Source organism: Amblyomma americanum, chromosome 4 (genome assembly GCF_052857255.1).
Source record: "Amblyomma americanum isolate KBUSLIRL-KWMA chromosome 4, ASM5285725v1, whole genome shotgun sequence".
Classification (NCBI taxonomy): domain Eukaryota; kingdom Metazoa; phylum Arthropoda; class Arachnida; order Ixodida; family Ixodidae; genus Amblyomma; species Amblyomma americanum.
Window position 1 is genome coordinate 175,205,414 of NC_135500.1, and position 71,898 is coordinate 175,277,311.

General features: G+C 47.6%; 1 protein-coding gene and 1 long non-coding RNA gene across 2 annotated transcripts; both read left to right on the forward strand.

Annotated features, from left to right (window-relative positions):
- Positions 1 to 3,347: 3,347 nt before the first annotated feature.
- LOC144128702 (uncharacterized) lies at positions 3,348 to 5,433 on the forward strand. The gene is made up of 3 exons (XR_013313816.1): positions 3,348 to 3,410; positions 4,312 to 4,394; positions 5,356 to 5,433. It is a non-coding gene; the product is annotated as an uncharacterized LOC144128702 (long non-coding RNA).
- Positions 5,434 to 19,651: 14,218 nt separating this feature from the next.
- Positions 19,652 to 41,838, forward strand: LOC144129920 (uncharacterized). Its single transcript, XM_077663979.1, has 6 exons — positions 19,652 to 19,821; positions 24,063 to 24,328; positions 25,426 to 27,030; positions 28,199 to 30,508; positions 30,818 to 31,003; positions 41,679 to 41,838. The coding sequence occupies exons 1-5, from the start codon at positions 19,652 to 19,654 to the stop codon at positions 30,958 to 30,960; spliced, it is 4,494 nt and encodes a 1,497-aa protein (XP_077520105.1). The 3' UTR covers positions 30,961 to 31,003; positions 41,679 to 41,838.
- Positions 41,839 to 71,898: the final 30,060 nt, after the last annotated feature.

Below are 71,898 nucleotides of genomic sequence, written 5' to 3' on the forward strand. Positions count from 1 at the left end.
TGTTCGTTATGCGCAGGAATTCCTAGCTTATGGGGCGGGGACACTCCTGAGATGGGCCAGCTGGCGGGTGTGGTATGGCGTTCTTCTTCTCGAAATAATGGCGCCGCTCGCGCTGCACGCTTTCGTGCACGCTGCCGCTGCCCGATTTCTTCCTTTTCCTCCTGAGAAACAATCTGATTGGTGCTGAAAATGTTTATTGACCAAGCTGAGTATGAACCCCGAGGTTAGAGTCCCTATTTCCATTGGTCGAAGCTGCTACGACGGCACTGTTGTTTACGAGTCATTTCTGGCCCTCAGGGCCTACGTTGAAGGGCACAGTGGCCTCCCACTGGTTAGGGGTTGGGGAAGAAACGGGTGTATGGACTTGTTCAGGCAGGCCCATAGCATGCGGCAGAGATCCGAAATATCTCCACAGTTCTTTTGAAGTTTGTCCGTCGCTCGTATCGAGTAGGTCAGGCTGCCATAGAAAAGCAATGGGGATCATTTCTGATGATAGCAAAAAGGTTAATAGCAGAAAAAAAAATGGAAGCCTGCTGAAGGGCTATTTGCGGATATAATTATTTTAGTGGAATCTTACCATATATAATAATGTGTTAAAAATAATTTCCTGTTTTAAAATGCACATGTTCAAATTTCTGGGTATGAGATGCCCCTGGAAGCCGTGTTGATTGGGGAGAGAAAAAAAGAAACGAGTCTAGGTGAGTCAGATTAGAGAGAATAGTGTGCTGAAGTTAAGATGGTATGGCAGTGAGAGAAATGAGTCGGTAGTTAGTACGACTTGTGCTGTCGTCCGCTTTAAAATGGGCATAATTTGATTCTTTTTCTAGTCGTCAGGCTTAATCTCGAGGAGGAGGAGCAGGAAAAGGAGGAGGTAAAATTTACTGAAAAGGCTTTAGGCGCGTTTTGCTGTGGTGTTCCGCTCCCCGCGGTGGGCTCCTTCTGCAACCCCGAGGGGTCTCGAATGACGAGGCTTGAATTTCGCGGGGGGATAATGTATTGAACTATCGGTAGGTGGAAGCACTAGTCAAACCGAGCCGTGTTAGGAACACACGAGAGAGATTCATCGGGCATCTAAAGCGGCGAAGAAATCCAGCATGACCTGTGTTATAACTCGGTATGCAGTTAATGTGACTATTGCTAAACCCCGATGGTCGGGTACAGATTTAGAAGAAATGACTGTGAAACAAAGGCACACTCCTCTTGCAATGCGCTCTCTGTCTCTAAAAAAAAAAGAGAGAAGATAAGAAGACTCGGAGAGGAAGAACGGGAGGCTGACGGCTTTGCTGTTAGAAAGTATAAACCACAATTGGTTATCCCCTGTCTCCACGCGCTCCCGAAAAGCGGGGTTCACATTATTCGGCGGGCGGCTTGCGGCTGATTGTGCGAGGCCGGCGTTAAAATTCGGTCTTCATATCATGTACAGGGCGTATCAAGTACAGAACATAGCCGTCGAGCGGCTATGTTCTGATTAGCCGACAGAGAGGGAGTCCCAGCTTATGGGAGTCCCAGCTTACTGCGCGGTGGGACCACAGTACATTCTCTTCGGTTGGGTACCCAGTGCAGTGTGAGTGAAAATAGAGCGAACTGAGTTGAGGCAAGCTGTTGTTAGCTCCTTGCGGGGTCAGCCTTGCAAATATTCTGCCGGCGATTGCTTCACCCTAGCGACACTTAAATACTGATTGCAAATGTTTTAGCGCAGACCTGCGACCTAGCACAGCTGCACCGCCACGCACAAAAACACCCGCAGCAGTCATTAACTCATCCTACCACCACTTTTGAGTCTACGTCAGTGTCTTGAAGGGATTCCAGAAGAGGGTGGGATGCCTCCTTTCTGCACATCGTCCATTTCTCGCGCGGGTAAAATAAAGCGCACCCTGCGTTCCATTTATAAGAACATCGCCTCTGCATTGCGCAATGATTAGGCATGAATCGAAACGAGGGCGGGTGAAGGAAGGACAAGGTGGCGTCTTCGGGCAGAAAATTATTGCTTTTCGGCACAGCCGACGTTGCCGCCTGTTCACCAAGAGAAAGGGCACGATGTGAGGGAGTGCTTCAGTGGGTGGGTACACACCGTTAAGCTAAAAGACACTGTAACATTTTTTTCGAACTATTGCTACGTGGCGCACTTGGATTGCTTCTATATGCATCAAATCACAGCCCAAAAACAAACAAAACATTAATGTGGATTAGCCCCGCTAATCCAGGATATACCAAGCGAAAGCGAGATTGAGGTCTCCAGTGGCCCACGGAGCCGGTTGTGCGCCTTTCCTTTCCTGAAAATGAACGGTCTTTGCAAAGTTGTCAACGCTAATGAACTTTATGAACGCCGTTGGCTCGCTTGTTTTGTTTGGCTTTTGAGGAGGGGAATTGGCACAGTAACCGTCTCACATATCTCGATGGACACCAGAACCGCGCCGTAAAGGAAGGGGTAAAGGAGGGAGGGAAAGAAGAAAGAGAGAACTGAAAATTGAAAGTCGGATTTCGAGGAAAGGCGCGGCGCTGCGCAGCGGCGGAACACCTGTGGCTCGGTGCTACTTGTGGCGCATGCGCAGTAGTGACTAGGGAGCGAGAGAGAAAGAGAGAAACTGCGCCGTGCGTGACGTCACTCGTGCTCCGACATACGCCGGCTCGCGCGAAGTGCGGTGTTGACTAGCGTAGTGAAGCTTTTCGCTTCAAAAACACGATACAACCGTATCAGAAATGCGACAATGTTTTGTTAGTTCCGTTGTTTGGTAGCGTGCCTCTGCAGTACTGTGGCTTATTCTGTTGTAGTTTATTGTAGTAACTATAAAAATTCTGTTTTACTACAAACATTTATGTTGTTACTACAAGTTCACTGACAAAAACATTACAGAAAATTTGTTGTGACGACAGAAAATTCCTGTTGTGTTTTTCGACTCGGCTGGATGGTTCTTAATCGAAAGAGAGAGAGAGAAACAACTTTATTGTAACACCAGTCAATGAACGCCAGGAGAGAAGTCCATCTCCCCTGTCGGCCCTAGCCGTCGGCCGGGATCCCTTGGGATACAGCAGCAGCAAGGGCTTGACCGATGATGTCTTGCTGGACGTTGGGGTCTGGGCTGCGGAGCAAAGCCTCCCAGGATTCTATAGTGTGCGAGCTATCATATTTAGCCGGGCACGTCCACACCACGTGGACCAAATTTGCTGGCTGATAGCAAAATTTGCACTTTGACCTGAATACTGTAGGATGCCCCTTGCTGTAGAAAAAAAATTATTTTTGCGTACAATGAAGCCTACAAATTCTTATCGTCTGTGTATATCTGTGCTGAAGACGAAGATGGTGGTGTTGACTCGTGCACACGCGGGCATTCGCAATTAAACGCGAAGAGAGGACGAAGACCACGGGTGCTGTCGTGTGCACACCATTCAGCTGTCTCTGCACTGCAATGGTGAGCCGCTTGCTGTCTTTCGGTGTTGTCACCGCATACCACTTTTATCCCCCAAGCCGCGCTTGGCACCAGAAGCGCACGTTTCGCTCGCGGATATGCCACCATGAGTGCTGTATTTAGGCAACGCGATGGGGTGGACTACGCACCGCGCTTGCACGGTTGCTGGTCGTGTCTTCATTTTGGCGTCGAACGAAACCATAATGCCTATGGGCTCCGAAGTATGCGTCGTTTAATGCTTTATTTACCTACAACGGTGTGGCGCATGGGCTGTGCTTGCAGTTCTGCAGCTTTCTATGAAGACATGGTTTCAATTTCCGGCCGCGGTGTCTCCTCTTTTAGGAAGGCGGCATTTTAAAGCTCTTGAGTACTGAGTCATCATGGCAAGTTGGGAAATCAATGCGGTGTGAATTAATGCGCTGAGCTTTACGACACTCCCGGCTAAAGTTGTGTGTACCTTGAACACGTAGCAATACATTACTTCTCAGCGTTTCTATTGCGGTTAGAGTTCTCGGTGCTACTATACTAGGCTAAGCTTTTGGGAAAGTGTTCATGCTCAGCGGTGCACTAACTTCCCAGCTCGTTCCTTTAGTATTTTTTCTGAGAATCTACTCAATGTGCTCTTAGTCATTCGTGCTTTACTACAAGGATGAGACCACAAAAACGTGCCCTTAAACTTTGTTTTGTTTGAACAGTGACTTCGCACATCGTTTATTTTAAAAATAAGGGCTCTGTATTCGTTTCAAACACCTGACGAGGCTTAACATGAACGAGAGGCGCTTACATTCATACATGCATTGTGCACACGTGGGTAGAGATGACGGGCATAAAAGCTATTCGGAACCACTTTAATTATTTCACACCTAACCTATGAAAAAGCGCCTAATGAATCGCGTTTCTGCAGTTGCTTTCGGCCCCTGCAGTTGCTGTTTGCTGCTTGGTGATCCTGTCGGGCGGGGCGGCTGCGATGCAGTACGCCATTCTCCAGTGAGTTTTCCGCAGTACAGATGACACCGCTCAAAATATAATCAGCCGGTGGGAGCGCGTATTGGTGTCAATCACTACTGTAGGAAAAAAAAAGCATCATTGTGCTGCATGAGCCTCACGTTTCTTAACGAGCTAGTACGCATTACAGCGTTGTATTCATCTTAATACTTGCACCGCTTTATTTCAGGCTGCCGCTAGCGAAAAAATTCTGCGAAATTTTATGCACAAAAAAAAGTAATGAAATGTGCGCACTCCATGATTTCCACCATGCACATCTATGGGCTGTCGGCATCAAAGAAAACGCGAACGGGACATTCAAACCTCAAACAAAAAAAGAAGGAAGAACTAGCTGATTCAATATAGAATAATAGTATTGTTAATCATTACATCTCAGTAAAGCCTCGTCACCACTTTTCTATATTGATAATAAGGCGTGTTTACATCATCCTGCAATTAAGAACACGGTAAGTGAGGCTCATTGAGTCAACACTGCTAAAGACGAGCATACAGTACTCAATCCGGGACTGGCTTTCACCTTCTTGCTTACAGAATTCGCCCCTTTCAGGAACTACAATAAGACGCGCATGCGCAGTCACTGGGCCGAGAAAATACTATGATGAAAAAATCCCGATCGCGATGAGGAGCGAGAAGTTTTTTTTTTTTTTGTCGCGTACAGTTAAGCAGCTTCCTTTCACAGCCTTTCCCATCGCAATATTCATTCTGTCTAGTGCGTGCGCATGCTGACTGTTGTTCACGGGGGTCTACAATGCAGGTGCCCCTTGGGGTTAAGGTTTCTTCACTTAATTTTCAAATGCTGTAATTGTATGGGGGCACTACGGCAAGGCTACTGTTCCTTTTTTCTAGAACTGTCAAGTTTCCCTTAACATATGGCACCACGTGAATTCCACCAGTCACGCGTTGTTTGCCCCGTGCGTGTTAAGAGTATGGCTATGTTCCGCAGGCCTTTTCCGAGGGACGACGAAAGCCCCAACAGTGGCGTGCAACTTCCGGGAGATGCCACCAGGTCCGAGTCGGAAGACGACGACAACGGTTGGTCCGAGCAAAACATTTGGGTGATTGGTTGGAAGAGAAGTTGGCCTTTGTAAGGAGGTATATTCGGTATCTGTATTGGTATGCGAGGTTTAGCGCCCCGAATCTGCAATTCGGCTATGAGAGGGACACCGTATTGCAGGTCTCCTGATCGATATCGACCACGGGGGGTTATTCAAAGTAGATTACATCGCAGAGCACACAGACTTCTTTTGCATTTCGGGGAGGTACATTTGGGCGGCAGCACTGATGCAAAAATCACCGCGTCTGCCTAAGTGAAAGCTTCCCAACGGCAAAGTCCGCCAATCCGGCTCTCAGGAAACGGGCACGAACCTGACAAAAACTCAGTTATAATCATGTAGAAGTTCATTTCTTATCTTAAAAACCTTGCCGGCGCGAAAATTTATTTGCTGACACGTCATCCTGCCCAGCTTTCTCGCGCGCGTAGCATGTTTGGGAAAGGCGGCTCAGGACTTCCCAGGCTGAACCAGCAGAACCGAACAGCTCAGGTGCTTGCGTAATAAAGCAGTTTTTTCCTCCGGCTCTATACCATCCCTACAGTGCACTTCAAAGAGTGGCAGATCTTATACGTGCCAGCTGTTGGAACCGTGAAGAAGTGACGAGGGGAGCAAAGTGAAAATGAAATACGAGGGTCTGGGAAAAAGTAACCCTAAAATGCTGATGAACATCGCAGTCATATCGCACAGTGTTTTCTTTCGGATATGTTATTTTCTGCGTCCATATGGTGCAGTGCGTCATGGTTCATTAGTATGATGGATTGGATGGCTCCACTAGAGCACATCAAAGATGGTCGTCTCCTTGGAGGAATGCACTAGACAGGAACAGCATGCAACAATTTTAGTAATTTTTTTTTTAAAACAGGCTGAAAAGCCAGCTGGCATTCACGGAGTAATAAACGCGCAGCATGGGGCTACCTGTATGTCTCTTCTTCAGGTTTAGGACTGGCACAAGCACTTTCAAAGTGGGGCTTCGACATTGGTCAGCTCAAGTCGCTCCGAATACTCGCGCTGCGATTACGCCGATTGTTATTGCTTCAGCGGAGGCCATCGTCCAGGACAACTGTCTGTTCGCTGTCGACGAGGCAGTGCAATGACTTATGATTAGTCATGGCACGGCGCATGAAATAAATCTGGAGCAACTTGCACTAAAGGAAAGTTTGAGTTAGGTGGGAAAGAAGAAAACTCACTCCCAATTTAACTTACGGCGTATGGACAGCTGTTGGGCGCTGTTATGCCGCTTTAAATCTGCTTAAAATCTCTTACTACTGCGTATCGCAGCTGCAGGCGAGTGCATAACTTCTATTCATAGAGGGACAAGCAAGAAAAAGCAAGTGCATTCGTCTTCACCGAAGCCGAGGTTCGCACACCATCGCCCAGCAAATTGACGTTGACACCTTTCTGGAACTGTCGAGGAACTGACAGCTATGAAAAGAAATCAGTACTTTCGCCTTGTCGAGGACCGCCTCAGTCCTGATATCTAGTGATAACGCCTTAATAATAATAATTGGTTTTTGGGGAAAGGAAATGGCGCAGTATATGTCTCATATGTAGTTGGACACCTGAACCACGCCGTAAGGGAAGGGATAAAGGAGGGAGTTAAAGAAGAAAGGAAGAGAGAGGTGCCGTAGTGGAGGGCTCCGGAATAATTTCGTCCACCTGGGAATCTTTAACGTGCACCGACATCGCACAGCTCATGGGCGCCTTAGCGTTTCTCCTCTATAAAAACGCTGCCGCCGCGGTCGGGTTCGAACCCAGGAACTCCGGATCAGTAGATAACGCCTTGGCTTGCTCACTTCTGGTGCCGTGTAGCGCCGTATGCGCGGCCACACGCAGTTCGTTCAGCTCTGCAGTTCTCAATTTTCTTTACGGAGTGTATTCTGTAGCGTAATCTGCACACAGCGTAAACACGTCACCTAGCGCCCAGAGATTACCACATTTTCGGACCTCTTAAGGAGGCTTCCTGCGGCATCAAGTTAAGCACGGGCGATGAGGTGTGAGAAGAGGTGCGCACAAGTTTGGAGGGTCTACTTGAAGAAATTTATTTCTTCTTTAGTCAAGACTTCATAAGTGTTCACGCATATGCGTTGAACGGGCTAGGAATTGTGTTAAAAAAATTTAAATGGTTTTAGTCCTAACTCTATATTAAAAAAATAAAAATGTTCTTAAGGTTACTTTTCGACTGCCCCTTGTAGAATTGATATTCTCCTCCGATATATGCTCACACTGCCGTCTTAACTGTCGGTAACTGCTCCAACAATTGACATTAGCGCGTTTATTTGCCAAATCCAACTCGAGAGTCGAAGCTCCTAGCTACACTTCCTGGCTGGATGTCGGTTACGGCTGTTACAAATAGCCTGAAGCCCAATAATAACGATGAGACGGACGCATAGCTCCCGAACGCTTGCGCATACCTGGTGACGTGTATGTGCACGCAGTGCAGAGCAGGTGGTACCAAGCTGCCCCGTGGACGGGTGTCTTCGCGCCGGCGACCACAAGCCGCGAGCAGCGGCTGCCGTTTCTCGGGGCGTCGCCACCCCCGCCTCCAGACCCGGGTCCGGCGTCGGAAATTGAAGACCCTGAAAGGGACTTCGGCACGGCGGGCGCTGGCTTCGACTCGGCCTGTGGGCCCCGCGAACGCTGCAGCAGCTCGCTGGGACTCGCATGCCTCAAGTGAGTCGCTCTACTCTTTTATGCACAGAGACTACTATGAGCAATGCAAGGTTATCAGAAATGAATGCATAGCTGATGCTCCAGTTTCACTTTCACAGGTTTACTAGAAGGATATTTAGTGCGTTGATCTTTGTGATGTAGAAACGGGTAATCAGACCGGGGGCATAGTTCGAATCTATGGTGAGCAAGATTAGTCGATTTTTTTTTTTGCAAAGCTGGTGAAGTGATCATGTACGTCAACACATAAACTGTTAAGTTCCATCGTCAAATCTACCGATAAGCTTAACGTATTCTATTTCGCGCTCTATTTTTCCCAACGAGGAAGTCTTACGCAAAGACCCTGCTAAATATGACCGGGCCGGCAGCCAGATTTAAGGGTTCATTGATACAGCAGTGCCAGTAATTACCAAATTAGATGACCGCTTAGTATCATAGCGGAACCGCGGAAGTGAATTTTATGTATTTCGTAGCAAATCTGCACTGAAAAAATCTTTTTGTTGCCATTATTAAAGGGTAATATCACCATAGGAACGTCTTGCACTGACGTAGGCTTAGATCTTTTCTGTCGACTGAGCAATAGAGATGTTAACTGCCGCGATCTGTATCAGGCGCGAGCCACACAACATTGGCCACTGTCGGAATCGCCGCGGGGTACTTGCTGCTCAGTATTGCAAAAAAAAAAACATATGGGAAAGGTCGTTTCAATGGAATAGCGCTGAAAAATCAGCTTCTGCTAACTATTTCTGTCGTTTTGCATTACTACTCAACCAATCGTACAAGTGCAGGGCTTGTTGGTTCACCGCATTTTCAAAGCAAAGAAAATCGACGCAATGAATGACGTACACATACCATGCCTTAAAGGATGGGCGCTTACTTCCACTTTATCTTTTTACATCGAAGACCGTATGCGCATGCGCGCGCTTTGGACCAAATAAAAATAGAGCATTCTTCACTAAACTTGATGCCACAGCCCGTCCCGCAATGGTATATTGTGTGCTTGTTTTTCATAGCTCTGAATTTCTTTTCTTTAAAACCATGGTGAACCAGACATATGTTCTTATCGTCCGACGATTCATGTAATACAGCTAACGCGGTGGCTCAGTGGTTAGGGCGCTCGACTACTGATCCGGAGTTCCCGGGTTCGAACCCGACCGCGGCGGCTGCGTTTTTATGGAGGAAAAACGCTAAGGCGCCGGTGTGCTGGGCGATGTCAGTGCACGTTAACGATCCCCAGGTGGTCGAAATTATTCCGGAGCCCTCCACTACGGCACCTCCTCCTTCCTTTCTTCTTTCACTCCCTCCCTTGTCCCTTCCCTTACGGCGCGGTTCAGGTGTCCAACGATATGTGAGACAGATACTGCGCCATTTGCTTTCCCCAAAAACCAATGATTATTAATTATTATTATTGTAATACAGCTAAACCTAACCTTACCTAACACAAGCATACAAGTTTTTCGCAGAAACCCCGATTTAGGAGCATGGCATATAAGACTCGCAGTGTTCTAAGAATATATTCAGAAGTACACTCTGGCGATAACTGACGCGTGCACTACGCAACACTATAGCAGGGCCACATGTGGATCGAATCTAACTCTGGGAGCAAAAGAAGCTGAACCGCCAGGAATCACTGCAATTCAGCTTCTCTAGTCTATTTCCTTGACCTGGGTAACGTCGTTTTATCTTTTATTAAGGGTCGAGCACGAAGACTACCGCTGCGGCTGCGCCAAGGATACGCCTGTGTTCATCAACGAAGGTGGCGTGAAGAAGTGCGTCCGAGGTATACGCTTGGATCCGTGGCTGCTCGTTTGATATTTTTCCGAGATTACGTGAAAGGTCTTTTTTTTTCGCACTGCTGCGCAGCGTTGAAGTTGTCTTTCAGCATAATGAAGCGCTTGTTGCAACAGGACAGTGAGAGAACGTCAGCAGGTGCAAGACTTCTAAAGATAATTTGAGTGATTTGTTAGCTAAACGCAGTCATCACTCCTGAAACAACCGATAGCTCACAGCGCTCAATTAGGCCATTGCATTTTGACGAAGACTTAATAGCCCAAAAAAGCCGCCGCGGTGGCAGAGTGGCGACGGCGCTCGGCTGCTGGCCCGAAAGACGCGGGTTCGATCCCGGCCGCGGCGGTCGAATTTCGATGGAGGCGAAATTCTAGAGGTCCGTGTACTCTGCGATGTCAGTGCACGTTAAAAAACCCCAGGTGGTCGAAATTTCCGGAGCCCTTCACTACGGCGTCCCTCATAGCGAAACCGAGAATCGCGCTAATGAGGCCAATTTCTGCGTGACGTAATTTCAGTACTGCGGCGTCTTCCCTCGCTGCAGCCAAGTCGATGTACGAGTCATGCGTGAGCCACCAGGAGTGCAGCTACCAGAACCCGAACCTGCAGTGCGTGGACTTCCTCTGCTACTGCCCGCTGCCGTACGTGCTCACTGAGGGCCGCCGGTGCCTTGCACGTAAGTATATGACCTGCGCCTGTCCTGTTCGCCTTGTCGTCTATGTTTGTTTTGCGCAGTTCCTTTCTTAATGACGTATGCGACCGCTGGAACGCGAAGCGGGTCATATAGTCTTCGGAAACGCACTATTGGAATTTAGCTAATTACCGTACTAGTTAACATAATTCGCCTGTTTTCGACGTCCGTCAACACTGGTATTAATATGCCGAAAAAAGCTTCTTTTTACCTTAAAACCCCCCATTTTTTTAAAAACTTAGTGGCCGGATTCCTTGAGACACCTCGTATAATTGTTTGGTATGCACTAAGAGTTTGAACGGAGATGGGCGACACAGGATTAGGGAATAATACCAACACGCTAATGAGGCCGCGTTTTACTCGTCTTAACTACCGTCAAATAGTTGGTACCGAATCCGGTGTAGAAAAAGAGATGACCTTTATGAGCTGTGCCAATTCATTTTGATTTCCTCATTTTCGTGGAGCGTTTGAACAAGAGCTGTATTTCTCTTCTTCAGCATCGTCTGCTCCGCATAACAACATGCTCTTCATCATCGTACCTGCAGCTGTACTGATCGCCGTGGTACTTATCATAGGCGGTGCTTACACCTACAAAAAGTGAGTGCTGTGTTTGACACTACAGAGGGCCTACTTTAGAGCGCGGTGCCATTGTACTAGGGATAATACTCTCTCTATATTCGTAGCTACCCTCTCTCTGGGTCCCTACAGTTACTCTGCAGGCTGGTTGACCGAGCCTTTGTCCTGTGCAAAAGCAGCGCATCCACAGCGTCTAATCATCGTGAAGCGTTGGAGACAGTAAAGTGTAGGTGTGGCGCACGAAGTCTCTGCGCAACATACAGGCAGTTATGCGCCTTTCAGGATTCGCCTTTTTCGCAAGATGTGGCGCCCTCTGGGCAGTATCAAAAAGTGGTTGAAAACAAGCGCCAACTGCGCCTTCAAAGCGGAAAGTTGTATGCTTGACAGATGCTGCCATCTGTTGCTTGTCCCTGTGACTAACACGAACTGCTCATGCGCAGTAAGAGCTGGCGGTTTTCAAGCAGTTGAGCTGGAGGGGAAGAGGCGCGCATGCGCAGAGGCGCCGTATGAAAGATGCGGATTACTGTGGCCTTGATTTTTGTGCTGCCTCCTCCACCCCTCTTCTTGGCCAGAAGAGTACGCCACGTCAGAGCATCATTTCTACGAATCTAGACGGCTATGAGAACGAATTTTGCAGTGACAGCGGTACATGACACGTTCTCTGCGCCGCAGTCGTAGCATGTAGTGACCAACAACTTAGTGCTGTGAGTGCTGTGTTCATTTACTGGCTGATGGGAATGCTATACGGGCCATTCGCGCTGCCCGGTGCTGGCGCTCTCGAAGTAGGGTGTCTCGATGCAGTGTTCTTCTTGTAGTGTGGTGACTCCGGTTGTTCGATAGGGAGACATTATTTTTGACTCACAAGGTGAAAATGCTTCTAAAATTTAATCTGGAGCAAATAGTTTGATGTTTGGAAGCAGTATTGGACATTCCCACATGTCGAAAACGCGAATATACTGATTTCCGCCAAAATATTTCGATGTTGCTAACTGAACTTGTGTCCAAAATGGGCGATGCCACTACCCGGCCAAAGAAAGCTGCTTTGATGCACCCTATCTCGAAGATGGCTCATGCGATCGTGGTGTCCTGTGTCTGTGCCGCAGCTCGAAACAGGTGACGTACAGCGGTCCCTTTGAATTCTTCGCCTCTTGGTTCAGTGAATTAAGAGTATGGGAGCTTTTATTGGGCATAAATCCTTAGCTTATTAGCTGTCTATAAAATTAGCCCCTCTCAAATTTAACCGAACATGTCTTCATGTGGGGCTGATTTATGCGTCACGGCTCCTTATTGCTTCTCTGGTGGAGCACCTTCAGGCAGTAGAAATTGCGGGCTTTGCGCGTGCAGTCCGGTGAATATCGGTCAGCGCCGTGTGTGTCTCCGGCCACTTTTCGTCACTCCCGCCAACTATGCGTTGAAAACGAAGAGCATCGTTCGTATTAGCGCGAAGGAACATCAAATAAAGTTCAGGTGTAATCAGTGTGTGGTGTCGATGGAATGCAAAGATCTCCGCAAGACTATTGCCGCCGACGCTCAAGGTTGAGAATATATCTACCGAGCGGGGCACGCCTATTCTACCTTCTACCCCCTCTCAACACATTTTTCCACCCGCCTAGAGACCCCCCGCCGCACAAACAAGTTTCTTCATCGGACTCCTACCACCAGACGCTCACTTTCCCCAGGCTCCATCGCCTACAGCCTGTTCACCCAACAAACACTACGCACACATACATGACACTGGTGTGGTGATACTCCCAAATTCCCACACATCGCATGGACACCCTACCACTTAAAGCCGCCCAACGTGGCACTGGAGCAGTGGAAGGCGACGCGGGCCATCGCCAACGCATCCGCGGAAGCTAGTGGAGTCCCGGACTGAGGTCCCTCCCCACAATCCGCTTCGGTTTCCTTTTTTTGCAATAAAAGTTTTTTGTCTCTCCGAAAGACACTGTCAGCGGGGCTAGTTTTTATCCCGGATAGAAACGTAAGCTCACGTTGTTAATTTCGTGCAGCGACGGTCGCTAATGGCCAGATCAGACTATTCTCATTAAATATTTATCCCAAAATAAGGAAGCATGAAGGTGGCCACCAGGGAAAAAAAAAAAACAGCAGCGAGGCGATGTGTGCGCGCTGTCGAGGATGTGAAGAAGGTATGTTGGTTAGAACGTCATGGTCGGTCGCTGTCTCCGCCGACGGATTCGGTGTTGTAGATTGCACTGTGAGCTGCCGCGCCAGCTTATAATTCATCCTGGCCTCGAAAAGGAAGCAAGCTGCAGCCTGAGTCGCTTTGGGGCCCCGTAAACCATAAGCAAAAAAGAAAACAAAAGTCGGGGGATCTGGAGTCGATCCTCCCATGCGAAGTTGCTTGCGAGACGTCGCAACAAAAGGATCGACATTCCGTTGCTTTGTGTTGTTTTTTTTCGCTAATAAGAAATCAAATCTGTTGTTCGATTTTATCCGAATTCTTATTGCACAGCATTAGTGTGTTAGCGCTCACGAGAAGTGAACGAAACACTTACGAATGCTGTAAGGCACGAAACGTTACTGTACCTCAGTATTATAGTCAGGGCCAATTTTAACTGTACATACTGATATCCTAGTTATGAATGAAAAAGAGGGCAAATGAACAGCTTGTGCAATTAAATGATATTTTTAAAGCGCGTTAAAACTTTTGACTTGCGGAAGCTGGCGTCAGCCTTCAGCCAATCAGGGGCCCTGCTCGCAAAGCTTTTCACGCGTAAGGGCGATTCGTGGCTGGCTTCGTAATGCCGCTTATTAGGCGAGCGAGTAGGCTTTGCGAACTTGGCGCCTAGTTTCAGCTCATGCCAGCCCTAAAGCCTCAATGACGCCGCACAGTTTGAGAGGCGTGAGAGCATGCCGCGCATTTTGGGTTACGCACTGCTTATGCCTGCCCTCATTCATTCGATGCCCTTATGTCGGCTACCCAGACTTCACAGAAGGAATTATACTGGACCATCGATCACCGAGCAGACACTGGGAAATGGCGACATGCGGAGAGTTATCAGGGCAGACTCTCTTAATCACGCAAAACCTTTGCAATTGTGGCCCGTGCGTTCAAATCTGTCTTCGTCTGTAGACTCATGACGCATGGCTCAGTGAAAGTTTTTTTAAGTTGATGGTTTACCTAAAGAGAGCATATATTTTATTTTCGAAGAGAGCAGATGTTTAGGAAGGCAGGAAAGCAATCCATACACGCCTGTACGAATTTACAGGTGCTATTGAAAGAACACGATTTACCAGAATTCACTCGCCACAACACTATAGCTTAAAAAATTTCGCAAATGTTTCTCGAATCCTAGAAAAAAAAAAGAAGGAAAGCGCTGAAATTGTGTAAATATTCTGTTGCGTTAATTGCGTTAGTTTTTTACTTTCGTTTCGTGTTATTTTGCTCTGCTAGGTATATTATTGAATACGTTTTGCGTCCTGCACTGTACCTGCTGTCATCAAGTGATGAGGCAGAAATGTCTTTCATTGCAAAGAAACTGGTGCACTGTTACCTGCATGCCGTGGAAGCAAAATAAGGTGAGCTGTTGACAACAGCGGCACACAACATTGCTGGCCTCTTTATTCGACGCTAGGCGCGCACCTTTGTTCTCTTCATCTTGGTGAACTGCCAGAAGTCCAGATGTACAATGTACGCGTTGTGTAAGACGCGTGAGGTAAAACAGGACACCCTGGTTCTTCTGTAACGGCATGCATGAGACTATAACACCACTGGTGAAAGTGAATCGATGCTGACCGGACTGTATCGTCAACGGATGCGCTTCTGGGAAAGAGGACATTCTGAACTTCCACTTCCGTTGATATCTTCTGAATGAAATCAATGAAAAATTCGCCACACGTTTTTCATAGTGCTACTGCGAATTTATGCGACTGCTGCAGTGTTGCAAAATGTCGATGCCAGCCGATAGAAGTGTTAGTACCTCTGTTTAGGTGCGTGGGACGACCGCTATGTTTATGTCAAACAATCAAGTGCGACACGGCACATATCAGCGCTAAAAAGCGATACTGTCTGTCGCTGAGTTTTCCGCAGTACGCAGCATAGCGAAAACATTGTTACGTTTTGTCTATGATATCGGTGAGCACACCCTTGCGGATGTTCTCGGGAGAGGGATTGCTCCCTGTTTTCATCAAAGAAAATACCGCCACATGTTTGCGAGCTCTGACCTTCCGCCTCATGAACCATCCGAGATGTTTCTTGAGCTGTTTAACGGCGTCTCACGACCGCGCGTCCAACCCAATGGCAACGATGGCTGCACTAGGCACGAGGCACGCGCTGTGCGCACGAGATGGTCACGTGGTCACGGATGAGCGCTTGGCCCATCCAAGGACGACGAAGGTAGTGTTTACTTCCTTCTCCCAGAAGTTCTGGCGATGCTTCCCACACGCCTATGCTTTGCCTCGCCCTTAGCTTCCTTTTACCACATCCCCTATCTTAAGTTCGCTTTGTTCTCCTTCCCTAACCGGCAACGTTGGCTGTGCTCTGCTTCTCACGACGTGTTACGCCGACGTACACGCCGCAGAAACGGGAAACGTAAATTGTGGGCTGTAAGGTCCCAGCCTAGGCTCCGAGAAACGCCGTAGTGGAGGGCTCCGAATTAATTTAGACCACCTGGGGCTCTTTAACGTGCGCTGATTCGCATGGAACACGGGCGCCATCGGAAAGCGGCTGCCGTTGCTTCTCGGGATCGTACCCGGGCCCTTAGGAACAGTAGCCGCGCGCTAACTACTGAGCCACCGCGGAGGGTCAAGAGAAATGTAGCCTTAAAAGTCGTACTAGGAGGTTTGGTTTATGGTTTATGGGGTTTAACGTCCCAAAGCGACTCAGGCTATGAGGAACGCCGTAGTTAAGGGCGCCGGAAGTTTCGACCACCTGGGGTTACTTAACGTGCACTGAAATCGTGCAGTACACGGGCCTATAGAATTTCGCCTCCATCGAAATTCGACCGCCGCTGCCGGTACCGAACCCGCGTCTTTCGGGTCAGCAGCCGAGTGCTATAACCACTGAGCTATCGCGGCGGCATCGTTCAATGGCTTGTGGCGTACTTATTGAGAGAGTGACCCTGTGTTAAGGGCTGTGATGGTGAAATCTTAGGATTGAGTTTAGCAAGAGATATTCGATGAGAACACTTGCTAATTTTACTTTCTTATGGCATGGCGTGGGCAACCATCCTACGGATGTCTTTCAATTTCTTATTTTTACTATTCTATTCTTTTCATCTGCCTGGCTGCACAGATTCTATGCTGCTGTAAAAAGGGTTTCGAGTTTTTTTTTGAGTATAGGAGCTCTGAAGCTTCCAAGCGATTCTCCCTTTCTTTACGCTCCAAATATTTTATGAATTGCGTATTTCCAAGCTACCATATCTAAGAGCTGTAACTCACTTAAACAACTGTTGTCTGAAAATGAACGCTCTTGGTACCTGAACCGTTTAAGAAGTGCTGTGATTTTTTCTTCTTAATTAGGCCCTTTTGCTTGGATTTACCCTTTGGCGGCCGAATGGCCAACAGCGCTAGACAATAAAGCTCGCAACTGTCGTCCTGCTCGCAGGATGGCTGGCGGCAACGGCGGCCGCTGGTCCAGGGATAGCGCCCTCTCCACTCCTCGCAGCGCCACCGAGTGGCCCTCGGACTCGAGGCGGCGCGTGTCCTCGGCCATCCGGCTAGGACACAGGGGCGGGGCGAGGCGGCCGCGGCGCTCACTGGACGAGCACAGGGCTGCGCCGCGCGACGCCAGGGGTCCCCGCCGTCCGCAGCAGTATATCAGGCCGCGGGAGCAGATCGTGCAGGTGCGCCGTCGTCTTTATTTTGCACCCCCCCCCCCCCCCCCCTCAATCGAGAACCGACCTGTCTCGCTTTAGCACTGCTTGATTGCGTTGCGATTGAAAAATGTGGCTTCGTCGACCAGGCAGGAAGAAGGGACAGCTGCTGATAGTGGATGCTCGCTCACTTGGTGGCACATTTATGCCGCGCGCACGTTAACAGCACATCGCGAAGCAAGCCTTTCTAGATCCATACCTGATCTCTTTTGGCAAAGCCGGGTCACTTTTGGCAAAGACTTAACGTGCGCATACTCAAGCTTTGTTAATTTTCATAATAACGAATGAGCCTTGTTAAAGTTCCAAATGACTCCTATGCTTTGTTAACGTTCCCAGTAACTCATAAGCGTTGTTAAAGTTTCAAATTACTTATTCACTGCCCTGCATACTGGTAACCCGCAGAAGACATTCCTGCAAGACGTCCGCGTCAGCGCGATCAAGGAGGAGCCAACGCAGTCGTCGGAGTTGCCGGGCTTTGCAGCGAACCGTGTCTCACCGCGTTGTTCGAGAGCAGCGAACTCCAAAGCGGTCAGTGTGCAGCGTATCCTTCCCGTGGACGAAGGGGTGCACATCGTTCGCAAGAGCCAGACCTCACAGAAGACCTCCCAGGAGCTATCCAGTTGAGTCATGCCCACAAGCACTAATCTCTAAACGCGGGACTCGCCCTCCCCCCCCCCCCCCCCCGTCTTTTTTTTTTACTTTACCGCAATACGGATCCTAGTGTTGGGCTTTGTGGGCGTGGTTACGTTCGATGAAATTCTTAGCGCCAATATACAAATTGTTATAGAAAGGCAGGCCAAGCACTTATAAGAGTTATTGAATTATTGTTATACGCTCTCGTTCTGCGTGCCTTGAACTATTGTAGCCATTCTATGACACGGGATCTCGTTTCGGAGATTGATGTCTAACCCCGCCGCGGTGGCTCAGTCGTTAGGGCGCTCGACTACTGATCCGGAGTTCCCGGGTTCGAACCCGACCGCGGCGGCTGCGTTTTTATGGAGGAAAAACGCTAAGGCGCCCGTGTGCTGTGCGATGTTAGTGCACGTTAAAGATCCCCAGGTGGTCGAAATTAATCCGGAGCCCTCCACTACGGCGCCTCCTTCTTCCTTTCTTCTTTCACTCCCTTCCTTATCCCTTCCCTTACGGCGCGGTTCACGTGTCCAACGATATATGAGACAGATACTGCGCCATTTCCTTTCCCCCAAAACCAATTATTATTATTATTATTATTATTATTATTATTATTATTATTATTATTATTATTATTATTATTATTATTATTATTATTGATGTCTATAGGATATTTATTTTATGGACTGTGGGGTGACCATTTTTGGACAAACTCGCAAGCACCTTAATGGCGGTCGTTGTTAACTATTATGCGCAAGCTTTTGTAAGCAAGAGCCTAAATGCACTAGCCGTTCCCGCTATCTTGCGAATAACATGCATTCATTAATGGTTGACGCCCGCATACTAGGCAAGTAAGCTTTTTGAATTAGAAGAGGGCTTTTTTCGGCGCAGCATTGACAGCGGTGTCTTAGTTGTACATCAGAATACAGCTAAGACGGGCTAACTAGCAGGCTGGTTAACTAATATTCTATAGGTAACTTTGTAACTATTCTTGTTAGGCTCCTCAATTACTGAGAGGCGCGTAGCCCGCCCTAAGTTAGATCCATATCAATTTTTAGAATTTTGAAAACACGTTTACTTTCTGTGCTGTGGCCCAGCAAATTTTGGCCACATCGCGTCAAAATACACGCGCTTTCGAGAAGCTTGCAGGTAAAGCAACCTCTCCAGTGCATGTAACTCGTCGAAATAGCCAAAATTTGTTGGGCCACAGCGCCGACGGTAACCGCGTTTTCGAAATTCTATAAACAGAAATGGATATTACTTACGGCGGGCTACACGCCTCTCAGTAATTGAGGAGCCTAATATTAATAGTTAAAAAGTGAACTATTCAGTAATAGTTTACCAACCTGCTAATTTAGCAGGTCTTAGCTGTATTATGATGTACTACAGCGCTGTCAATGTTGTGCCAAGAAAAGTGCTCTTCTAACTGAAAAAAAGCCTACTTTTAAAAATCGTGTAAAGTTTTAGGCGAAGCACCGTGTATAGAACTAGCGCGGTTTAAAGAAAGTTTTACGGAATTAGCTTTTGCTCGAAAGGCAAGGCAGATTTTGTGGTTTGTAATCTTATATGAGGACGACGTTGGAAAGTGGGACGGCAAGAAGCAGAGTCAAAGTTTTTAAAAACCTTTTTGATTAAAAAACTCATGTGAAAGTTTGTACGTGCAGTGCTGTCAAGGCCCAGTTGTAATGTAATACTTTGTCAACTTAGCCAGTAGCTGGATACGAGGCTGGGAACCTATCATGTCACTGAATTTTTCGTTCTACCTTTTCTATAGGCATTATTTGTTTTAAATTCATGGGTTTAGTTCATCACTAAACATGTATTGGGAACAAGTGTCCCTTTTAGTGCTCTGCTCATTTTCTAGCGCAACACTTTTTTTGACCGCGCGCGAAGAGCGACTTTTGGTAGGAAGTGAGCTTTGAGGTGAAGACCCACCTGCTCCTGCGGTGTACAGAGAGACCACGCGGTCTAGTTTTCAGTACTTAGCCCAAGGCATGCGAACGAATGTATGCAGCCGAGATTCCTTGGCTGCGGCATGCCCGGCGAGAGGGCGACCGGCGGGAGTCTCCCACGAGGCTGCTGCGCAGGATGCTTGATGAAGCTGAGGTCAAGGTCAATGTCGAGATGCGCGGCTCCTCCGACAGCGAAGGCGCCCAGCGACCACAGCTGCCAAAGTGCGTCTGGCCCTGCGCACCCTTCTGTTGCTCTATATCTTTTTTTTTGCATGTTGTCGCTGCAACTCGTACTGGTTCAGACTGTTCGAAACTGGCACTGTTCGGCAACGAAGACGTTTAACTATCTGCAGCTAATGTGAAGAAGCTTCAGCATTGGTTTCAGGATGCTGTCAGATCGAAACTGTTCCCAAGTCACCTAAGCACCATATGTCTTTTACATTGTGCTTGCCTGGGGGCGACTGCCAGAGACGAGGTAGACTTGAGGGGAGGCTACTCAAACAGGGTGCTAGACATAGGCCATGACTGAGACCACGTGCTAGTATTTGTGGTCAGGGTCATGTGATTTATTCGTTGTTATTTTGTTTCTTCCTTTAAATGACGATACCGGTCTTTATCTTCCGCAGTAGGGCACCGTAATTCAAACGACATTTGGAGTCCTTTATAGGGTGTAGTAATATTTACCACCGGCTCAGCAAGGGATTTAAGGCATGCTCGTGATGCCAGTCTCATTGCTGCTCCAGGCAGTGGGCACGAAAAGCTAGAGGATGGCCCTGGCGTAAGTTGTATACCATCGCTGCTTTCGGATCATCAGATCGAGGTTAAAAAAAACAAAAAAAACTTACTGCCCACATAGTACGTCATACGCGCAGAAATATAGACGACGGGGCATGCAATTCTGCACGAAGTCCACAGCTTGCTCTCGCCTCTTGGTACGAAAAATGAATTCATGAGGCCAAACGTTCCAGGTTTCTGGTTACAAGAGGTAGCGTGCATGGCGGATGCATTTCGAAAGGCAAGCAACGACCTCCTCGGCTCAGCGCTGCTTCGTCCAATGAAGAAAAAAAATTATACCTTTTTAAAGCGGACTTTTGGATGAGGCCGACCGCTTAGCACTTCCTGCTCGAGTTTCCAAGAGCGCTTGGAAATTTATAACGCGACCTAGCAGCGTAAGCGAAAGAGCGCGCGAGCAATTCATGCGCTGCCAGAATGCTTTGAATGAACGCTTAGGCACATCTCGTGGGTACGAAATTTGCATTCCGCATCTCGAAAGAACGCACTGCATTATGCAAAAGAAGGCAGCACGGAGTTATGCTACTTTTTCGCGGGAGCCTTACTTATTGCTTCGGCGTCAAAAAGCGTGGCATCGTAACCTACTCGACTACTCTATGTGCGGCCTGATGACAGCGGTTGCTATCGAGTTCATTCGTTATAGTTATACACCTGTCGCAAGCTGCTGCTGTTCGGCATGATTCGGGACTAGAAACGTTGGCACTCTGACGTGACCCGACGTCAGAATCACCGGGCTGAAGGATTCGTCGTATACCTTCAGCCCCTTCACCCCACCTGCCTGTATCGCAACAGCCTGGGTTAGGACTGCGCTACTTGCGTACACACGGTGTGCCCCTTACGACTGCGGTCGACAGGTGTTCTAGACCTCCAGTGCCGGCAGTGTTTTGACAGAGAGGCCAGTCGATCGAATCGTGCCGAATTCGCGCCCCCTTGCCTTAGCACGAAACTGGATCGAACGGAACACGTCGGAAATAGCAGCTGCTCGGAAACGAGCGCAAGGCGTCCGCACTACTGCGGCGAAGAGCCTCCCCCTTCTCTCGCTTACTGCTTCGGCGAGCCGGAGACCTTGGCAACTGTGGGAGGAACGAATCAAGTGTAGCCGAAATTACGAGAATAACGAGGGGCCCTTTTTTGCGTTCAGTGATGACAGTGATCCACTACGCCGCTTCAAGACTGCATCTGATGGGGTTTGGCTAATGAGAACAGCACTTGGCAGGCCGACCGAAAGTTGGTGTTACATTAATAACTGTACTCGCTATTTAGCAGACTGCATGAATGGCGAGGCACTGTTTTGAAAATCTTTTCAACGACTTATTTTTTGAAAAAATGCGGAAGGCGCATCATTTAAGATCGTATCGTAGTCGCAGTCTTTGTCATAAAGAGTCGTAAACTACCAAACACTATTTCTGATCTTCATCGATGCGTTTATTGCTGCAACGGCTCTACGCATAGAGCCACCCAAAAAGAGTGTAATCTTGCTGCAGAGGTTCCGAAACCTTTGGGTAAGGGTAGATGTACTGTGTACGTGAATCGAACTAAAAGAAACGTCGGCGGCCAGCAGTAATACAAGTAAACAGAGCCGAGAGGAAATGAGTGGGGCTCAGCACCACTAAAGCCAATAGATATTTTATCGCAGGGCCATTTGCTTACAGTCAACAGCCTACCTTGGGAGGAAAAGCAGTTTACTACATTACACTGCCTTACGCCAACCAGTTTAACGGCTGGATAGATAGAGGCCTAAGTGAGCAGCTAAAGGGTCACGTGTACAGCGTGAACAAGATGACAGACCAACAGGCCATTTTACACAGCGAATGGGGAGGTACAGTTTCTGCCTAAAGTAACTAGGATGCTGTTACCGCGGAAAAAAAAAAACGGACTAGCGGTGGAACGTCGAAGCTGTGGCTGCGAGGGCAGCTTGCGTGACGAGAACCTGTGATATCGCTACCATTCTATAAATATTAATGTTTCCTGTTAGCATGAGAAGTGTTAAGGGCAGCCTGACTACCTTTGGCACATACGGCACGTTACGGTAGGTCCCCATTCATGCGTGGCAATACAAGATGCCAATGTGGAGAAGGCTTTGGTCACAGTATTTGACTTGCATTAAATACCACTTAAGAAAAAAATCGTTTTGGACGTGGCCACCGGATTCTGATGTACTGAAATTTGAACTAGAAAAGTTATTGTTGCGGCCAGGAAGCGCGAAGAGACGATAATACGTCAGAGTTTTTCCAATTCCTCTTGCTGTCAATTGTTCCATTGCAATGGCCTGTTACATAGGGCCAGTGCCATTGCAATTGTCCCTGTTGTGAAAAACATTGGAGTCTTTTTCGAGAAGCATTTATCGTGGTCAATACGTATCGATAAAACTGCTGACAAATTTTGAAACGTAGTTGGTATCTTGAGAAAACTTCGCTATTTTCTGCCACAAAAAAATCGAACTAATTCTCTGTAATGGAATATTCGCTTCTGTTCTAAACCATCGTTTTACTGTCTCGGGAACTAGAACACTCATTAATCTAAGCAGGACGCTTCTAATTAAACAGAGAAATTATGAGCATTGCTGACATTCCCCGCGACCTCATGGCTAAACCTATTTTTAATTCTTTCAACGTAAAGCCAATACCTGAACTATATAATATCAGCCTAATGAAGCGGTATAAAAGAAGTAATGCTCTTCGAAATTTTCTTGAAGCTGTGTCTCACCTGAAATCCAGAGAACATACATATGCGAAACGAAATCACGATGAATGGTTCTTTCTACAAATACAGACCAATTACGGACGCCAAATGCTCAGTCATTACTTGTCATCATTATTAAATTCTTTGCGTTAGTCTCGTAAACTTATTTCACATTTTAATGTTTTCATATCCTTTTTTTCTGCAGGAGGTGTTTCGCTTATTTTACTCAAATTCAATTACTTTGTTATGTTGTGGGCGGCGGCTGCGTTTTTATGGAGGAAAAACGCTAAGGCGCCCGTGTGCTGTGCGATGTCAGTGCACGTTAAAGATCCCCAGGCGGTCGATATTATTCCGGAGCCCTCCACTACGGCACCTATTCTTCCTTTCTTCTTTCACTCCCTCCTTTATCCCTTCCCTTACGGCGCGGTTCAGGTGTCCAAAGATATATGAGACAGATACTGCGCCATTTCCTTTCCCCAAAAAACCAATTATTTGTTATGTTGTGGCTAGTATATGATAATTAATAATCTTTGAAATCTTGTACGGGGCGCAGGCGCGCAATCAAGCTCCAGTGCTACCTTTTTTGTGCGCGCCTAAATTTGAATGATGCTAAGATTTGGCTTTACTTGATAGCCGCCTTTTTAGTAAAAATCCTAGTGTGTCCCGTATCGTCCAGCTAAACGTGCAACTTTTTTGTATGCTTGTCAAATAAGGGCGGGCATAATGAAAGAATGTTTTCTTCCTTGATTATATTTCATACTCAGCGTCCACTTTGCCAACCGTCAGGTGTCGACGATAATGGGGGTGCAGCGTCACCTTGTACAATAGCAAAAATTTCAAAGCACTGGAATGGAACAGATATGAAGTAGGGTCACTGTATTATCCAGTACCACACTACCTATAAACTCTTCGTGCTCCACGCCGCTCTAAGGCCTTGCAAGCGTTCTGTGTCCCTCCTCATTTACGATGTCTTGCTTTCTGTGGTGAAGGTTTTCCGGGGACGACATCGTTTCTCAGAGGTCGGGATCACCAACTTGCAAGTTGCACGAGCGAGGCAAGGAGCAGTCTACGACTGAAGACTCGTTCATGAGGGAGATACGATACCAGGTGAAGGCTTCATCGCCAAGACCCTCTGCGCAAGACCGTGCCATGTCTACGGACGTTGCGGTCACCAAGGACACCGCAGTTCAGCCGGACAAGACTGTCCCGGACAAGGTCGACAGGTCGCAGCAGATGTCTGATGTGCCTAGTCTAGGTAAGACAGCCGAGAGCTAAACGCGATTGGTTGAGTTGTTGTGTATCGCCTGAAAATGCACTACCTTCATTAGAAAAAGGTCAAGGAAACTTTGAGCCATGTAGGCGTGCAGCAACATATAGTTTCAAGGCAGTGCCAGAATTGCACCGGAACATTACGCTAATTATTGGGCGAGGAGTGTGAATGCTCCCACTGTACTTGCCTGGCAGGCGTCAAGATTGAACGAAATTAGTAGTAGAGGCGCGGGTATACTCACAGTGTCAAAGCCAGCTTTCTTGGACTCCACTTTTACTAGTGAGGTGACGGTGGAATATCGTAAGATAATGTAAACATATTGATTGGAATTGTCTAACCTTCCGACGCGTATAGAAAGATGTTGATTTTAAAGTTCGACCTGCTCCCGCAGTGGGTAGTTTAGACTGCCGTTGAAAACCATTGGGGTGCATTTTTGAAAACAATGATAGGAAAACTACCAGCGTCCCGACGGGGATCTGCGGACATTTTGCTTGTGGCGGTGCAGTCTTACGACATTCGAAAAAAAATTATATCATAAACAATTCGCCGTTGAAAAAATGCGCCTGTCCAGAATATCTGGGCATGACTTGCCTGGCAGCAGGCAAGATTGAAATAGCCACCAGTGAAGTGTTCGAAGGATACAGCAACACAACGACGAGAGCTCATTAATAGATAATGGTGAGGCAGCTTTTACCTACTGACATATACCGGTCTAGTGGCGGCACAGGTTACTGCTCGTGTATTTCACTGAACTCCGTTCTCAGGTTCCGAGGAACGACGGTAACAATGACAACGACAAATGAACTTTCCCAATTCCTGAATGAATCTTTTAGGCTCTGCACATTTTAAGTAGTTAAAGCTTGATTGACAGGTCATATAAAACCCCTCGAGTTTTGCCTGGCCTTTTTGATTATCGTGCACGCCGCAGCTTCTGCTCAATAAGCAACATCTGGGTAGCATTTCTTCCTTCATGGTATCTGAATGTAAGCCAGCTCAGCCATGTACCTACAACCGTTTGCAGCTTTCACCTGAACTCAGTTTTATACTTTGTGTACAAATTACGTTTCTGCTTCTGACTGCAGGCGTAGACGACACAGCTATTGCTCCAGTGCGCAAGCTAGTCCAGATGCTAGAGCACAAGACTGCCAGCCCAGTGGAGAAATTAACCCATCAAATAGTGCCCAAGCAAAAAGCCGCGAACATGACGAGGCCGCCGGTCGAAAAGAAAGAAAGGGAGAGAGTGAAACCTGAGCTTATTTCACCGAAGGACGTAAAAGAGAAAGTGCACGAGAAGTATGACACGTCTTCGATACAAGAGAACCGAGGACACAGTAGTACTTCCGCTGGGAAGCCGTTGACATTTCTCAGGCGCATCTTTTCCGATTCGTTAACACGCAGATCCAAGCAGGCTGTTGCGCGCGATCCCATGCCGCCTCTTTCTGAGACTGCAAAGGATGATTCGCAGGGTGCTTTAAAATCACACTCCATGCGCGTAACGACCAACAACACTAAATGTACGGAGAAAACGAAGGAGGATGGTGGCAGCAGCAGCACTGGAAAGCCGACGTCGCCGAAATCCGGCTCTACAGCAATTTCAAACCCGTCAACAACCAGGTCCCTTGATTTCAGAGACATCCTTCAAAAACTCATCCAGCAGCATGCACAAAATAGAACTGCAGTGCCGTCTTGCAAAGACGTGCCACTAAAGAATATTCCAAAACAGACACCACCGCAGCCTTCTGGTCCCACTTCAACGGCGTCAGTGAGCGCGACTTCTCCTGCACTTGCGAGAACAAATTTCCTGCCTCCTAAGGATCCTGGAAAAGAGAGTGCTTTTATTCTGAGATCTCAGGAGGTGACCAGCAACTTGTCACCGATGTCTCCACATTTTTACGCTACGACAATCGAGGAGTCTAACATGCTTTGCCCAGCAGTACAAGGAAAGTCTTCAGATGAGAGGCCTACTGACGGGGGCGAACTACGTTGCGTTATAAGGAATAACACTTCCCCTGATTCACTCAAATCTTCGACGACAGCTGTGGAAGAGTCTCCGCCTCTGCTCGTAAGGAGTTTTCTAGACCCACACACAGTCAGAGACGATGGAAACCGGGATGAGACACGAGTGATTCCAAAGCAACAGGCCAGGCATGGGTGCAGTTCTGATAACTTAACCACAAATGCGGAGAAGCCTTCCGAAGTATATGCTTGGGGAGACAGTCTCAGTGGATCCGCTGAAACGCCATCCGACCAATGCCGATTGGAAGGCTACGCTCTGCCCAACAGCCCGGGAAACAGGGATACAGGACAGGCTATTTCGCTGTTGCAAGGACTAGAAGCCACTCGGACCCCAGCAGGCGTTGGCTTGGAACAAACATATATCTGCCTCAGGGCTGAAAATGACTGGAACATGACGACTCCGGAGGCCGTCCTTGGTAGCATGGACCTGGAACCGAGCGAGACATCACTGGGAGTTCTCCGTGCGACATTCAAGCAATCTGTGGACGTCACTTCTCGTATGCCGGTACATCGTGATGAGACCACGGTCATGGTCCATGCATTGAAGGACAAGAAGACCAAAGGAAGCAAGCGGAAGAAGCGGGTTAACTTTGAAGAGGAGCCCTTTACTGTTGTGCTTGCCGAAATTGAAGACGGGTACTCGGAGCCTGACAGGCCTGAGTTTGCTGAAGGTAAGCCGATCATCGTATTCTACCTACCATTCAGAGAGGCATAATATATGCTTTATTGTCAGATAAGTTATTATACGTTAAACTACACGATATTACCCTTTGATTACAGCATTTTGCCTGCATTAAATCGGAATGGTTGTGTAAATCGCGTTTCCAAACCAGTAGCCAGTTTCGTAATACTGATTTTGCGTATCTGTATTCAGAAGCGGTTTATAGTACGCTGGTACCTTCAGATTGCTGTGATAATTAGATTCGATTATCATCACGATTGACCTGTGGATTAATAGGTCACGATCATCACAACTGCGATATCTCAGGCGGCGGTGAGTCATGTGGGGATGTTCCCAACGGAGACGTATAATTCGGAGTTGATGGGTCGACCCGTGGTAATGACAGTGATATAGAAAAGTTTCGTACTGAGAAGACTATTGTGAATTAATTGCGCAATGAAAGGCCGTTACGTACCTTCGAAAGCGTCCGATGTGTATGATGATATAAGGCGATGGTAGAGAAAGTGGTGATGAGGTGTGGTAAGTGCGAGAAGAGCAGCCGAAGGAAAAGCAGCGTCCTTTCTATAGAGCTCTCATTAGTTCGTTTCGTCGAAGGTGTTAAGTAGAAGAAAAGTTTCTAGGTCCCCAAAAGACTCTATGAACAACCGTTCATCCCTAAAATCCAGATCATGAGATGGCTATTAGAGCAATAGCAGTATATATTTAGACTTGGAAGTAAAGCTGGTTAAAGATACTTTGGCGACAGCTTTTGCGGTTGTGTAACTTTTTCACAGTTTGCAAGCATATAATTGCATAACGGTTGAACATGGTTGAAAAGAAGCACCGCCGCCTCATATGCGGTAGTCGCAAGTTTCGATCCCCAGTGCCGCTGGGTACCCACGAAACTCCCTTTGTAATTAACCTTTCCTGTGACCGCGTAGTTGGCTTCCCTAGGGGTGAAATATTTGATATAGCTGGTCTTTGATCTCACATCGAAGAGACCAAACACATTCGACACGGCGCTTTTTGGCCAAGCTGTTAACATCATGAAAAAAGAAACTGTTTTAATGTACGTTGGAAAAGGTCTCTTAGAATCTTCAGGCTTGCTATGATTATCGTTGCTTGCTGAGAACATAAGGGCTTTAAACCTTTTTGTTACAAGCTCCGGTTCTTTCCAGGCAACAGAAAAGCACCTGAGAGGGATGAGAGTGTTGTTGAAAAGTCTTCAGGGAGCAGCAAAACTCAGGACGAAGAAAACATTGACCGCGCTTTCATCGAATCTCGCGCTGTTGTAGACAGAACCGACAACAGAGAGATTGAAGACGGCGAGAAAGAGAAGATAGGAGGTCAAGTGAAGCCTCTAGTTGCCATTGCCCTAGACAGAGGGGGTCGACTAGCCACTAGGAAAATTATGCAACGAGTGAGCGCGCAAGACAAAGATGCGGGACCTGACAGAATTCTTGTCGATTGGGATGGTCCCAATGAACTGGCAGTTCCTAATAGAGAACTGTATCCGGCGCCTTCACGCGTAATATGTTCCAAGGACCACGTTGTGAGCCACCCATTCTGCCGGTCGGAAGAAGGGCCACTGCTGCCGTCAGCGTCGACCACACTATCTTTCCTGTCGTCTGATTCGAGCGTCAGTGTTGTGCACCGAACGACGGACTTGACAAGCTTGCAAAACCTAGCAGACCTGAACGCTACGTTTCAAGAGACGGGAGATGGGAAGTCAAGGACGGGGGTGGCAAATCTGCCCAACACGCCGCAGCCCGTTTCACATACACAGCAGGAGCTTCCGGCTCAGCCACCGCAACAGCATCAGGAAGGCGAGCAGCAATGGGAAGGGCATCCGATGCTGTCACCTCGGGCGACCTCGGCTGAGGACAGGTCTGTGTGCTCATCTCGGCGCCTGCGTAAGTTGGAGGAGGCAAATCGACAGGACAGCAGGGAAGATCGAAGGAGTTCACGGCTGCCTAGACGGCCCAACACTGGTGAACGTCAGCGTGTCGGTCGCTTCGCCGCCAAGGAACAAAGATGGGGCGACGACATCATCCAGGTCATCTTGATGGGCAACAAGCACTACCTTCACGAGCGGTCGCTTACGTCGCCGCGCCCGCTTTCGCCCTCGATGGCTGCGGTGCCGCCGCTGGACGAGACGCGGTACATCGCCCAGCAGATCGATCTGACACACGCCATCGACAAGGACGTCGCCCACACCTGCCCTTCTCCAGAGCTTTGCCTGGCCGCTGGCGTGGTCCGGACAGTAGCGGTTCCAGAGGAAACGGCGATTACACCTGCGCAGTCCCGCAACTTGTCTGTTTGCGACGTCATGCAAGTGTCGCCACGCCCCGGTGACTCCGCCCTCGAGCAGCAGGTGCCGCCATCGCCTTCGGGCCGAGTGTCGCCACATTCGTCGCCGGAGGTTTGCTCAAGGCCTCTGTCCGTGGTTACATCACCAGATCCACTTGCCGCCACACACCACCGTACGTGGGGTCCCAGCGGTGAACAGCGTAATGTGGAAACGATTGCTGAGGCAGTCTGCCAAATCGAGCTGCAGGACCCACAGGCTATTGTAGAGGCTCTGGGACCCAAGGTCCCGGAGCTGGCTCCTGGTGACATATTCAGTGGTGACACGCTCGAGCTGGCCAAGAGCCCGGTCCAGATAGCCGTGATCGAGGACATCAATGACCATTTCGTTACCAACCTGGTTTCTGAGCCGGGAGCCGAGAACCGGGTGGCGTCTCATCTGTGGGACGCTCGTGAGCACGACCTCCTGGCATCCGTTAAGCTTCTTTCGGCGGCTGTCGGTACACCGGAGTCGTTCTCGAAGAGCATCGGGCTGCCTTCTTCTGAGGGCTTGCGTTTATCAGAATCCTCGACACTTTCGAGCCGCGTGGATGGCGCGGTGTCCAGCTCGATAGGCTGCAGCGTCGTCCTGGAGCCCAGCTCGAGCGCTTTCTCGCACGCCAGGACCGGAAGCCCGACCAGCGCACGGATCAGGCGGCACTCGGCAAAGTCCCTTGAAGTCCCCTGCTTCGAATCCGTATACAATTCCATCCTGCAGCCAGGGTCCTCGACGGGGCTTTCGCTGAGCATTCCGCCGCTCGGATCGCGAGATTTATCGGGTATCTGTAGGGTCCCAGAGAGGCCAAGAGGATCAACCTCAGAGTCCTCGACTATTCCGTGTCCTGTCGAGGACTGCCGGGACGGCGGAGCAGTGCCAGTAGCTGCTACGACTTCAAAATCAACGAACTTGGCGTTGAGGCTCACAGCGCCGGAGCCAAGTGAAGGCGGCACTGAAGTCCTCATGCCGCACGCCACAAATGTTGCCGCGGCCCACGGAGAGGACTGCGAAGAATCGATTCCGCGCACGCCACATTTTAGCGCTGAGGCACCACCCAGAAACGGCAGCAGGTGCAGCTCCAGTCGCCCGCCGAGCACTACCGCCATACTGGACAACAAGGCTGTGGTCGGCAAAAGGCTGGATGGTGAGCTCAACACTTGTTTTATTATTGTTAGATGTGTGAAGAGATCTAGACGATTGAGGAAAAGGCACGAAGGAAATGTACTGTGTGCTTTGGAAAGGGACATATTGTCCCAGTTTAATCTTCTGTGGAGCATTTTAGGCGAAAAAGTAATTTATATCAAATTTGCAGCATTATTGAATAAATATTTGAATGAATAACTGTCTAGAATATTTTACTGCACCTATTGCGTGTGGCTTTGACAATCCTGGTGAATTCGGGTGTGCCCTAGGACGCATTTCGTCATGTTCGCCAACGGACATGCGCGTGCAGACGCTGGTAGCGAGATGGACGAGCGCTCCTCGTTCTTCTCCTTCGAGGAGTCTGCGTCTGACACCTCTCTGTTACCGGATGCCGCAAGTCTGGATAGGCGTGCCTCTTCGGCTGCATCACGGAGCCGCCCGGACCTCGGCTGAGGACACGTCTCTGCGGCAGATAGGCATCGACTGCAGAATTGCGGTGAGCAAAGAAGTTGCTGACAAGAGTGCTTGCGATGACATATTCCCGTCACCACCAGTCACTGTAGAACGGTAGTCACTGATCTATATCAATGCGGGCAACGCCGCCATAACCACGTCAATGAGCCCGACCACAGTCGCGTGTTTGCAAGGCATGGTCGGTATGCACTCACGCCATGGCAACCGCCAGTTTGGCATATACAGAATATGGCGAAAGGCCTCGTCGGGGGATGAATGATCGGCTTATCGCCACCTGCTCCGACGTGCAACGCTGATGCTGCGCACTGTACTCAAAAATAGTGCACGTGACTTCATTTGTGGGCCTTTAAAAGGTGTTCCAGATTGTGCATTTTGGAGATAAAAAAGTCCAGACGTACCCTCCATTTCTCATGAGGGTGCTTGTCGTAAGATAGTAGCTACAAAGATGATATGCACAATTTCACCAGCGCTGCGACTAGGAACAAGAACAGAGAAGGAAGACAAGGACAAGCGCTACTAACAACTGAAAGTTTATTTGAAAAAAACACAGATTATATGCACACAACTGACAACCCAAAGCGCCTGCGCTTCCCCCACCAGGCACGCAAAAGAGAGTTAAAAATCTAGATACAAAATTTCACACTCATGTAAGTTTACAGATGGTGTGCTAACGCACGTGTCGATGTTCTTGTGAATGTGATAGGCTTCACACAACTCCCTAGTTAACTGATCTGGATGTCTGAATTTAATCTTAGCCCTGTTAAGCAGAGGAAAGCATGCTTTTTTGTTAGACACACCGGGTTTATTTAGAAGACAATCTCTGTAATGAAGGGACAGATTTGATGAAGGAGCACCATTCAAAGAGGTTCTATGCTGACGTAAGCGTGTATTTATGCATTTACCGGTTTGCCCAATGTAACTCTTGCCGCATTTAAAAGGTATGTCATAAACCACTCCCTCTGCACATGGCACAAAGGTTGACTCATGATCCACCTGGCATGCATTTTTTCTTTTGCCTCTTATTTGCTTCTGTTCCCGGGCTCTTTTGTCAACAATAGCACAAACCTTGCCTAGTTTATTAGGGACCGAAAAGAGCACTTTTACCCCATATCTAGTGCCTACCTGCTTAAGCCTATGGGATAACTGATGAATGTAGGGTATTACCGCATACTTCGTTCTGTCATTGCCGGAATTTTCCTGTGCTTCATGTCTACCAAACGACTTCATCTTCTTCAGGATCTTGTTGCTAGCAAGCGCTATCACATCTTTGGGGAAGCCCGCTGACCTTAGCCTTTGAACTTGCTTATCGAAACTGCTGCCTAAAGTATGAATACATGACTTAGTAAGTGCAGATCCTAAACAAGACACTGCTATGCCACATTTAACTATTTTCGAGTGCCCAGACTGATAATTTAGCAAGGGCTTTTCCGACCGCTGTAGGAAGGACCAACAAACATGATTCACCTTTTTCTCCAATCTAATATCCAAGAATTGCAGCTGATTATCTTCCGGTAATTCAAAGGTAAATTTCAGACCAAACCCGCAGTTTTCAAAAGTCTTTAAAATGTCATCCACATGTGCCTTGAAGTCATGGGATTCAACAAAAACAAGATAATCGTCTACATACCGGAAGATTTGTTTTACACGGTTGTCTAAGTTAACTTTAATGCTCCTATCTGCATAGGAAAGAAAGATATTACTAAGTACCGGAGCCACTTTTGAGCCAATGCACACTCCTGTTTTTTGAACATATAGCCTGCCTTCCCAATCAACAAATGTGGATTTGAGATAAAATGACACAAGCTCCAAAAACGAGCCCACAGAAACGCCACACTTTGAAATGAATGCTTCTTCATCATTATCCTCTACTATACATTTCTTAACACACTGGAGGAGCCTATCATGTGGCAATGAATAGAATAAATCCTGCACATCAATACTAAACATATCACACCCACCAGGATTATTTAGTTTCAGATATTGCACAACCGCCTCGGAATTAGATACAAGAAACGGGTCTTCTACTGTCAGTGAACACAATTTACTTTGCAAAAAACTTGAAACGGCATGTTGCCAAGTTCCCCGTTCAGTAACAATGCAACGGAAGGGGATGTCAGTTTTATGAGTTTTGGCAGCAAAAAACACTTCTAAAAAGTTGCCTTTCGCCCTCTTAATGGATGCTTGCAGGCCAACTAAATTCATATCACCTACCAGCCTTAACGCCTCGCTTTTTTGTTTAAGGGCACTGGAACGCACAGGCTTAAAGTTTTTGGCAACTGAATTCCTAGCCTTCTCACGGAAAAGTTTCTCTGGCAGCGTAACGAAATAACCTTCTTTATCCGAGACAACCACGCGAAGTTTTTCGGACGTCAAGAAATCGGTCAAGTGCGCAAAGTCCCACCTTTTGGCCGGCCCTCCGCTACACTTCTTGAGGGCCTCAACACATTCCACAACGCACCTAGGCTGCTCCTCTTTCCGTGCTTGGCGCGCGATTGACCTTCCAAGAGCCAACTTTTCTTCTTTTCCCAAAGAAGGCTGGACACCGAATTTTGGACCCAACTTTAGAATCTTCTGGAACTTCTCTGGCACCGGCTGATCACCCAGGACCAAGAGCTTTCCTTCGGAGCACGGAGACGCTGTACTGGAGGGAAACCACGGGCGGGCGGTGTACCAAAGGAACTCGGTATGTTTTTTCGCTTGTTCGCACCACTCATGGAAGTGCCGCACACGATTTTTGTCCTTCCCACACACCACCCAAAGGCAATCCTTGTAGTATCGATGTTGACGCCACCACTCTGAAGATGCAATCCGGCAAATCCTGCGGCTGTGCCCTTTAGATGGGAGGAGGCCACCGCACATAACTTGGACCTCAACTGGGCAAAGAGCACGTCTGGCATGCCACGAAGCTACCCTTGCTTTGAAGGCACAAACTGCAATTAGGGAAGCCAAGGCTGCCTGGTTGTCAAAAGGAGCGGGATTAGGACATAGAAAAGAGCTCAATGTACTAGAAATGAACTGTAGCAAAATGGTGGTTTGAGCTAGTTGGTACATATTCACAATTTCACCAGCGCTGCGACTAGGAACAAGAACAGAGAAGGAAGACAAGGACAAGCGCTACTAACAACTGAAAGTTTATTTGAAAAAAACACAGATTATATGCACACAACTGACAACCCAAAGCGCCTGCGCTTCCCCCACCAGGCACGCAAAAGAGAGTTAAAAATCTAGATACAAAATTTCACACTCATGTAAGTTTACAGATGGTGTGCTAACGCACGTGTCGATGTTCTTGTGAATGTGATAGGCTTCACACAACTCCCTAGTTAACTGATCTGGATGTCTGAATTTAATCTTAGCCCTGTTAAGCAGAGGAAAGCATGCTTTTTTGTTAGACACACCGGGTTTATTTAGAAGACAATCTCTGTAATGAAGGGACAGATTTGATGAAGGAGCACCATTCAAAGAGGTTCTATGCTGACGTAAGCGTGTATTTATGCATTTACCGGTTTGCCCAATGTAACTCTTGCCGCATTTAAAAGGTATGTCACTTTTTAGAAGTGTTTTTTGCTGCCAAAACTCATAAAACTGACATCCCCTTCCGTTGCATTGTTACTGAACGGGGAACTTGGCAACATGCCGTTTCAAGTTTTTTGCAAAGTAAATTGTGTTCACTGACAGTAGAAGACCCGTTTCTTGTATCTAATTCCGAGGCGGTTGTGCAATATCTGAAACTAAATAATCCTGGTGGGTGTGATATGTTTAGTATTGATGTGCAGGATTTATTCTATTCATTGCCACATGATAGGCTCCTCCAGTGTGTTAAGAAATGTATAGTAGAGGATAATGATGAAGAAGCATTCATTTCAAAGTGTGGCGTTTCTGTGGGCTCGTTTTTGGAGCTTGTGTCATTTTATCTCAAATCCACATTTGTTGATTGGGAAGGCAGGCTATATGTTCAAAAAACAGGAGTGTGCATTGGCTCAAAAGTGGCTCCGGTACTTAGTAATATCTTTCTTTCCTATGCAGATAGGAGCATTAAAGTTAACTTAGACAACCGTGTAAAACAAATCTTCCGGTATGTAGACGATTATCTTGTTTTTGTTGAATCCCATGACTTCAAGGCACATGTGGATGACATTTTAAAGACTTTTGAAAACTGCGGGTTTGGTCTGAAATTTACCTTTGAATTACCGGAAGATAATCAGCTGCAATTCTTGGATATTAGATTGGAGAAAAAGGTGAATCATGTTTGTTGGTCCTTCCTACAGCGGTCGGAAAAGCCCTTGCTAAATTATCAGTCTGGGCACTCGAAAATAGTTAAATGTGGCATAGCAGTGTCTTGTTTAGGATCTGCACTTACTAAGTCATGTATTCATACTTTAGGCAGCAGTTTCGATAAGCAAGTTCAAAGGCTAAGGTCAGCGGGCTTCCCCAAAGATGTGATAGCGCTTGCTAGCAACAAGATCCTGAAGAAGATGAAGTCGTTTGGTAGACATGAAGCACAGGAAAATTCCGGCAATGACAGAACGAAGTATGCGGTAATACCCTACATTCATCAGTTATCCCATAGGCTTAAGCAGGTTGGCACTAGATATGGGGTAAAAGTGCTCTTTTCGGTCCCTAATAAACTAGGCAAGGTTTGTGCTATTGTTGACAAAAGAGCCCGGGAACAGAAGCAAATAAGAGGCAAAAGAAAAAATGCATGCCAGGTGGATCATGAGTCAACCTTTGTGCCATGTGCAGAGGGAGTGGTTTATGACATACCTTTTAAATGCGGCAAGAGTTACATTGGGCAAACCGGTAAATGCATAAATACACGCTTACGTCAGCATAGAACCTCTTTGAATGGTGCTCCTTCATCAAATCTGTCCCTTCATTACAGAGATTGTCTTCTAAATAAACCCGGTGTGTCTAACAAAAAAGCATGCTTTCCTCTGCTTAACAGGGCTAAGATTAAATTCAGACATCCAGATCAGTTAACTAGGGAGTTGTGTGAAGCCTATCACATTCACAAGAACATCGACACGTGCGTTAGCACACCATCTGTAAACTTACATGAGTGTGAAATTTTGTATCTAGATTTTTAACTCTCTTTTGCGTGCCTGGTGGGGGAAGCGCAGGCGCTTTGGGTTGTCAGTTGTGTGCATATAATCTGTGTTTTTTTCAAATAAACTTTCAGTTGTTAGTAGCGCTTGTCCTTGTCTTCCTTCTCTGTTCTTGTTCCTAGTCGCAGCGCTGGTGAAATTGTGAATATGTACCAACTAGCTCAAACCACCATTTTGCTAAAGATGATATGGGACCGCGAAACCGAGAAGTTAGCGGTGTAGAAAAGCTCGGAATCAAACAAGCTCTCTTGTAGCAATGCGTGGATGTTGTAGCTCCAGGCCATAAATCCCGTCGCCTTCAAGACAAATTCGCAGTCGTGTGCTGCGGTGTCTCTTCCACTGGCGGCGCTGGAGGGGCGAGCTGTACTGGTCAGGATTAGTAGGCATATAGCCACCCCCGGTTACGGCTGCCTCGTATTTACGGACGTCAAATGTCAAAACACCCGAGTGCCTATGTTTTACTGCACATTCAAGAACTCGTGGTTATTTAAATGAATTCAAAAGGTTCCACCGCGGGCATTTCTCACAGTCCAGTGTTGCTATTAGACAGAAAAACCTATTAACCCTAACGTCAGAGTAATTACTTGTTATACCGCCAATTCACTGTACTAGCAGTTTATGCTTGTGTTAAAAAGCCGTTTTTTTAAGGAAAGGAAAGCGTAGTAACTGTCTCACGTCTCGTTGAACACCTCAACCGCGCCGTGAGGGAAATGAGGTAGGTGGGAGTGAAAGAGGAAGGAGGTTCCATAGCGGAGTGCTTTGGAGAGGATCATAAACGTGCGCTAACATAACACAGCACACGGGTGCTTTTTGCGCTTCGCCTCAATGCAAATGCAGCCGTCGCGGTCTGGTTCGAATCCGGGTCCTCTGGCTCAGTAGCCGAGCGCGCTATAACCACTGAGCCGCCGCGGCGGCTACTTTCGCTTGCTTCCTTCTCAAAACAAAATATTCCGTATGTGCTCATCGTTCTGCGCTTAGTTCTGCCTGGCTCACCACTGCCATCTTGGTAAGCCGTATTACCGGTTTAGATACAGAGGTCTAAGCTCATCTTGCCACGCGGGTCGCATTGGCAAAATTTGTCTCCCACAGAGCAGCAGCCACCAACAGGGAACAGGAAAGGGAGGCGCACTCTTTATCACCGCTTGCATAGGGCGAAGATGAGATTACTACCTCATGATTTCTGCATCAAAGTATATCCAGTCGCTGACTGAATCACGGAGCAACCAACCGGTGTGACGCCGTAGAGAGATGAAGAGATAGAGTGCGGGTGGAAAAGAAGCCACAACGTTACTGGCTCTGCGCTCCTGGGCAAACAACGAAATTGTTAAGAGCTCGCGGGCAGGACGTGGTATTGCAGGCCGCAAGCGGCCCGCAGACCGCGTTTTTAAAATGCCCTTTATTGAAAAATTTGTATAGGTGTTAATGATCCAGCTATTAGGATTATGACATATTTAGTTTGGCTTCATAGAATTAATGACTAAAGTGACTCAAGCTTTGAGGAACGCCATAATGAAGGGCTCTAGATAAAGCGGGGTTCATTAACGTTCTCTAATATCGCAATTTGCACGAAAGGCGCGGGTTTGATACAGCGCGCGGTGATCGCATTTCGATGGAAGCAAGGTGCTCTAGATCCGCGTAATATGCGGTGTCAGTAAACGTTAAGAACCCCGGGTGGTCGGAATTATCCGTAGTCCTCCCCTACGTCTTCCTTTAAAGCCTGAGTGGTTTTGGGCCTTTAATCTTATAAAGCCAAATCGAATGTGTCATAATCGTATTGGCTGATTCATTCAAACCTACATGTATTTTTCAGTAGAGCTGAGTTAGAAATGTAAAGAATAAAAATTTGCGTTAAACTAATTAAGTTCAGTGCGAAAAACTGCCTGTAACGGTCAGTGTGTGAGTATTTTGTCCTCAAGTCAATGCCTTACTCTAGTTTATATTGTGGGCATTTCTACTGATCACCTTGTGAAACGGAGAGTTGCGTGTCCGAGATTCTCTTTATGTGTATGGTATATACTGGGGTTTGCTCTCGGCTCTGCCACGTTTCTGACTTATGCTAGGACCAGGATTCTGAGGTGGGCGGCTAAATTTTGTTCTGGTAGCGAAAGGTACATTGGCCACGAACTCGCAGTTTCGCCGTCCTCGCATTCCCACCGCGGTCGGACCGCACCACATCACCAACCACTTTACTGTTCACGTGACCAACCGTGATGAACCACGTGAGAACAACAAGCCAGAGAACCAGACTAACCTGGACTTACAATCAATATTAACCAAGACTATATCCTCGCATAGCCGAGCTAAGCCATTGCCATTCTTTTTTAGTGTTCTGTAATGACACCATAAGGTCTGGGTACGGCGATTAGCAAGAAGCTAGTGTACGTACTTCAAGTGAAGTAGCGATTGCGAAAATCAACATCGCAGGTCACAGCTATTAACGTTGTCGCCACACATGAGGCAATAGTTTACAAAAAATGGCTCGAACTTTTCGTATGTGCGTGCACAGTAGGGTCGCTATTAGTTATCGCTGTCGTGGAGCCAAGGACAGACGATGTTCGCCTCTCTATGATTTGAAGCGACGAGCATGAAGAGTTCATCCCCGTTAACATAAACTTTTAACGAAACAGAGATTAAATCGATAGGAGTTGCCTGTGTTTCGCTGCGTCTGTAAGTCGCCGTTAACGTGCTAGGCGTGTGGCATATCAACGCGAACAGAAAATTGAGGGATTAAACTCCGTCTTAAGGGTATGAAGGGATAAGCTTATATGGGTGCTTTTAGCGGCCTTGTGTCTTCATTATGTATCACTTCGCAAACAAGGACACTGTCCTTTCTTTCTTTCACCATCACATAACGCTTAACCTACCCTTAAGAGCATTAAAGTCTCTCCCGCTCAAATATTCCTTCGCTGTCGCCTAGATTCTGCCTGCATGCCCATATAAGCGGAATTGGGCATTCTCTACTCTACATTCACAAATCGCTGGAAGTCCTCATTCCGAAGACCTCCACTACAGCGCCTATCTCTCTCTCTCTCTCTCTCTTTTATCTGCCTCCTCCATCTTTCCCCACGGGCGCGGAGGAGGTGTCCATGGAGTTCTAAGGCAGTGGTGCAGCGTTCAAGCGATGCGCAACTGCACCAGCAAATGGCTCTTTCAAACACAGCCACCGGTGGGGCTTGTGAGAGCCAGGTTGCACTTCACGAGCGATCTCTCGCGATCAATTATTAATTTAGCGGCGGTCTCCCACATTGGGAAGTTTGCTCACAATCCGGTGTTCAGGTTGTAATGACGTCACAGGGTCACGTGGCCACCTGCTTTACTCGACGCGTCAGCGCCTCCGCTGCCGGGTTTACGTATGAACAGGACCCTTAACGCTATCGCGTTAATATACCAATGCACTCTAAAGCCTTCATGTGGGCGGCACGCCGTTTGCTAGGCGGGGTTTTTTCATTGCTGCTTGTTACAATGAGGGTGGGCTTATGAGGAAAGGGAAGTTGTGGGAACTTCACTCTTAGCGGACGCTTCAACTTCGTCGTGAGGAAAAGTTGCTTTTGAGGAATTGAAGGGCGCAGTGACTGTCTCACTTCTCGGTGTAGGTTGTAAAGTTGTTCTTGAAAAAGAAAGAAACGCAGTAACTGCCTGAGTACTGTGTGAGCACCTCTTTCGCGTCTTAGAGGAAGAGATGGAGGAGGCAGTTAAACAAAGAGGGAAAGACAGGGGCCGTAGTGGAGGTCTTCGGAATAATTTCGACCAGTCGGGAATTTTTAAAACCTGCTCTGACACGGGAACCTTGCAAATCACCTCCATCGGAATGCGGTCACCACGGCTGAGATCGAACCCGCGTCCTCAGGTTCAGCATTGGAGCGACCTAACCATCGAGACACCGCGGCGGGACTCACCGTGAGGGGAAGGATGAAAATGAAAAGTGGTGAAAAATGTAGAGCGAAAGAAGCGCAGTTTGATGCGGTCTAATGGCGAATTCCAATCGGCGACCAGACGCACCATTCTGATTCCACGAATGAGAGAAAAAAACCTTCGAGCTATCGGAAAAATCAGAATCGATGATTCAAACACAAGAAAAGGCCCGGCCGGGCTGGCCTGGGCGACTCAGGCCGGTCCGAATTGGAAAGACTTTTTTCTGATCGACGATGCGAACCTAAGATCTGAATCGAAATGAGCCCTTGAAGCGTGAGCTTCTGGTTCAGTGAGCAAAAAATGCACGCTGCGGATGGCCGATTGGAATTCGCCGTAAGAGATGCATTGTCCTATGGTTGCTCGGACCGGCAGTGCCTTGAGAAGAGTGTACTGGTCCGGCGCGCACGAGTTCACTTCCCTGCAGTAGCAATAACAAGCGCCTATACTCGCACAGACGCCCCGGGTAGCGCGGACAAAGCAAATGTCACTTTTACACAGCTCCCCGTTTATGTCCGGGTTGATCTTTCGGTGGCACAGCAGCAGAAGCTACACGAGCGGATGCTTTTACAAGTCTGCTCTTCTCATGCGCTCACAAGGCAACAACATTGCACTCTAAACACGAATACGCCTGTATTGGAGTAAAAATGGAAAGCTGTCCTCTAGAGCACTCCTTTTATAAAAGGGAGTACGCTATAGGACACCTTACTCTACTTTTATTCCTTTTGTTTAGAGCGTTGACTGGACACTGAGGGCTCGCGCTTGTAGATTCTATATCTGAGTCCCCACCTCCCTTCCACCCGAAATTTGCGCCCGAGTATTCCAAAAACAACACGTTCCGGTCCTATTTAAAGGCAGTGGCATGAGTGGATTTTGTTCTCGATTTCAAGTTTCGTCAAGAAAATGCTTGTTGTGGGGAAAGGCTCGCGGCCCCGCACTAAACGTATGTTATAATGGTAGGGCTCCTCTGGCTTTAAACAGTGCACGCAGAACACAGATTTCGTTCCCATCATTTAGCAACGTTCGCTAGCTACTCGAAGGGGAGGATGATGATGTTAGGCTCAGAGGTGACTTTGGGGGGGGGGGGGGGGGGGGGGGGGGGGGTTAGAGGGTCGCAGAAGCCAGCTTTGTTGCGAAACCTGAATGTATCCGTCCACGATCTGTTCATGTAACGTTAAATAAAGGAGGAAGTAAACAATACGAATCATTGGGCAGCGGAGCACATAGATTATTGGGCGGCAAAACTGCTGGCGAATAGCCGAAACTCGGTGAAACTACCTCAGTATTGGCTGTAGATATGCAGAATTCAAATTTGATTTAGCAAGGGACTCAGTTCGTAGATGAATCGTGCAAAAATATTGCTACGGTTGTGCTTGTGCTTGGAACGCTCGTGCTTGGTGCGCTCGCGCTTGGAACGCGAAGAGGACGAAGTGCGTTTCTGCTGCTGGGCTTCGCGTGCCCGGTTGTTCGGCTGCGTGGCTGTAAGCTGGTTCCCTGTAAATATATTTTTCCCTTTTGGTGTGCACATCTTCACGTTACAATATTGAGTGCAAAAAGCTGCTCTCGCCAGTCGCCAGCATTATCCCACAGTTGGAGGGGCTGTCTGTTGGCTTTGATTCCAAAACCGTCGTAAAAGTTTCGTTGCAGTTTTTCAATGCGTTTCCACTTTTCTCATCATCGCAGCTGCCGCTCTGGCTGCAGTAGATGCGGCCATACGCCCGCTACCCGTTCCGGCTCGGTGCTGGCCACAACGCATCCTCCGAACGCCACAACGGTCGGTCAGCGCCGCTAGGAACTCAACGCCCGCAGCACGGTTGCGCGGTCGACTTATAGGGGCCGCAGTACGGTGAACAGATTAACCTTATTCAATAAATGAGCCTATAAACGACTTGCGCATCCCTCTCATTCAGGGATGGTTACGCAGCAGTTAGTATGGAACCATGGCTTTGATAGGCGACGCAGCCGAAAATCCTGCATTAAAAGACAACAATGGGGATCTTCTCTTCTTTATTCCGGGCATATGTTATCCGCCCTATGCTCCCTATATAAGTACTACGGGCGAGGGTGACGAGAGATTCAGACAATATGCATCGACTTGAATCTTCTGCAATTGATGAGTATCAAGAAGAGTGCTACCCTCGTTTATTCGCGTGTTTGGGCGCAGTTTCCGGCGCTACCAGTATGTTTTACAATTATGATCTCATATTCCAGTGCGAAACTGTGTTTACGCCCGATGAACGCGTATACTTCGCTTTAGGTAAGAGAGCTGTTTTCTTGTACAGACTTCGCAGTAAGCAGGAAGGACCACATCTGTATTAGTGCTGAACACGGAGGTTGAAACGTCTCTTGTAAACGACACAAACATGTTGTAAATGCGTGTACTACTCGAGAAAAAAATTTGCTTGGTTAGTGCGTGGTTTTCAGCGGTGGCGTGGTTTATAGCGCTAAACAACACAAGGGACAGCGATGAAGCAGCACACTGTGCGCAGCGGTACCGTCCCGTGCTGTAACAAGGTGATGTGATAGGCCAGGTAATTAAGTGTTCCTCCGCCGGAGGCGACATGACTGCTGTTTCAAAGTGTAAGTTTAAAGGCAATCATGAACATTAGCGTGCCCACGGGGTAAGCGCATTAATTTCTGAATACAAATGGTCGCTGGGGCAACGGTTATAAGCGGAGTCATTAGCGCTGCGATTTCAGCGCCCGGAGTCGTTTGATAGGATGTTTTTTCGGCATTTAGAACCCTCCATGCCATTGAAATGATAGTCGTGGGGACGGTGTGCTATTCTTAATAACCTGGTTCGTATAAAGTACCACTTCGAACGCGTTCTCGAAAATGTGGAATAATAGTAATAATAAAAAAAAAACAGGTGACGTCTTAAGCGTTTACCAAGTTGCGGGGGAAATAAATCTTAGTTAGGTTCTCATAATGGTCGCAGCAGCAGTTCACGGAAACATCTCCGACACTTCTCTGGCACCGAAAGGCAAATGATTTTGTTGCTTATATCCGCGCCTTCTCTTACCTTTACCGACAAATGTAGTTTTGTCCGAGGCACGGCTTCAGGTGCGGTATTATGTGCAACTCAAGTGTAAGAAGCTTTAAATATTGCGTATCGAGCTAACTGTTCATATACCGTGTCTAATTAACGAGGAAGAATTGACTACCGCATGAGATGTTGTACAGAAGTTCCCGATATAGTCAAAATATATTATCTTAAGAGTACTTATGACTGCGGCAAAAGTATCCAAGGGTAATGATCGAGTTTTAAGTTAAGCAACGCGAAACCTGACACGCGTTCATATCGCAGTTCCTTCTCTCGAAAAAAATAAAGATAAAACAAAAACTTCTTAACGATCGCTTTCTTATTTTTCTGTTTTGTTCTTGCACTCCAGTTCCGCGACGGCCGACGTGCTTTCGCCAGAGTTAGCAATGAATAAGCGGAGGAGGAAGTCTCTCATTTTCAACGACTGGATTATCCTCGCAGTGTACCAAACTTTCATCGAATGCCTTCTGACGAAACGGAGGCGTGCCGCACTTCTTTCTGGCGTTCTTCTTTTACTTCGCTCCACATGGCAGGAGTATTTGAATGGTCCCACTCGCGCTGCTCGCATTTCAGCACGGGCACTGGCGCGTAATTGTCGCGCCACTGCGAAGACCCGGATGAACTGAAACGCAGTGATGTGCGTCGTTGGACGTCCGTATCTACGCTGCAGGAGGCTCGGTGCTGATAGAGTCCGGACAGACGGTTATTTAAGCGTCCCTAGAAGTGGGACAGTGGACTGAAGACGAGAGGCACTCTGTGAAAGTGCATGGATCAGTTCGTCCAAACATGTTCTGCTTTTCCAGTCTTGAAAGGGAGGTCGTGAGCCTAAGATAAAGCAAACGCACAATGCTTAGCCGGAGTGGAATACGATTGTCTGGCCCGCGTCGGAAGAATGAAAGAACTGCCGGTGGGTGTTTAGGGAGGAGCTGATGGAGCGTGCTCACGAGGAAGTGCACTGTGAGCTGCGTGTGGTCTTACGGGGACTGGCGCAGCGGCCTTGTGGATGGGAGAGCTTTTGTGACTGTGTCCCTACGGCATGTGGGAGCGCTGTTCGAGACAGTTTTTTTCTGAGAAACGGCTGGCTACTCATTTTGGGGCCGCTGGCGTTTGCAAACTAGACTTCGCTACGGTAGCGAGCTGGTAAGGGAACATCACGTGTCAATGTATCGTGAAGCTCGAACGCGTCGCAAGCAGCTTTGTCCTGCCGTTACGACGAGGAAAACACTAGGAAGTGATAGGAGTGAGGAAAGAACTAAGTAATAGAAAAAAAGTGGATAGTCCGCAGCGCAAGTCCTATTGCTGTGAAACGAACGGGTCCCAAAAGGGGACACGCTAAGTATAAATGATGTGTGACTATGGTCAAATGAAAAAGAAACGGCTTAGTAAAACACAAAATGAGTCAATCTTACTTGATGCCGACTCCATCAAGGCAGAGTTGTCTTGCGACTAGCGACGACTGGTCTTCACTGATGGCAAATACATAAAGGCACGCCATTCTTGAACCTTAACTATAAATAAAGTTCAGTTATATTTTTTTCAAGTTCATTGTCCTTAGAGCTTCGTTTTTCCGCGGTAGTACGCTATCGTTTCTTGCTTTCGATATACAGTCTTATGTGTGTCCGTATTGTTGATTCAAATACGCTTTCATGGGCTTGCATAGCGGATTTTAACTCACCTTTTCATCCACTTTTGCTTTTTTCGCCCTTCGCGGCAACACTGAATAACGCACACGGTACAAGCTCAACTGGATAACATTAAAGAGCGGCCATATGTATTCAAAAGCGTGCACTTTATATGATTCATGGACACATAGGGCATATACTGCATGGTGGGAGGATGTGCGGTTTATGTCATCCAGGTGACCTTGGGAGGATAGTAAGGTGACTAGAAAAAAAATGGTAGACAAAGAAGAAAGCGGCCTCGGCAGAATGCAGGGGCCTCTACGACCAATCAGTGGGAATGGATTTCCATAGAAGTTTTACCGAACGTTCTGCGCGTGCATCTGCAAGTTATTTTTTTCTCATAACATGTTCATCATTCTTTGTCCTCTTGAAGGTTCGCGTTCACCGGCGTTTCGATTTCGTAACTTTCTCAGAGGCAGTGGGCATGGAAACTGCAGGCTTGTCTTCCGGTGTGGTGCAGTCGGGAGAGCTCCCTCTCAAGCACGATCCACTTTCTGCTGCTGCCGCCGCCACCGCCTCAGCCGCCGGCGCTCTCCGCCAGGGGCCTGACGCGGCGCTGCGGGCGCAGCATCGCGCACCGCTTTCCCTCCTCTTCCTTTCCGTCCCGCTGGCGCACTTTTTTGCCCTCGCTCCCGACGGCCGCCCGGGATAGTTTTTCCCGCGCGCCCGGTCCTCTCCTCGGTCGGGGGATCAGTCGGCGAGCCGTGCGGCTGGCATGAGGTCGTTCTAGCTCCATCCCAGACGGATTATCCCCGGAGACCGTTTCCGACTGCAGATTGGTTTTCCGACGGATGACGGATTATCGCCAAAGGTAAAAGGTCCTTCCCTCATTTCTCGTTTCCGTTGCGACTGTTTTTTTTTATTCGAACAGATCGCATAATTCGAAAACTTTGTACATCATTCCTAGAAAGGAATATGCCGAAACGGTACGCGCGATTTTCGTGATTTGCTACGCGTCGCGAGCTGCACCTGCGGTTGGGACGACGGTAGTATCACTGACACGGGTTTTCTTCAGCGCCAATAACTCGCGTAACGTGGCTGTTCCTTCATAAGCTCAGTGAACTGCATGTAGAAACTGATTCTGCTCACAATTATGCAAGCACAATAACGAGGTACTGAGGCTCCCTCTGTTGTGCACTTATGCATGTTTTGGGCAGTAGTCAAGAAAAACGACCTCTTATTCGGAATGATTTTGGAAGTGACGGTAACTTCTCTGTAGTAAGTGTAGATGCGCATCGAATTACTGCGCTCTTTAGAATACCTAGTTACCGGTAAGCGCGACGTCGTTTTGTGTGAATTATGGCTTCTGGTGATAATTATTCTATGGTGAGGTTCTCGCTGAATTCACTTTTTTATTTTTTGGCGGGACAGCATTTATTACTGTTATTAATAAAGGCGCGAAATGATTGACGCAGACAGAGAAGAAGACACGAGATGGACACGTAGGCGCACTAACAACTGATAGTTTATTCTTGTCACACAGAATAAATAACTGCTGCCAAGTGATGAACACCCAGACCATCAGCGCCGTCATTCACAGCGTGCAGAAAAAAACGATGCAGTGTCATCTTTTGATTTGCGCACCACACCCAAGTTATGCGAGCTCCTTCGCCGATAAAAACGCTTAGGGATCGCTGACACATAATGCACCACGCTGTTTGACTTCAAGCGCTTAACTGATCTCCAGCCCTTTCCCAAACACGTGTCTTTTAGAAGTCTGATGCACAGTCATGAGTCTTACAGTGAACGCTTATGTTTGAGTCTTGTGGCGATGTTCATGTGGTCCGTCGTTTAAACATCTAACCGTTTGTCCAATGTATGTAGCACCACAGGGCACAGAAACGGAGTACACTACTTTTCCGGTAATTTTTTGTAGCCTTTAATAGTACTGTGAAACCAACTATCCCACCAATACCTGCTTACAGACAGCAATACCTGAACTGCACTGGAAACAATAGAAAAAAAAAGCGTTTTTTCGTTCTTTTTTCTCCTTATTTTGTGCTGAATTTTGGGCGTTAATGACAAACTTCCACTTGAATGGTATCATAGGTTTTAGGCTCTGGAGATGTATGGAACTGGAGCTTTTCTAAGAGACCCACATGTTTGGTAAGTTGCGGCTGGCTGGTTGTGAATAACGGCGCGTACGTTGCTTTGAAAGGTGAAGACACAAACTGGTCAAGTTCTTACGTAAACGTTGAGTAAACGTGAGTGTCTTTTAGCGAGGTCTCAACTAAGTCTTTAAAGAAGGTTCTGAAGGGTTGACCTCAGTGTTCCCAGGGAGGCCGGCAAAGGATCGCGCTTCGAGCGCTCTTTAGGAGAATTCAACTTTTTGCTCGGAAAGATGACCGTGAGATGAGAGCGTTGTGAAAAATCTTTGAATAAATGTTTTGGTTCTATTCTAGGTGATATGTTCTTATTAAGCCAGAAGTGATAAACTTCTTCCTTTTGTAGGTGACTTTGCTTTCTTTTGTATCGCGTTTTTATTTTCGCATGTGTGTTTTTGAACTTCTGAAATGGCGTTAGATGGTGGTCATGATACGATGCTAAAGATAAGCCGAATTACGTTGATTGTTTTGTGTTCTCTTTAAATTTAAATTTTCTTCAAATCTTTGCATCGACAAGTGAGAGAACATTAGTGAGAGCTATTGAAGTCTTATTAGCGGGCTCTAGCTAAGAGCTGCGCTACTAATAATAATAAAAAAACTAGGAGAGATGACTGGGCAAAAAAGCAAAGAAAGAGATGTTTGACGCAGGCGTTGTCTAAACACGTGGCGCGGCTTCCAGAGGGCAAAATGTTCTGAGGAATCTTCTCCAGGATTTATGTTAATCGCCGGCTGTATATTTTGGCGCCGCAAAGAAGGAATACGGACTGTTTTGTTAAGGGAGCGGGTTCTAGACGCTTTGAGGACTAATTATGTGGCAAAATTGAAAGCTACTACGTAAAATATTTTTATATTAAGATTATTGTGCTGAGTTTCTTCGCAGGCTTTTTTTTTTGGGGGAAAGGTTTCTTGATGTATGCATTCACGTATCGCCGTTTTCATTGAGAAGTCGCGTTCGAAATACCCTAACGCTTCTCCGAGTGGTGTCGCGCCGTTATCTGCTTTTCTTACTGTGCTTTTTGTTTTGTTTTCTGAAAGAAAGCCTTTTTTTTTGAGCAGTTAAAATATATGTGCCACTGTGCGCCGACCTACGCGAGAAATGGCGTTACAATAAAAATTTATTCTTGAGTGTAATTTTGTATAAATCCTTGCACCAACACTTAACAAGGGTGAACGTGAAGAGCGCTTAGCTCCTGCAAACTTCAGCGCGAAGGCGCGGATGACAACTGTGCGAAAAAAAGCATGCGTCTGCTGTGCTTTCAACAGACTACTATGATCAATACAATGAATTCTCGCTCAGGTTAATATTTGCTGGAAAGTATATTAAAGAATCAGGAATTAGTGGGCATGCCAACATCTAGGCGAGAGAACTTCAAGATGAGCAGCAACACGCTGCCTGGAAGTTATCAACCTCCTATATTTTTCTTGAGTACTTTCGCACAAGTTCTTCGTCGCAAAATCATGAGTGTTCACTAATTTTTTTCCTTTATCAGTGAGTTCATTAGTTGTAATTTGTTTTGATATTTTGTACAAGTAATTAGCAGAGCGCTCTTGGTTTTACTTCTGATTTTCACGGCCCTTAGTACGGCAAGAGTGGTGAAGGAAATTCATTGTGTTAGCTGCCCTTGGGTTCCGTTCTCCCGACGCTGTTATTTGTAAGACGTAAAAGAGCGCACGTCTCCTTTCTTTTTTATAAATAAGTCAAAATGTAAAAAAGTGTTTAAAAATTGTTTCGACTAAAGCAGTAGCATGAATAGGGTTCGCGTTCCAGGTTAAAGACCGCAACCTACTTTGAAAGGCAGCTCTTTTCTGTTCAAAAGTGCATTTAGCTACAGTACACAGTTTGCGAGTATTGCTGCCATTGAACTAATAGGCGTGCTGTTTTGGACCTGTAGAGTCTCACCGCCTCTGACTAAGCACCACTTTCTTATTTACCATATTTTGTAATTTTTGAATGACCACTAACAATAGTCAACATTTTTAGGAGCTATTGATTTGGCTTAGAGCTTAGAATTACAAATATCTAGAACACGGTTATGACGAAGTCGGTTTTAATCGGTACTTCTCCTTTAAACTGTTGCGTAATCGATGAACTCTGTTTTTTTCCTTCATTTTCCGCCTATGGGTTTATAATAACTTTGATTTTACTTTTCTGAGAGTCCGCACGTCACAGCATTAACAAAAAAAACATTAAAATCTTTTTCGTGGTATGGCAAGTAATGGCGGATGGCCCTCGCAAATTACTTATAACCACAAATGAGCGCATTCACTCTTTAGTTACATCAAGTTACATCATGAGCCAGTAATCGCATTCTCGTATGAAGAATATACGCCTCCGGTTTCATTTCCCTACGTGGTCTTCTCGGAATTACGCAATGAGAACCCAATAGATCACCGCTTTGCACTTTGTTAGTAACTTATGATTATGGTAATTCATGTATTATTCTGGCTAAAGGCAAAGCGGTGGACCATTCTAATACAGAAAAAATAAAAAGAACCTCGCTGACTGTTCATGCTCCCGGCATGGGATGTACTGCAGAATGAAAATTTTGATACAGTGTAAGACACTTAAACGCTGCCTGAATGCTTTGTCCATAAGACTTCACTGCGTCAGAGCAGACCCAAAAGCGCTTGTGAAAGAAATACGTGGCAGATGAGCGCGCAAGATAAGGGTCGTTTTGGTATCAGACCTATTTAAAACAGTACAGCAGAAATGTTACGTTTACTTGCTACGAATGTCCAGTCCCTAAGAGCCTGTTGCATAACCATCGGCATCCACCTTGCCTTCCAAAATTTTATCCTTTGAACGTGAGCCCACTCGAACGGGCCTCTGGCTTCCATCGCAGATAGGTATCCGTCGATCGGCGCTCCGTCACTACGACGCATCGCAGAGCCCCAATCATTCCATCTTGCTGGAGCTACGCTTGAGGCTAACGCGAGTTTGATGCCCAAAACAGGCACGGAGCCACCCTAGAAACAACCATTTCAAGTATCTGCTGCAATTTTATTTTGACCCGTTGCAAAGGTCATATGGTGTGCACGCAATAGGCCGGCAAACAGACAACGGACCGCAGCTGCTCACTGAAAAGCGTTTGAGAGATTTGAGAAAAAAGTGTGGAGGCCAGTAAAAAAAAACGGACCTTACACGCTTGATTTCTCTTTTCGAAATAGGAAAACAATAAATGCGGGTAGTGTTACGTCCTCGGGATTTATTGATCGTTGGCGGGCCTCTCCGACATGTTTCGGCTTCTCTTCTTCATGCTTGTATTCTCGCAGATGTAGGCGCTACACCCCGGCTTTGATTTTATTAGGATCTTGGTAAACATCTTTAGTGCGCTGATTTATGACATGGAAAAAGGCACGAGTGCAGAACGCTTTTTTTCTTCCTTTCAATACGTGGCAGTGACTGTTTAGTGTTCTTAATCGTTTTCACTGGGTTTCACATTCGTAAGCACGGTCTTGATAATATAAATACAATCGGACAAACAGGCTTGTACTGATCGGACTTGTATAATAAGGCGTTAATCTATCTCGATGTTCGAGCTAGGTTGGTTAAAGAACTCACGAGAGGCGCTACATGCTTCTTAAAACAAAACACAAATGCTTTTTGGTGACTTCACAATGGTGCCTAAAAACTTTACTGAATTTACCCTTGGTTTACAGACGGCAGTAGTCACCAATGGAGTCATTATAAGTTTTTTGTCGCTTTTTTTTTCTGCGTTTTGTCTTTGCCTCAATTCTGCTTCTCGCTTCATAAAGCTGTTTCTGTCATCCAAAGACACCACCGGATGGACAAAAGGTACAAAGCAACTTATGAATTCTCTAAGCCAGGAGTCGTATTCCGTAATTTAGACTTCAACGTAAACATAAGAAAGAGATAGTGCACAACATTACGTGCAGGAAAATAATCGGCTACATTTAAATAAGCATCACTGATAATAACAGTCATTTAAATAAATGTTTTGTGCCGTTAAAAAACGTTCTCTCGCGTTTTTATTTTCTCACCTTTCCGAATTAGTTTCAGGGCCTATAGGTAAATTTCATGCAATTAGACTGAAACGGCGGGGAATCCGTTATGAAGGCCGATGCGCACGTCAAGACGTGTGGAACCTTTCAATCAGACTTTCTCCGGAGCATCTGAAAGCCGCGCAGCGCAGGATGATTAGATCTTGAGCTTTTGGATAATACGGAAGTAAAAAAAATAAATGTGAGGCCTGAAAACACAACTACCAGATCAAGCGATTTGATTGTATGAACAAAACATTTCCTTTAAGTACGACAGCGCAGCGGCGCGTGCACTGTACTCGTAGCAGCTGGTATCGCATTGAACATCGCAGCGAGTTCTCATGAAACGGAAGAAATATACTGGGGCGAAGATAAAACTCTCGACTTTATTGAAAGCCGTGTTCACTGTGTCGTATCGCGAAAATAAAAGACGCATTGGAATAAAACGATGTCCAAGGGTATGTACGGTACGTCACGGCGCTCGTCGAGATTGTCATTCCCATCGCGTCCTCCTCCACTACCGGGAAGGGGGGGGGGGGCTGCTGTCTGCCGTCGCCCGACACTCGGACAGCCGGAACAAACACCATCGTCGCCATGCATGCATGGAGCAGGGCAGGGATGCTGGCCGGACGCCCACATCACCGCTGCTGTTATTACTGGCGCCACTGTCGCTCCCCACTCAGTGCGTCCAGTGTTCTGCCACGTGCGCGAACCGTGTCTCTATTTGCATGCAACGTTGGTGAAGGCTGTCAGCCATTGACTTTCGAATAATGGGTCAGGATCGCGCAGTAGGACGCGTGGCTCTTATGGTGAATTCCAATCGCAGGCCCGGAGCGGCCTGCACGCTCTGTGACAGAGCGCCTGAATCCGGCGCAGAGCGCGACCTGAAATTGCGATTGGAGTACACTTGCTCTGGCCAGAGCATGCAGGCCAGAGCATGTAGGGTGCCGTTATCGCCGCTGAATAAGAACGTCACGCAAACTGCCGGTCGGATCCGCCGATTTCGGCGGAGCAGTCCCGACTGCTCCACGGAGCAATCTCGGCTCGGCAACCGCTCCCTGTCTACGATTGGAAGACGCGATCCGTGCCTCAGATCTGCGTTTGGAATACAGTTGCTCCGAAAAGAGCAGGAAACGTTGCTCCGGAAGTGCTCCAACTCTGCGATTGGAAGTCACCACTAGTTGCCTAAAAGGCAGGCGTAAACTGAACCTTTTTTTCCGATTTATTGCATCAACTTCTTGCTATGGGTCAGTTCTCTCTTTGCTACTACTCCGCTACTACTTTGCTACTTCTTTGCTACTATGACGTCACATGCGGCGCCCTCCAGTAAGAGGCAGTAGAATTGAAAAACGAATCGTTACTCTGTATACGTCTGTAGATATAATGGCGCTTTTTATTAATGCTACGTATAGAAGATGAAAAGATAGTCTTTTATCCAAATGTTCCTGACAGTTCTCTACGCCAATGACTGCAACGAAGATGTAAAATAGCTGACTGCATTCGGCATTCCTTTAGTTCCAGGTTAAGGACATTCGTGCGCGTCACTAAGTTCAAGGATCGGAGAAAAGGCTGGAAATGTCGCTTTGAGACTGACTTGAGGGACACACATTCCTGCGTCACCCCCCCCCCCCTCCCCCCGGCATAAATGGCCACTATCAAACGGGCGGCGAAGCAAGCTCAGACATGAGCTGCAAAATAAATTACTCTCTCTCTCTCTCTGACAGAATAATGATAAAAACTGCCTATAGTGCCTGAACTTTTGTCGCAGCTTGCTCAAAATGGATCACATGATATGGTAGCCCCAATGACGAATTGGTGTAAGTAGCACTGGCTAAGCGCGTATGTCCGGCAGACAGATAATCAGGCCGGAAGAGGGCGCTGCGTGCTGCTTGACGCAGCAAGAACTCTAAATCTCGCCCTAAATTTGCGCAAAATTTTAAGGACCTTACTATGCTGGTGCATGTAATTAAAGCCATCGTTTGTTACACAGCAGCTTATGCAAACGTTTTTTGGTAACCAGGTAACATCAGGAACCTTCATGGTCTAAAACCTCATGACGGCTTTCGCAAAGTGGAACCTCCTAGTGGTTCAGACCGTCAATCGAACATCTGTATTGCACGATCAAAACAAGCGCTTGTGAACGTCAGCAATAGCTCTCCCATCAACGGCTTTCCGACTGCAAGAGCACATAGGTTTAAAAATATTTCCGTTGTCGCGGATCGTCTGACCCATTTACGTGACCGTTGTACGCTCAATATCAAACTCCCCAAGAAAGCAGAAAACACTACTTTGATGAGTACTGAGACGCCGTGAAGCAGGTGAGGCAGTAGCTGCCCTACAGCAGCTGTAAGTGAAACGGCGTCGAGGCTAGGGCAACGGAAAGACCTCATATGGCGTGAAAATGAGAACAAAAGTTACATAGCCTGAAGAAGTGCCTGCTGTGGGTGGTGCTGCTTAAAATTTGGCACTGACAACAAACCCACGGAGAGTAGAATAGAATACAACAGTACACGAGCGCTCTCTAGTATTCTCTTCGGCGTCATTGTGCGTTTGCAGTGCTATGAATGCTCACACTGACTATCCACTAGCCTGAACTATCACTCTGCTGAGCTACACTGTAGAGCTGGAATACAGTGTGGGGGGAATTGTCGTCATATGCAACAAATGCTTTTTTTTTAAATTCCGCGGCACCAAGGCTTCACGTGTGGTGACCTATGGAAATTTTCACGAACCTTGGAATTATCGGTTTTGTGTGCTGTGGGGAGAGCTTTAGGGTGTGTAATCTTCAACTCTTTCCTGCTCTACGAGTACTGTCCAGTTTCAAATGTAGCGGCCCTACATTTGACACTGAGACTGCATTTGACTACATTTGACACGTTTTTGTTTTGCAAAGTACTATAGAGCGTGTTAGGGTGAGTGGTCAGCTCAACTGGCGAGCCCACTGGTGATGCGCCGTCGCTAGCAAGCGCGCCCAATGTTAAGCAAGTTGGTCATGATTTGTACTGTGAGAAAGGCGTCGTATTTCTTCCAGCCGCAGTAAAGACGACCGCAGGTGAATTCTATCTGCTGATTACTACTCGTTGTGAAAGTATTTATCACTAATTTTGTGGAATAACTACTTGTACGGTTCGGTGCGCGTCTAGCACTCGTTGCAAGAGGTGCACCCACTCTGTCTTCGTGAAACTGCATGACCCAAAACGCTGGGCGCCTAACGAATCATTAACAAACAAGCAGTGAAGTAAACGACCCCTACAGGATTACCCTAACTTACAGTATCAAAGTTTGTCTCTATATCTTTAGACCGGGACGCCCAGTTGTCCGTCCACCATTGGTCACGCTCAAGAGAGGACACTTCCTTCATCGTGGACTGAGACGCTTAGTTCTTTCTTGTGCGGTCCGTGTCAGTGCCTCCCAGAATCCCGGCGGCTGAGACGGCGCTGCACTCATCTCATCCTCCTCCGGATGGGTGAATGTGGGCGGCGAGAGCAACGCGCTCCGCTCCTGCCACTCCCGCGACAAGCGAGCCGCCGGCGTAGCGAAGGACATCGACGGCTTTGCAGCGTCGGCTCGTGCCTCTCGGCGGACAGTCAAGAGCGGATGTGACGCGTGGGTTCTCGTTTCGTCCAATAAGGCCCTATTTTTATGTGATCTCCGCACATTTCTTCCTTTCTTTCTTCCTTTCTTTCTTTCTTTCTTTCTTTCTTTCTTTCTTTCTTTCTTTCTTTCTTTCTTTCTTTCTTTCTTTCTTTCTTTCTTTCTTCCTTTCTTTCTTTCTTTCTTTCTCTCTCTCTCTCTCTCTCTCTCTTTCATTCATTCATTCATTCATTCATTCATTCATTCATTCATTCATTCATTCATTCATTCATTCATTCATTCATTCTTTCTTTCTTTTACAAGTGCCTGCCTATGGTCTGGCCCCGTGACGTTGTTTGCCAGTGCGCGAAGGCTCTGGTGTTGGACAACAAAAACTACCCGCCATAAACTCCGCGTAGATAAAGGACGGGATGCTTTGGTGCATAACCCGGGCTTGGGTTTGATAAGTCTTCAATGTCACTCCCTGCCATCGTCTAGGAGCGTGCGAATAGTCGGATGTTTTAATAGCGAACCGAATGTCCTCCTATTCGATTCATAGAACAAATAAAATTGCGCTCACTCAAAATGATTCTCGACGAACAAAACATGTTCCCAAGTTTTCGAGTAACTTGGACGAAGTTCAAGTAAGCCGTGCATGTCCGGAGCGCAAAAAAAAAAAAACAGAAAAAAAAGGACTGCGGGAAGTAAGACAGCCGACTAGCCGAAGTTTCCGCTCCACTGATGCCCGCATAAGGTACGCCGCAGTTTGCTTCGAAGGCTGTTTCAAAAGCAGAGCCGACTCCGCCACAACGTAAAATTCTGCCGTGATCGGTCTGACCGGGATTAAAAGATCAGGGCCACGACGGTTTACATTCGCGCAAAGTACTCACACATGGGCGCAGTGTTGAGCCGCGCGGCATGGTTCAGGCAGGTTCAGCGAAGTCTACTTTGATTAGAGGTTTGGGAATGACTCTTTTTGAAAACCGAATCGAATAAGAGTTGAACATTCCGCATTCGCACAAGTACCGAATATTCGTGTAGGAAGATTAATAGTGCGAAACAAAGTATATGCTAAAGATGTCGCAGCGGTAGAGCTCTGTAACTTATGGAGTTATTGCTATAGCTGCCAAAGGACGCAACACTGATTCCCACTATGAAGTACTGGACACATTCTTGTGTAAAAATGTTCGACTCGTATTCGATTAGGTCCTATCACTGCTTAATTCGTATTCGACTTGGCTTTGGCATCACTTATTCGCACACCACTACTGTCATTCTTTCAAGCGAGGCGAGCACTGTGCAAATGGGTCCTTTCGCTGATATTCCACATGTTATTTATCTATATGTCTTCGCGCGGCTTACGCGCACACTCTGATTGCACGGCGCCTACTTCAGATTTATTTATTTGGGGGTGCACCCAGCTTTGTCACTTAGAGGCCGGTTTTTCTTGCCTTGTTAAAACCTGAATGTACAGCCTTCATCAAGACTTTACAGCTCAGGTGATTTGCTCCTAAGCCGTGTAGTCTGGCTTGTAAAGAAACCTTTGCAGGGATCAGGACGAATGTTGGCTCACATTTTGGAACGCTGGGGATGCATGACTAGCCACACTGCGGAGTTCAGAAGCAAACCTCCCTTTACTTTAAAGTTCTGAAGAAGGCTGCACGTCTGGAATGCAGGAGCTCACCTCAATTTTTTTCAAACTGAACTTTATTTAGGCAAGGAACTCAGTGGCGCTTCGTGAAATTAAATATCAAGTACATATTGTGCGGAGGCACCGAAGATGCTTGAAAGCCACAGTTTATTAAAAAAAAATCCTGTTCAAGCCATTTTAGTTTTTTTTTTGCACCTCAGCGTTGCATGAGAGCATGTCGGTCGTCAACGCAGATAGCTGGAAGACTAAGGTTCGACAAGCTGCTGCATTGCGTCAGATTTATATAGAACGAATCAGACGTTTTCTTGAAATCTCGTCTGTTTGCGTTTGGTAGACACCGCTCTGAAAGACCTGTTGCGCAGTGCATATACAGAACTCATTCGAATCTATGCGCAGTGACACATGTTGCGCAAACTGACATCTCGAGCTGTTTGTTGCCCAACACCTCGGCTATGCTGCTTGACTCTCGACAGGATGACAGGCAGACAGATGTCCTTGGAGACATTCACTATTACTTTGTGAATAGCACAGACTATGGACGCAGCTGTCATCTATGGCGGCCGAAGTGCGTCTGCAAAATCAAATCACGCGCTTCGCGCCTCGTACGAGCCACCTCGTGAAAATCGGATTCGGTGGAATGATGAAAGCCCTTGATGTGCGACACTGCGAAGGCAGATGCAATCGGACGGAGCCCTTGCTTTGCACCAGCCGGCGTTCTTGCTTGGCTGTCGGCTAGATCAAAACCTCACCCGGTATCTGAGGCACACGTGCGGGGAAAGACATTTTCCTTATGCTTTTTTGATAGGCAAGGAGCTCTCATGCTTGGAACGTACTGCGAAGAAGCAGTAGGAGAAGGGGACTCAGAGTAGTGACTGTCGCCTAAGCCAATACAGCTACGTTAAGGGCCAGAGGTACACGAACTTTTCACTTGAACGCCCTACACCCCCGCATTTCAAGGCACCGTAAGAAAAATGCGCATCGCGCACAAGTACTATATCTACAGCATAATTTTGGAGTGTCTTGATGATTTATACAGTAATCAACAGGTCTTCTTAGGCGAAAACACGCCCTTGCATATATCTCCACTTTTGTAGAACCTGCAGTCGTATAAAACTTGCAAGTAAGCAATTCATATTTTTGCCGGTATCTCCGTTCATGTTGAGTCGTGAGCCCGCACAATTCATGCACGCGTGCATAGTGCATGGAGCAAGCCCGGGCATTTGGAGTTCGAGTCATGCGGGCACCCGCTCTCGGGGACACTGCGCAGCAGCGACGCAGTTACGCGTGGACCCGCAGCAGACGCGTCTGGTTTCAACCTCGCTCTGCTCGCAAACTACGAATCTTTTACGTATTGCGTATACGTTTCATTCCACCTGAAACGCTTCAAACTCTTCAGGGTGCAGTGAGCAGCAGAAGTCTACCTACAGTTGTTCTGTTCACCTGTGCCCTCAGTTATGGATTATGTCGTTTGTAAACCCTTTCACTGCGTACTCCGTTTCTACCTCACTAATTCATTCTACAGCGAAACCTCGTTTACTAGAGGCGTATACCTCGTGAAACCGCGGAAAAACTACCCCCAAAGCGGCAGTACGCCATAACCAAAAAATAACTTCAATATTTTCACTTACCTTATAAAGTATGAGACCTGACGTATCCCACGAAGGAAGGCACACACGGAAGGCTTTATTCATTTCAGACTACAGAAGTCCGTTATGTCTGCCGCCGCGGCGGCCTCGCAGCAGCTTGGAAATCCCAAAGGCTGCACTAACACGTTTGTGGAGCGTGGAAGAAGGCTCTCCACACGCAGCTGTTATTGAAAGGTCCTTGTCATGCGCCACGAGAGATTTATTTTCGCGACACCCGGTATTCCGTATATTGATAGCCAACACTCGGATCTTCGCCCGGCGCGTGACGTGCTGGGGAACGATGTCACTTTGGAAGCACTCCAGGCGCTAACTGCGCGATACATGACGGCGCCAATATTATGAGAACGCAGTGAGACGGTGCCGAAACACGGCCGTCCAGTGCCGCCAGCCAGCCATAAAAGCGGCAATGGCGGCTGCGACGCATGACGGAAAACGAAACTTTGCTGCGGCTAGCCTAAACTGCGGGGAAACTAAGCCACGCGACAATAAGCGATAGCTATGGCGATGGGCACATCCGCGCGGCTCGGACCGGGACCGCACGGACATCGGCGCTTGGGAACTGGTTGGTGCTAAGAGCAGCTGGCCGTACTCTGGGGCCCGCGGCCCTGGATGGCACGGGAGAGTGCGTTCCTCAAGATCGCCGAGGTGCTCTCTCTCCGGGTGTATCAGCAGCACGCTTGTCGCGTACTCTATCGTATAGCCACGATTTACGCGTTAGGAGACATGGTGACGCTTGCTTGCGGTTCTTTGCATAGGTCATGGCTGCTTTACGAGATACCCCTTCGTCGTCGCACGCAATGATAGGCACGCGCTAACCGAGACGTCCGGGATAAGTCTCTATGTCGTAAGCTGTCGCCAAATATACGAGGTTCAATGGAAACTGATGCGGGGATTTCACGTTACTATGCTCTGGGCGGAACTACTGCGTAAGCGAGTATGATATAACAACGTTTTTTACTGAACCTGAGCATAGCGTTTCTTGCTCATTACTGCTCTGCGGCACTCCTCTCCGTTTTTAAATTGCCCCCTGCGATAGACGAAAATTCTGTTCTATGTCGTATTCGCGTATCACTTGGCTCTTTGTAACCGGGCCGACTTCAGTAGAGAACAAGGAACTTATTTCTAGAAAGCTCTCCGCTGTTTTTTCATAGTTGTTCGATACTTTTCAGTTTTTTTATTTTCTTGTACTTCGCAATACAGAAATAGGCTTTAGATATGGCTCACCAGCGCCGTCAGAGCAGACCGTAGAGCTATAGCTTTATACCCGAAAAGGCCATCAGCTCAAGCCCTCTTTTTTTTTCATCATAGCGTTCCAGCGAGTAAAAGACAGGGACAGAAAGAAAGGCGACACAGGCGCTGTCGTCTTTCTTTATGTCCCTTGTCTTCGTCGCGATGTAACACTACATATGATGAACGAAAACCAACTCGACCACTACAGAGTTCCGTAGAAGTACCCTCTTTTTTCCTGAAGTCGCCCTCCGCGGTGGGGGCTGCTGAGTTGAAGCAGCGAGTAGAAATCGCGGTGACAGCTACCACATTTTGATGCAAGAGAAATGTAAATACGTCGGCTTGGTGTGAGATGGACGCTGCACATTGAAGAAGCACCGGTGGTCGAAATGAGCCCTCCACTACGGAGTCTCTCGTAGCCCATGTTCAACAACGGGACGTTAAAACTCACGTACCTACCTGGCTTCTTTTTTGTCGCGATAGCTACACTACGCCACCTCTTCGACCCTTCAGCGTGGCACCGCTTGAGCTCCGTGGCGGCGTCTTTGGTCACGTGGTTAATCACGTGGGTTGATTACGTGGTGTGGCCGTCGGTCACGTGGTGCGGAACAGCTGCTGCTGCTGGCGGCGCGGCGCGCAAGAGCTGCAACAGCTCTGCGCATGCGCCGTGTCAAATGGGACGAAGATGAAGGAACGCCGAGCGAAACGTAGCGGCGAAAGACCGACATTGCAATTCGGGTGAGCGAGTTCCACTCGGCTAGATGTGACTATCGCGTCACTCCAGGTTTAAACAGAGCTAAACCATAGCCATTTTTTCCTTGAAGTAACTTCTCTTGCACAACCCTCTCCATTTAGTTCAGCACACATGCGCTCATAAATCACTGCGCACGTCTGAGTTTCCTTGAAGCATATGAGTTGTATTGTTAAAAAGAGAATGAGAACTTCTGGACCTAACACCATGGCCGCCATTCGCATTGCCTCTTTGTGGCTTGACCTCTAACCTCTACGGAAGCTACTCGTACCTTATACGCTCTCTACATTACCTAGTCAGTGCTGGAGTGGCGCATGTACCTTAGCTTCGAGTCTAGAAATAACCAATATCTAACCATAAAAACACAAAGCCCGTGGTCGCTTCTCAGGAAGAGCCAGCGACGAACATTTCTCCTATTTTCGCTTTCACAGTGTCGGCTTACTGTTCTTGTTTCTTCTCTTTCGAGGTGCGGTATGCGATAGCGGTCTCAGTGCTGAGGTCAGGGGTTTCTGGTTACTGGGCACCCTGTGCAGGCTCCTGTTTCCTGACAAATGGCGTCGTCGCGTCTCCCCCCATCTAAGTGTCATTTCGGATACGGAGGAGGAGGAGAGGAAGGGCGGCTCAATATCTCTGCCGTCTCTCTCTCTCTTTTTCCGCCCGCTCCTCGCTCCAGAGGCGTCCTTTCTCCCTGCAAGGTCGGCAGGCCTGTCCGCGACGGCGGCTTTGCCGCACTGATGAGCCCTCGCGCCCGGCTGCATTACGCGACCACGACGAAGCTCTTCTCGGGTGGCTCGGGCGTCTCTTGCTTCCCGATGACCGACTGCCTCGCGCAGTATTCGTCTGCCTGCGGTTCCCTCTAGCGCATGCATTGAGGAGCGATTCATCACGTCCGGTTACATCCTGGCTTCTCCCGGAATGCGCGCCAGCATCGATTTTCGTGTTCTATTTATGCGGTCCTCTCTAACAGCTTCCTTCCACTTCCGATGCTCGGTAAGAAAACGGCAGGAGAAGAAAGTGAAGGAAGGGCTGCCACCGTGATCGTTTTTGTAGTTTTTTTGTTTGTTTTCCTCTCTGGTGCACACAAAAAACCGACGCCGAATAATGCATGACGCCCGGATTTGGTAATGTTTTCTTTGGTGGGGGAAGGTTGACGGAAACCACTGGGATAACCCTACTTGCACACGAGGAGCAAGCTGCCCAGACAGCTAGTGGACGGAAAGCCAAGAGAACAGTACTGAGGCGGTCGTATTATGTGCGCGTAGACAGACGCTGCGTTTGCCATTCTTTTGCTCGTTATTCGCAAATACTACAAAATACAAATATGCTGTGGCAGAGCCGGGGTCAATAACAAGTACAGCGCAGTATGGAAGGATCGGTGTTTAAATGGATGAGGTTCAAAAAAAATCTGAACATAAGACGCCAGCTCTTTGTACTCAGTCCGAATGACTTATTCACGCTGTTCTGGCTTTTTCCGAGACCAATCTGGCCTAAATGAAGCCCTGGAAGGCAAATGATCATAAACTCAATTATTTTGACTGCAGAGACGCATTTAATACATTTAATACAAGGACTTACAGCTTACGCATTGATTTAATGCCGGTGCCGTTAGAGCCCGGGAAACTTGCTTCATGCAAAGGGTTAAGCTGACTGAAGTTAGTCATTGCATTTATTTTACTTGTTCACGGGGGTGGGGGGACTTCTGAAATTATGCGCAAATGATTCCCCGGTGGCATCGAAATGCATGTAAGCCGTCATATTTGCTGTCAAATAGATCAGAGTTCAAATGCATCGAATGCACGGTATCGGGCGCCAAAGTTAACTGCGCGGGAGCGGTCCACTTCCAGGCAGTTTACCGCTGCTTTACGACATGGGTTATTCGAGCCACTTGCTCTCTCCCACTCTTTGTCTTGTGTGGTTGAGATGACGGTAGCTATCACACTTCCATTCGTGGGTCGCTGTGCTGACGTCACGAAACCTACTCTTTGGGAGAGTCCTCATGAGGTAGTGTGGCCTCTGTGTCGCATGTCTCGAATTCTGGGTAGTTTCCCGCAAAATTATAGATCACGTTGCTGACGATGGCGTCCACATTTGGAACGTCACAGTTATATCACCACTACAAACCAGCCAGGCAAGAGACCCCAGGGAGTTGTTTTGCATTAATGTCTCCATCTGAATGGAAGCGAAGTAGTAGCACGACAAGCGGCTTGCTGCTCCGCTGCTCCTCGTTTGCTACAGCGACAGCTGTTAATGGTATACTTTCATTAGGACTCCCGGAGATAGTGAGGCTCAAGACATTCAACGGATGCCATTAACTCCACGTAAAAGTAGAATTATCGGCCATTTGGAGCAGCCGTAACGCGTATGGCAGCACATCATTACGGAAACAACGCCTAACAGGAATATCGCAACTGCGCATCGCAGTTGTCGCTGCCACACTCGTTGCTGTTTACACAAATGTGCAATTACTGTTTCTTAGCAATGCTAGAGGAGAGTCAAGATGTGGCCAGTTACCAGTCTCTGTGTGTGTGCTCAGCTGGCCAGGAGCAGCTCTTGCGCGCGCAGAACATGCTGCCAATCGTCAGCGACATCGCGGCCTTCAGAGAGAGAGAGAGAGAAATAACTAATTTTATTAAGTCAAAATTCTATTTCATGCTCCGGTTGGAGTCCTTAGTACAAGACCAGTGACATTCCATGCCGTGATCAAAAATTTTCTTAATGAGACCCCAAAATCCCTATTTGAGATCATTTTTCCTGCAGCTGCTTGATAACTCCGTTAATCTGCGAAAAATGAGACGATGTCTGTTCTTAAAGTTGTCTGAAAGTCCGTAAAGATACCTTTATCATCAGATTTTACCTCTCAAATTCTCTGAAAAAGAAAATTCCCCAAATGAGAGATCACTCTTGAGGACCGCAGGTGCATCAGCCACCGTACGGGCCTTCTGAAGCAGATATCGCTGCCAGTCAAGGGTCGTTGGTAGAGAGGTCGGTCAGATGGTTCTTCATAATCACAAAGTGAACAAGGGAAGGGAAACCTCAGGTGCTTGCCAACGTTTCGAGAAGTGGACTTGTGTTCGTCTGGGGAAAGCGTTCATGATTGCTGGGGTTTAAATAGGGTCATCCCTCCGAGCAGGAAGGCCCGGTGAGGGGCTGGAGGGTGTGAAGTGGGAATGGCGATAGAATGGGGAGGGTGAATCTGGTCCAGGCATGGTGGCTGCTAAACTTGATTAACCAGTTGACCTGCAAAACTCTGAAAACTGGCCTGTTCTCTTCACAGTTTTGCAGGTCAACTGGTTAATCGACTTTAGCAGCCACCATGCCTGGAAAAGATTCACCCCCCTTCCATACTAACGCCATTCCCACTTCACACCCTCCTCGCTCTCACCGGTCTCTCCTACCCGGAGGGATGACCCTATTTAAATCCTGCCAATGATGAACCCTTTCCCCAGACATAGTCAAGGGTCGTGTTGGCCAACCGTGCCTCTCAGGATTCGGATGTAGGACTGGAGACGGGGTGAGCACCAGGAGGATCGGGGCAATCTGGGAGGAGGTGATAAGGCGTCGGTACATCATCGCAGGAGATGCATTATGCCGCACAGGGAGCAGAGGAGAAGAGGTGCAGGCGACGGAAGTCATCTCCTGCACTTGTTCTCCACTACTATCTAGCTTGTTATCTAGCCTGTGTAAAATATATGCCACGGCGAGGCTTCCTGCCTAGCCAAGCTGTTATGGAGAGCGCATGAAGCGTTCATCGCGGTACGTGCGAAGATGGAATAAAAGAGGGAGGAGAGTGAAAGGGATGAAGACCCTCCTCGTCAGTCGCCTATGTTGGGTGTCTCTTCCATCGGGTTCCGGTGCGTAAGGTATCGGGCCATAGCATTAACGCGTTCAGTACCGAGAGTAGATGCGTGCCCACGAGTCCGCACTAAATTTACACTAAGGTAATCTTGATGTAATCTAATGCAGAGAAAGAACCGCCCGCATAAAGACAGCGTTACTGGCATCACAAATAACATGCAAAAGAGATTACCGTATTTGTTATTCATGTGCTTGGAAAAACTACAAGGGTAACTTAGACGAAACTGAGTAGTTCGGTCTTTCATCTTTTCCTCACAACATGCACATGCACGCACACGCGAACGTACACTATGACCCGTACTTGCCTCGTAAGTTTTCTAGTGCATTACCGAGAGCATGCATTAATCAAGTCTGACTCCACCTGGCTTTCTGCAAGCCATGAAAAAAAGCAGTGAATATACGAAAAGGAGAAAGGGGTAGGGCAGCTCTCCGTTTATTCCTAGCCCAGAATGGTCCAGAACAGAGCCTTGTCGCGCGGTGTCCTATCAATGTTTCACAGCATGTGCGGTGGGTGGGGTCGTGCGACAATGGGGGCGACGCTAACGAGCGCACAACATGAATCATGTAACCACAGTCTACTCGCCTCCGGCTGCTACTACAGCTGTTACCAGGCGGCAGTTACCAGTGCCTTGCTGTTAGCAGAGGTGCGTCTCAGTTCCCCACCCCTCGGCTGCTCGACGGAGCCCCATCAACTGGCCACGAACCCCTCTCACCACTTATTTTCGTTATGAAGATGGCAATGATGGAGGCAGCGGTGAATGGCGAGAGGAACTTGAAAAACAAAAGGCCGCGCTTATAGTCATGGTCAGAGGAAGGAGATACGCCAGTGGCGCCTGGGTGTGGGCAGCTAGTTGGACGTTTGCTGGCACTGCAATGCAACATTTTCTGCGATGTTTGCAGCGCTGAAACTCAACGGCAGCTTGACAGATGGAATGGAAATGAAAACACTCTGCTGTTTTGCGTCCTTATTTGTTGTACTTAGCTGTGGTACAACATGCCCAGTGCATTTGGCCACGTGTTTTGCCAATCCACCCAGAACGCTCTGAGCGTAACAGAGCCGTTATTTTCTCGGAAACAATTCTGTCAACACGTTGAGCTACACCTACCTTACTAAACAGGGTGTTGAATATTTTTGTAATTGAAGGGCACTGCAGCCGCACTAAAGAAAACGATGCATATTATTTATGAGGGCAAAAGAGGGCAGCATCAGAAGATTGAACAGACTGAGCCGCAAAACCTTGTTTGGTTTGGTTTGGTTTTAGAGATCTAACATTGCAAAGCGACCCCGGCTATGAGGGACGCCATAGTAGAGGACTCTGGGTAATTTGGAACACCTGGAGTTCTTTAATGCGCACTGAAATCCATAGTACATGGGCCTCTAGCATTTCGTCTCTATTGAAATGAGACCGTCACGTCCGGAATCGAACCCGCGTCTTTCCGGTCAGCAGCCGAGGCAAGAAATTGTGAAAACACTGTCGTGAACATGGTGCCAAACGTCAACGAACCGATAATACATCTGGTGACTGCGGATTAAGTTTTCATTTGTCAGAAAGTAAATTATGGCACGTATAAAACTTCCAGTCACAGCTTTGTTACGTAATAATTGACCACAATATTCCGGATGCTCTGTTAAAGCAAGTCGTTCTGTTCTAATGCGCCCTAACATATATAGCTGCATTCGTGTTTTATTTGTATCTGTGATAGTATAAAGAGTGCTGAGGCATACACTAACATAATCGCTGCAACACGATTCTATACACGCCGACAGCTTCTCCTGGCAATGAATGGAATGCTACAGGGGCGGAGCGTTAACTGTGCCACTCCGCCAAATTATTGGGCCGCAGGACGTCATACCTGGCCGCATGGAGCGTTGCTGTCTGCTCGGTAGCTTCTCTGTCGCTGGAGTGGCTGGCGCCATCGATGGAAGCTGCGTGTAAACAAGACGTCTCTAGCAAATTTATTGCAGTCAAGAAAACAGATTTTTTTCTTTGACTTCGCAGCGTTGGAAGTTGTGTTTGAAATGTTCCTCAAATAACGAATATTGACAGTACACAATGTTTGAAGAAAAACTTATAACTGCAAGCGGGGACCACATTCCTCTGCTTTGGATGAGAATGTGTTCATGCGTCGTAACAGCTTCCGCTCCATTGCCAGAAAAAGCTGTCGGGGTGTACCACAGCTCTCCGTTTGTTTGGCGGTCGCAAAAACAACAGCCTATCGAAGGAGAAACCTAGCCGCTAAGCGCGAAGGAGAAACTGGCCACTTGATCCCTGGGCTGCTGCTTGTTTCTCGCCTTTTGCAGCGGTTGGATCTCGCGTTTTAGGAAAGCTCCAGCTGACGAGAGGACGAAGAAGGAAGAGAGAAACGGAAAGGACAATAGGTGGGGACCAGGCGTGGCCATCCACGATAAACATTTCTCTCTCGCCGTAATCGGCCGCACGTCTGGAGGCCAGCGTGCGTGGTGCTGACGTCGCTCCTTGTTGACGCTACGAAATCCCAGCGTCGCGCTGCGAACCACGCCTGGACGACACGCTCGCTTTTTCTGTACTTGCGACAAGAGTGATGATATGCTTCGTTTTTCCTCGCTGTTTCTGTACTTGCGACAAGAGTGAGGATATGCTTCGTGTTTCTATCTTTCCGATGGAAAAGTTGGCATTTCCACTAACAGCTAACAGTTTTTCTTATACGTACTAATACACCGGCCAGCTAATGCTTCTTGAGCACCTGTGTTGCTGTATGCTGATGGCTTTAAATACATCTGCCCTTTTCTTCAATCAAGACGCAACGCGTTTCTCGTCGTCCCTCATCCGTGTGCCTTCCTCAGTGTTGGCGGTAACGCGTTACAAGTAACGGCGTTACCGGTAACACGTTACTTTTTTGGGTAACTTAGTAACGTACTCGTTACAATTTCGGAATTGTAACGAGTAACGTACTTACGTTAACATTTTTCGGTAACGTGAGGTTTCACGTTACCAGTTACTTTTTATTCCAATTGTCCCCCTCCATTTATTTTTAAGAAAAAAAGTCGTCGAAACTGATGTCGCAAATAAACAAAATCTACAGGGGCTCTCGACGACCCTTTCTGCATGTCAGAAAACACCTACACATGATGACGCGCCCAACTAAAAAAAATAAAGACAGGTACCGATGAAGCACGCAACACGTGCCAGAACACCCATTCACACACTTGCCTTCTGCTATCTCCCCTCCCCAAACCACTCACACAAACCACTGCAAAGAGTGGAAACATGCCATTCATTTTCGAACATCACATTTTTCAGAATTACTGTAAATTTGTGGAGAGTTCAGCGTTGTTTGCTTTGTGAAGTTAGAACTGATGATTAAATGCCATTTTGTGTTTAATGCCACATTCAAAAAATGGGTTCACCATATGCTACAGAGTTACAAGCTATCGCATGTAACTCTATAGGCAACTTCTGCACATTTGTGAAAAGTATTCTTGTTAAATCAGGATTTCGAGTAAAAACCTTGTTTGGGGTAGAACTTTTATGTGAAATATGAGCTTTATGAATTTTTTATCGTCAGTTCTTCCAGCGAAGACGCACTAATAAAAATTTATGGCCATGGAGTAACGGAAAAGTAACGTGCGGTACTTTTTTTTCGGCGCCATCTGAGACCATTTTAACACTGTTGAGATTGTTTTCTGATAACAGGATGCTAAAATTCAAGAAGAGGCTTGGTTTGGTTTGGTTTATGGGGGGTTTAACGTCCCAAAGCGGCTCAGGCTATTAGAGACGCCGCAGTGAAGGGCTCCGGAAATTTCGACCACCTGGGGTTCTTTAACGTGCACTGACATCGCACAGTACACGGGCCTCTAGAATTTCGCCTCGATCGAAATTCGACCGCCGCTGCCGGGATCGAACCCGCGTCTTTCGGGCCGGCAGCCGAGCGCCGTAACCACTCAGCCACCGCGGCGGCTTAAAAATCAAGTAGAATTGGTGAGCAACAAATGGCGGAGCTTTGGAGCTGAACTGACATGTTATGGAGAGTTACTTTTTGTGAAAACAAAAAAAATTGGCCTGTTTGAGGGAGAAGGGAGCTATATGACGCTGAGCTAATGCAGAAGGAGTGCACAAACATACCAGTCCAGACAGGAGCTGGGTGAGCAATTCACCATGACCACCACTTCTTGTTTCCTGGTGCCCTGGAGCGGCGATATGGTGAGATGAATTGCCACTTGTAGATGAATGCCGCAGATATCCGGCAGCTGTGGTTCAAAGCAGCACTGATCAGCAGACCGCTGTTGCTTACCTGCAGTGCATTACAAGGTTAGAGCTGATACTTGGGCGAGTTGGTATGTCACTTCAAAAAGGAACAGCGCGAGTTTTTTCATGCACGAAAGGAAATACGCAAGTGAGCGTCTGTACTCGTCTGTATTTCGTTTCGTCCCTGTCAAAGGCCACGCTGATCCTTTTTGTAATTGTATTAGAATGCACGCAGCTCACACCGGTGCATATTCAATGCTGCGTCCGGTACAGTCCTTGGAACAGGAGTGGTTTTGAGTGGTTGCTTCACATGAACGACTGCAGTTAGCTATAGGGATATATCTGGTTATTTATCTTTTATTACTGCTAAAAAAAATCAGGTTCTCTTCCGCAATGTCCACTTCGCGCCCTGAATATTATCTTCGGCTTACTGTAGTCCAGATTGATACAGGTCAAATGCTCAGACATAAATTATCATGCCTTCCTCCTGATTTTTATATTTCTCAATGCGTAGTTTACATTATTTTTTTACTCACAGTTTTTCTTCATCATACTCGGTGGAGCCGTTGATCACATCATCGTGTTGTTCGTAATTATCGAGCCCGTATTTTATTCATCTTCCCACGCCCTATTTCACCCACCCTGATCTGTTACTCCGGTTTTTATCGAAGCGGCGTGCTTTCATTACACATTAGTGCTCGCTCGCTCTCTCCCGATCTCGTGTTTCAGCGTGTCTCCACCACAGGACGCTTCCGCAGCTGCGTGGGCGGGCAATTTCCCAGAACCACTGTCGTTGCGCCAACTCCCACTTGCGAGCCGCAAGAAAGCAGTCGATCGAGAGCGCAGCGCCGAGGTTTCGGAGAAACCGACACGTGTTGTGGATTGCACAAGCGCTAACCGGCTTTGCGACACAGCGACATCTCTCCCTATTGTGGTATGAGCCGCATCGAAAGAATTTCTGCCAGGTTTTTTACTCACAGGAGTGTACGTGAATGAACTCTCAGAACACTTGCTGTTCGCATTGAAACGCTATTCATGTTCAGTTCATGTGCCGATGTCCGCATACTGAGTGCATTCGCTCGAGTGCGTGGTTTGAACTGATATTAGCGCCGCGGAGCATGGACCACTGGGTCCGAGACCACGCTGTCCCGTGTGTTTGCGGCGGCTGACGATAGAGGGCCAAGCCCTATGGTCTCAGACTCTGCGCCTAACGCTCTGCGTAGCCAATAGAGAGTATTAGAATAAGGGACCAAAGTTTAGGGGATCCCTATTTAAACTGCTTACTGCGGCATTGCCGTATGCACACGGAAAAGCATTATATATCGGGGGCTGGCCGCATCTAAATTTCGTAAGGCGCTCCCAGCGCCATTCTGGCTGAAAAGTGAAACGCTAAAAATTATCCGCCGCGGTGGCTCAGTGGTCAGGGCACTCGGCTACTGATCCGGAGTTCCCGGGTTCGAACCCGACCGCGGCGGCTGCATTTTTATGGAGGCAAAACGCTAAGGCACCCGTGTGCTGTGCGATGTCAGTGCACGTTAAAGATCCCCAGGTAGTCGAAATTATTTCGGAGCCCTCCGCTACGGCACCTCTTTCTTCCTTTCTTCTTTCACTCCCTCATTTATCCCTTCTCTTACGGCGCGGTTCAGGTTCAGTTCAGTTCAGTTCAGAAAAACTATTTCCGGCAGATGGTGGTCTCCCTACCCCCTCTCAGGCTCGGCCGAAGCCTAAGCCCGATTAGGAGAAGAGGCCGTCGGCTGAAGACGGTGTAGCTGATGCTTCACGGCCTCAGCCGCCACGCGGGTGGCTTTGCGCTGCGCGTTGGGGTCCTCGCTCCGCAGCAGCGCCTCCCAGGCTTCAAAACTATTTATTTCTTCCTTAGCCCCTGGTGAGCTAAGACATTCCCAAGTAATGTGGTTTAGTGTACCCCTTTCTCCACAGTCGATACATTTTTCGTCACCTGGGTTCTTAGCAATTTTTACTGGTGATATGTATACCCCTGCTTGGATCCTCCTCCAGATATACGCCTCCTTGTGAGTAAGGGATACATCTGGAGGAGGGTATATTCTTCTTCCTAATTTGTAACCATCCGTAATTTCCTTGTACGTGATTGGGGCATCCTTAAGATTTGTGCAGACCGGTTACTCCGCTGCTGCCCGGATGTAGGTTACTCGGGCTAGCAGGTGAGCGGCCTCGTTACCAGCTATTTCTTCATGTGCTGGTATCCAGAATAGTGCAGCAGACCTATGTTTTGGCATGCTTTCCAGAATGCGTTTGGCTTCCCAAGAGACCAAGCCCTTACTAAAATTTCTGACATTGGATTTACTGTCGCAAAGAATGTACCCTGCATTAGATCCTGCCAGGGCGAGCGCCACCGCCACTTCTTCAGCAGTTTCCGTGTTCTGGGTTCTGACTGAGGCTGTGATCACGGGTTTTCCCTGACCGTCTACAAAGGCCGAAACCGCAGCCCCCTCCAGACCCCCAGCAGCGTCTACGTATGCTACCTCCTCAGCAGGCAGCTCTGAACTTTTTTGCCATAGCCTTGGCCCTATGTTTTCGTCTATCTTTGTTGAACTGAGGGTGCATTTTTTTCGGTATGGGAGGAATTTTTATTTTGGACCTGATGTCGAGATGTATATCTACCTTGCCTTCTATTTTGCTGTCAGGCTGTACCCCCACCCATTCCATAATTTTCCTGCCTGTCCGGGTTTTGCTAAGTCGTTCAAGCTGTGAAATTCTAACTGCTTCCTTAAGCTCCCCCCATGTGTTATGAACCCCCATTTTTTCTAGTTCTTCAGTGGATGTATTTACAAGTAAACTTAGGGCTCTTTTTACACTTTTCCTAATGATTATATTCAGTCTGTCTACCTCCCCTTTGTTAAGTTCCATGAAGGGGGTGGCGTAGCAGATCCTGCTTGTGATGAAAGCCTGCGTGAGCCTGAGCAGGTTCCGCTCCTTCAACCCCCTTCCTTCGGTAGCTATTCTTCTAATTAACCCTGCTATCTTATCTGTATACTGTTCTAGTTTCTTTATTGTGCTAGCGTTCCTGCCTTTGGAATTGATGAAGAAACCAAGGATTCTGATTTCCTCAACTCTGGGAACCTTGCGGCCCTCAACTATGATGTTGATGTCTGGCTTAGGTCCGTGTATTCCTTTGGCGTACACTAGAACCTCTGATTTTTGAGGAGAGCAGGCCAGCCCTCTCTCTTTGGCATATTTAACAATGATATCCGCAGCCTGCTGTAGCTTATCTCTGGCTTCGAACGTACCAGGTTCGCTGATCCGAAGATTTATATCATCGGCGTACAAGCTGAATTTGAGGTTGCTAATTCTGTTGAGCAGGGGTGGGAGTCCTCTCATTGCTATATTGAAAAGAAATGGGGATAGTACTGCCCCTTGTGGCGTGCCAGACCCCCCTATCTTAATTAGTTCCGACTTTGCATCCTGAAACCTCAGTATCGCTTCTCTGTTTGCGAGAAAGTCCTTTATGTAGTTGTATGTTCTTAGGCCCAGGTTTGCTTCCTGTATGCCTCTAAGTATAGCTTCATGCCTAACATTATCGAATGCCTTAGTTAGGTCTAGGCCTAATATAACTTTCAACTCATGTGAACGGGTCCTGATTATATCCTGCTCTAGTCTTAGCATTATATCCTGAGTGCTTAACCCTGGTCTGAAGCCAACCATCTTGTGTGGCCATTTGTTATTGTCCTCCATATGCCTGGAAAGTCTGTTGAGCACTACATGTCCAACGATATGTGAGACAGATACTGCGTCATTTCCCTTCCCCAAAAACCAATTATTATTATTAAATGGTAAATCTCGATATTACTTTCTTTTTCAGGTCAGCATTAAAAAGCAGCAAGCAATAATAAAACCAATGTAATACATAAAATTCAATACTTTATATTTATTATATCTATCACCGCAGCGGTGGCCTATAGTGGTTTATCCGCGTCGGATGCGGGAGGTGCAGGGTTCGATGCCGAGTGCCGCCGGGTACCCATCGGTGATACAATGGGTACAGGCTTTCCCTTGGTCTGGTGCTCGATGTATTTAGGGTGAAATGCTTGGGAAATGGGTCTTTGACCCCACATTGAGAAGACGAAAACACCTTGTGTCGTGGCGCTCTTTGGCGTCAGATGCCC

Coding starts and splice junctions, on each gene's coding strand:
- LOC144129920 (XM_077663979.1), top strand. CDS start 19,652: ATGTATGCAGCCGAGATTCCTTGGCTGCGGCATGCCCGGCGAGAGGGC. Junction 19,822..24,062: donor CAGCGACCACAGCTGCCAAA/GTGCGTCTGGCC, acceptor TCTGTGGTGAAG/GTTTTCCGGGGACGACATCG. Junction 24,329..25,425: donor GTCTGATGTGCCTAGTCTAG/GTAAGACAGCCG, acceptor TTCTGACTGCAG/GCGTAGACGACACAGCTATT.